Source organism: Bufo gargarizans, chromosome 1 (assembly GCF_014858855.1).
Source record: "Bufo gargarizans isolate SCDJY-AF-19 chromosome 1, ASM1485885v1, whole genome shotgun sequence".
Classification (NCBI taxonomy): Eukaryota; Metazoa; Chordata; class Amphibia; order Anura; family Bufonidae; genus Bufo; species Bufo gargarizans.
Genome location: NC_058080.1, coordinates 743,274,567 through 743,337,606, shown reverse-complemented (window position 1 = coordinate 743,337,606; position 63,040 = coordinate 743,274,567). Strand labels below are relative to the sequence as shown.

The window sequence follows — 63,040 nt, the reverse complement described above, 5'->3', positions numbered from 1 at the left end:
CACACCCACTGTGAATGAGCCCAGCATCCTCCGGTTCTCCTCCTTGCTCCCCGAGGTCACCAAGTTAGAGCGCCGTAATCTCTCGCATGCGCGATTACGCGGCATGTCAGTGCCGACATAGTGTTCCTTCACTGTGCTGTCATCAGCCTCAGGGAACGAACTGCGCATGCGTTAGCTGCGAAATTATGGCGTTCTAACTTTGTGACGTCCGGGAGCAAGGAGGAGATTTCGTGGTCATCCAGTACTGGAGTTCTCTGAAGAGCAGGACTCAGCTTACTCAGCAGTGGCTGTGTTTCCCTAGGAGGAGTCATAACTTCTGAAGAGACCCATGGATAGGAAATGTAAAAAAAAAATATATATAAAATGGCCATGAGTCAATTGTGTCAAGATGTGTAAGAGGGGTGTGTAGGGGAGAGATTCTACAGAGTGTACCCTTACTGAAGTCTGCAGCTGTGATACTTAGAAGAAGTACTGCACCATCCTCTGGTAAACACAAAATTCTAAATGAGGTGATGGTGTTCTGGAGGTAAGCAGACAGAAGTCATAGCCATTCTCCCACTCTGGCCTTGCCGGGCCTGGTTGCTGTTTCTGTGGTCACTCTCAAAGGACAGTTACTGGAGTCTCTCAGGCATTTCAGACTTCTCTTCTAGGAGGGGTTTCTTCTTCATCCATACAAGTTACAGCTCACAGTCTGGAAGGTGGCAAGGACAACCTGTTTTACCTATGAATATTGATAAATAATTTGAAGAGAATAGGGTCCAATACTCACCCCTGTGATACCTCACGAATGACAGTGACCTCTCCAGTACTGACCCCTGTGCTACCCCACTAGTGACAGTGACCCCTCCAGTACTGACCCCTGTGGTACTCCACTAGTGACAGTGACCCCTCCAGTACTGACCCCTGTGGTACTCCACTAGTGACAGTGTGACCCCTCCAGTACTGACCCCTGTGGTACTCCACTAGTGACCCCTTCAGTACTGACCCCCCGTGGTACCCCACTAGTGACAGTGACCCCTCCAGTACTGACCCCTGTGGTACCACACTAGTGAAGGTGACCCCTCCAGTAATGACCCCTGTGGTACCCCACTAGTGAAGGTGACCCCTCCAGTAATGACCCCTGTGGTACCGCACTAGTGACAGTGACCCAAAATGAGAGTGTACTGTTAAAATCCATCCTCTGTTTTCTATCACTGAGCCAGTTACTTCCCACAACAGACATTTCCCCCCCGTCCAAGCATTCTCATTTTGTGTACTATGAGTGTCTGCTTAGTTAGCAGCAAACTCCTTTCCATTTTGTCAAGGTATCTTAGTGTTGCAATTTGCTCACATTTTGCACAGAAATGTGCACCCTCAAATGGCTGTTCCAGAACTGCATACAATGCACAAGATGTGCACTGGACTACATTGTCAAATCACATACCTTTTGATAAGGATAACACCAGAGAAAAAAACAAGATAAATTATAATTTTCGAGATCTACTTGATGGTTGTCATCACCTCTACAAGTCAGTGAACTACTGGACTTTTCATACAAGGACCTTATCTCAGTAATCTAGGATCCATAAGGTCAGGAGCAGGAGGAACTCTCTTTATGTCAGAAGGGCTGTCTTAACATATATCCAAAGGACAGATACCTTCAGAAACGCTAAAGGCTCTGTTTCTTCAGCATCTAGGACCCAATAATGGCTAGAGAGCAAGTAATGTTACTACCTAGGTGTATCAGGGGATCTATTGAGAACTGCTACAAATCTGATCAGTCACCTCTTCATGTAAGAGTGCACTCTACCTTCTCAACTGCCATCTCTTGTACTAAACTCGGGCACATCCCACTGGAGCAAATTTGCAATGCTTCCAAATGGTCAACATCTTCACCCTTAATGAAGAATTACAGGCTTGACATTCTCACTCCATAGGCCTCTACTTTTATCTCTACCTATCTCTGTCTAGTTCAGGGATGGCCAACCTGCGGCTCCCACCATGCCCTGCTGTAGGTTGACAGGCATGCTGGGAGTTGTTGTTTTGCAACAGCTAGAGAGCCTCAGGTTGGCCATCCCTGGTCTAGTTGTACCTAGGCTGCTTTAACCCATTCCTGACTGTGTTGCCTACCGACTATAGGTAATGAAAATTTCAGTAACAAAATAAATTTTCATTATGTCCACGTACATTAAAAAACCATTACATAGAGCATCATTACTTTTCCCCATGTCACTCTGTGATATACAGTGATAAGAAGCAAGGTTCATGGAGACAATTCATCTTCACTGTTCTGGAAGTAAACAAGACTCCTCTTCCTTATATCCACAATACCTCCATGGCTCTTAGTTGTCTAATAAATATAATTTCATCGTTTGGCAGATTCAGACTAATTCTACAACAAAATGAACCCTTATTATGTCTGACGATGAGTTTTATATCTTTATTTTCCATAAATAGAACATCAAAATGGCGTTTCTCCTGTGTGACTACTATGATGCTCCTCAAGTTTGGCTTTAGTAATAAAACATTTCTCACATTCTGAACAAGAATACAGCTTCTCTCATGTGTGAATTTTCTGATGTTTAACAAGACTTGATTTTTTTGAAAAGCACTTTCTGCATTCGGCACATGAATATGGCTTCTCTCCTATGTGACTACTATGATGCTCCTCAAGTTTGGCTTTAGTAACAAAACATTTCCCACATTCTGAACATGAATACAGCTTCTCTTCTTTGTGCAGTTGCTGATGTTTAACAAGATATGATTTATATGTAAAACATTTCCCACATTCTGAACATGAATACGGCTTCTCTCCTGTGTGACTTCTCTCATGTCTAACAATATCTGATTTTTGTGCAAAACATTTCCCACATTCTGAACATGAATACGGCTTATCTCGTGTATGAATTTTCTGATGTTTAACAAGACTTGATTTCTCAGTAAAGCACTTTCTGCATTCTGCACAGGAATATGGCTTTTCTCCTGTGTGAATTCTCTGATGATAACTAAGTTTGGCTTTACTAATATAACATTTTCCACATTCTGAACATGAATACAAGTTCTCTCCTGTGTGCATTCTCTGATGTTTAATAAGATTTGATTTATCTGTAAAATATTTTCCACATTCTGAACATAAATATGGCTTTTCGCCTGTGTGACTTCTCTTATGTCTAACAATATCAGATTTTTGAGTAAAACATTTCCCACATTCTGAACATGAATACTGCTTATCTCCTGTGTGAATTTTCTGATGTTTAGCAAGACTTGATTTCACTGTAAAGCACTTTGTGCATTCTGAACATGAATATGGTTTCTCTCCCGTGTGACTTCTCTCATGATAGCCAAGTTTGGCTTTACTAATGAAACATTTCCCACATACTGAACATGAATACGGCTTCTCTCCTGTGTGACTTCTCTCATGTCTAACAATATCTGATTTTTTTGTAAAACATTTCCCACATTCTGAACAAGAATAAGGCTTCTCTCCTATGTGACGTCTCCTGTGCCTAACAAGACTTGATTCCTCTGTGAAGCACTTCCTACATTCAGAACAGGAGTATGGCTTCTCTCCTGTGTGATTTCTTCTGTGTGCAGAAAGATCTGAGCTTTTTGTTAACTGTTTATCACATTGAAAGCTTGCACGTCCTTTCTGCCTGGCACTTGTGGTAACAATCTGTGATTGGTCAGGAGAAGGTTCCTTGTGAGGATTATAGGATAGATCTGTACTGTGAACTCCTGGGTGTACATTAATGAAGATTTCTCCTGAAGAGCGCTGCATGGTGTCTTCATCTTCTACATTATAATTTAGTGATAATATGACGCCTTCCTCAGAATTCTTATAGGGATTTTCTGTTGAAATAAAATTCGGAATTTGTGAAAAAAAAATCCCACCCAAACCATTAAGTGAACAAACCTATAACATTCCTATTAGGCTGGAAGTAGATCCATCATGAAGGAGAGATAGCAGCAATTAATTTTCAATCCAGTTATATCCCAACCAAGTCCTCTGCCAACACATTTGGCCCATGAATATCATCTGTAAAAAAACCTTAATGGGGATCCATCACCACAATGACACAACTACATTCGTTAATAAATGGATTCTTTAGACCTGATGTATCTGATGGAGTCACTAGGAAAATACATGTCAGTACAAATGCCTGGATACTAAATATGTAGAATATGTATCGTGGTTTAGTTCTTTTGCACAATAAAAACATTTAATAAAGTAATTATTGTATTGTGGCATTCCAAGACCAATGACTTGGTCCACTGATGTACCCATGTAAGGGCTTCTTTTTTTGCAGGATGAGTTGTTGTTTTTTCATTGGTACTATTTTGTGGTACATATAAATGTATTGATTCATTTACTTTATTTTTTTTGGAATGGAAAGAAATACATAGATTACACTTACTGGTAATCCGTTTTCCATGAGCCCATGACAGCACCTGTGAGAGATCATCCCCCTTCCGAACAGGAACTTCCTAGATCTTTAAAAGGATCCTCCTTTCTACATTCCTCAGTTTGTGACAAGATCCATAGGACTGAAATAATTCTATATACAGTGAAACATTCACTTCTATTACATAGATATGTGCGCCTAAATCTACACGCTTTTTTTTAAATATATACATAGGATGGGGAATAATGTAGGTGCTGTCATGGGCTCATGGAAAATGGATTACCGTTTTTTTACATGAGATGAAGAAAAGGGTCCCTGCTCTGGAACATTCTATTCAGAATTTAGAGAAGGAGGTGGTATTTTTAAAAGAAATGAATGGCAAGATGGAACAAAAATTAATAAGCCAAGAAGATAGATCAAGAAGATCCAAAATAAGATGTGTAGGGATCCCAGAGCGTGCAGAGGGGGACAACTGTATTGGAGAAGAAATTACAAGAAGCAAGAATAACATGTATAACGCATCCCACTGATTAGAATAGGAAAATATGGGAGGAAGAACAGGAAAAGCTAAAAATACATCAACTAGATAGAAGCAGGATGTAAAAAGGGACAGTTTTCTCAGCCACGTGAATCATACTCTGGCACAGGTAGGAGAGTGTTAGGTCCCGGGCTACTTGAGAAACCTTGTCGCGGTGCCCGGGCTTAGACATGTCCTACTCCGTAGGACATGTTGACTAATCTCTCAATTTTAAAACCAGTTTGAGGATTTAGTAATACCGCAGAGTGCACCTGTCTTTTGCTATTTTGTTATATTGTTATATTGATTATCACATCCACACAGTTGTTACCTTGTGTAGGATGTCTATTGTGGTACTTGTGGTTCGCTGCGGGCATCCTCCACTGTATGCATGTTTGCTGGGGATTGCCATTAGCAACGGGCCACAAGTGCAGGATTTGCTCCCCTATATATATGCACGACTGCATGTGGGTTTGAGCACCTCCTGCTATACCACGTCATTCCATTCAGTTTGTACATACTCTTTTCGGCCAATAGGCGCTATTAATATTACTGTAGCATGCTCCCTCCTGATTTTCTGAATTACTCTGGGTAGCAGGCCCAGAGAGGGAAACGCATAACATAGACCTTCCCCCCCCCATGGCCGAGACAGAGCATCTATCCCCTGAGAATGATCCGCTGGATTGAGAGGAAAAAACCTCTTGCACTTGCTGTTCTCTTTGGAAGCAAACAGGTCTATTGATGAGGTCCTTCATAAACCTATTATTTGGTTGAACACTTCCTGACAAAGGCACTACTCCCCCTGTCTGACCCCGTGCCTGCTTAGGAAGTCTGCCTGTCGGAAAATATCCTCACACGTCCGTATATTAAAAAGGGGAGGAATTCCTTAGAGCACAAAATATTGCCCTCAGCTCGCTGAAATTCTGGGGCTGCTGGCTTTGAGCAGACGACCACTGACCTTGGAAAAAAAAACAAATCTGAGTAAACTCCCGACCCCCTGGGGCGGTCATCTGTTGTAATTTTTATAGGATTGACTTTTATCCATTCCCCCTTTGATCTCAGGTTTACTGGATCCATCCACCGGGACACCGTCACTGACTTGGGAATCAGAATCCTGCAATCTAGGGATGCAAGATCTCAGCTCCAGCATGATAGAATGTAAGCCTGATGGATCCTGGACCTGAACTAAGTCCCTTTCGCCGCTGGAATGTATGATGTCATTAGACCTAGCACTGACATGGCTTGTCTTAGGGTAGAGACTCTGGTTTCGCTGAATTCCCTCATCTTTTGTTATATTAAAAAGTCTCTCACTTTCTGGAAGAAAAGATCTTTGTGATAATGAATCTAGCTGGATCCGTAGGAAAGTACAGCGGTAATTTGGCGTCAGACACGATTTCTCCCAGTTTATGAGCCAACCTAGATTTGTCAAGGTCCTTAACTCCTCCTGAATCTGTCTTGGAAGGATATTCGGAGACCGTCCCGCTATAAGGAGATCGTCCAGGTACGGCATAATTATGATGTCCAATCTCCTTATTTGCGCCATCACCTATGCCATTAGTTTTGTGAAGATTCTCGGTGCCTGAGACACCCCAAAGGGAAGCGCTCTGAACTCTAGATGAAGGACTGAATCTTTTGTCTGCACTGCAGCCCTGAAGAACTTCTGGGAAGAGGGATGTATGGGTACGTGATAATAGGCGCCTTTGATATCAATTAAAGCCATAACGCAATTAGGGAACGGATGAAGGATTGTTGATGCTACCGATTCCATCCGGATCTTATGATAGGACCGACACGAGCTCGGGTCTTTCAGATTCGTTATTGTCCGATAGGACCTATTTGGTTTGGGGACCGGAAAAAGTGTTGAATAAAATCCTTCCCCTCTTTCTTCTGAGATTAAGACTGATTTGCCCCTTAGGTCTTTTTTATTTTTTTGTAAACTTCTCTTTATTGAAAAGTACAGGTAAATACAGTATTCGAGTAGAAGAGACACACCGCTCGATGTACAATATGATAACATGTATAGTTATTACACTACAAAGTTCCTTCATCTGATGGTACAATTATACATGAAAGACACCTCTTTTTTTTTTTTTTTCCTTAATAAAGCTGCCCGTATCGGGGACTGCTGTCATTTTCACGCTACATGGTGAGGACTTATTTGCTGTAATATTTTGTAAAGCTTGGGAGAGGCGACCCCCCCCCCCCCTTCCCCACACGAGGCCCGGCATCATTGCGGAGATGCGTTTCAAGGTTTGGACTCTTGATTTATTTCATCTCCAATCCAAGCTTTTCCTTTGGTCCCCAACCTCCTCCTTTTTCTCTCTAAATTGAAACGTCTTTCTTTGTTTGAAAAAAGATGGTACTGGAAACCCCTTGTCAGAGGCGTTGGCCAATATATCATCCAGTGCGGGACCAGATAGAAAATTACCCTCACAAGGAAGGACACATAATTTGGATTTTGATGCAATGTCCCCTTTCCACCCCTTTAACCATAGGGATCTTCTGGCAGAATTTGACAAGCGCTGCTCCGGCTGACAGTCCTAACGCGTCAGCCGATGTGTCTGAAATAAAATCAACTGCCTTCAGCATGTAGGGATTGCTTCCAGCAGTTGTTCTCTCTGGGTTTTACTAGCTATAAGCCATTCTCACTCCCCCAAACAAATCTTAAGTGACCTAGCCACGAATGTCGTAGCAATATTAGGTTTAAAGGAAAAAGTGGATGCCTGACAATTTTTTCTAAGCTAGGTGTCAGCTCTTTTATCCATTGGGTCTTTAAGAGAACCCAAATCCTCAAACGGGAGGGACGATTTTTAATAGACTTTTGCCACAGGGGCATCCACCCGCGGTACGTCTTGCCATGCCGCTACTTCATGATCCTCAAACGGATACTTCCTTTAACCTGATCTAGGAAGAAAACTTATCAGGCTTGTTGCCCTCTCTTTTTATCAATTCCTTAACACTGTCCTGTACGGGAAACACGCTCGCTTTCCTTGGTCTCAGACTTTTAAACATTAAATCCTCTTTTTCCTCTTCCATTTCCATAGTAGACCTTACTGCTCTTAATAAAAAGGTCTGTATCCTCTACTTTAAATAATGGCCTCCCGGCAAGGTCCTCTGAGGAAGAATCAGAATTTTCGATTAAGCTTTATTCCTCCCAATCGGAGTATGATTCTACATCCTGAACTTTCCTCTGCCTAGAGGAGCTAGGAAGTGATTTATTAAGCTGTTCTACCAAAGAATGGATTCCATTTTGACCAGGTTTTGAATGTTCTGGAAGAGAGATGGGTATTCTTCCGCTAACACTCTTCTTTCAAACATGCTTGACAACAGGCTTTGGGGCAAGATGGGCTTAACTTCTTTTTTCAAATCCCACACTCCCTGCCTTTTGTCTTGTGGCTGACCTTCCTTGGGGGCTCCTTAACCAGCATTAACACATAGCCCACAGTGAATAACATAAGAAACATTAATCTCCTAACCAGGAGATAGTGGGGTACAACCCCTCTTACCCCCTTGGAGTACCATGCCAGATTCGGAGTGCTGCTCCTGCCTTCGGTGCGCTGTGGTCCATCCCCCTCTTCCTGCATAATCATCAGTGGAGTTACAGGGGGACTCTGGAAGGGCAGTGGTCACCGAACAGCAACCTGCCACACTGCTGCTGCTCTCTTCCGTGATGGCCGGCCGGCCGGCGTCTCCTTTCGAAGGGCGCGCGTCACCCTCCATGTTTCTGGCTTCTCCCCTTCCCTGCACCGTACGCATCACAGGGCCTGCTAGTAGACGCGGCTCCAATGTTCAGGGAGAGGACAGATTCCCCTCCCCCTGGAACCTCGCCTAGCCGCAGGCAGAAGGGACACGAGGAAGCCAACAGGAATCCCCCCATGGCACCGAAAAAGGAGACAACCAGGGCTTCACAGCGGCTCCTAGTGGAGTCTTACGCCGTCAGGTACCCTCCACTAGGTATATAAATCAACCCTAGAGGTCTTGCAGCCTGCATAATCGATCCGGGAAATAGCCATACACCTGTCCTACAGACAGGAAACAGGAAGAAACTGAGGAGTGGAGAGAGGAGGATCCTTTTAAAGATCTGGGAAGTTCCCGTTTCCCGTCCGGAAGGGTAGGACCTCTCACAGGTGCTGTCATGGGGCGTAATGGAAATAGTAAACCTGACCTGTGCTGCTCCTCTCACCCCCCCATCATGTCACTTACCTCCCATCGAGGTTCCTATCCTGACCTGTGCTGCTCCTCTCACCCCCATCATGTCACTTACCTCAAGTCGAAGTTCCTATACTGACCGGTGCTGCTCCTCTCACCCCCATCATGTCACTTACCTCAAGTCGAGGTTCCTATCCTGACCTGTGCTGCTCCTCTCACCCCCATCATGTCACTTACCTCCCGACGAGGTTCCTATCCTGACCTGTGCTGCTCCTCTCACCCCCATCATGTCACTTACCTCCTGTCGAGGTTCCTATCCTGACCTGTGCTGCTCCTCTCACCCCCATCATGTCACTTACCTCCCGACGAGGTTCCTATCCTGACCTGTGCTGCTCCTCTCACCCCCCCCATCATGTCACTTACCTCCCGTCGAGGTTCCTATCCTGACCTGTGCTGCTCCTCTCACCCCCATCATGTCACTTACCTCCCGACAAGGTTCCTATCCTGACCTGTGCTGCTCCTCTCACCCCCATCATGTCACTTACCTCCCGACAAGGTTCCTATCCTGACCTGTGCTGCTCCTCTCACCTCCATCATGTCACTTACCTCCTGACGAGGTTCCTATCCTGACCTGTGCTGCTCCTCTCACCCCCATCATGTCACTTACCTACCGTTGAGGTTCCTATCCTCACCTGTGCTGCTCCTCTCACCCCCATCATGTCACTTACCTCCCGTCGAGGTTCCTATCCTGACCTGTGCTGCTCCTCTCACCCCCATCATGTCACTTACCTCTCGACGAGGTTCCTATCCTGACCTGTGCTGCTCCTCTCACCCCCATCATGTCACTTACCTCCCGACAAGGTTCCTATCCTGACCTGTGCTGCTCCTCTCACCTCCATCATGTCACTTACCTCCTGACGAGGTTCCTATCCTGACCTGTGCTGCTCCTCTCACCCCCATCATGTCACTTACCTACCGTTGAGGTTCCTATCCTCACCTGTGCTGCTCCTCTCACCCCCATCATGTCACTTACCTCCCGTCGAGGTTCCTATCCTGACCTGTACTGCTCCTCTCACCCCCATCATGTCACTTACCTCCCGACGAGGTTCCTATCCTGACCTGTGCTGCTCCTCTCACCCCCATCATGTCACTTACCTCCCGTCGAGGTTCCTATCCTGACCTGTGCTGCTCCTCTCACCCCCATCATGTCACTTACCTCCCGTCGAGGTTCCTATCCTGACCTGTGCTGCTCCTCTCACCCCCATCATGTCACTTACCCCCCGTCGAGGTTCCTATCCTGACCTGTGCTGCTCCTCTCACCCCCATCATGTCACTTACCTCCCGACAAGGTTCATATCCTGACCTGTGCTGCTCCTCTCACCCCCATCATGTCACTTACCTCCCGACAAGGTTCCTATCCTGACCTGTGCTGCTCCTCTCACCCCCATCATGTCACTTACCTTCTGTCTAAGTTCCTATCCTGACCTGTGCTGCTCCTCTCACCCCCATCATGTCACTTACCTCCTGTCGAGGTTCCTATCCTGACCTGTGCTGCTCCTCTCACCCCCATCATGTCACTTACCTCCCGTCGAGGTTCCTATCCTGACCTGTGCTGCTCCTCTCACCCCCATCATGTCACTTACCTCCTGTCGAGGTTCCTATCCTGACCTGTGCTGCTCCTCTCACCCCCATCATGTCACTTACCTCCCGACGAGGTTCCTATCCTGACCTGTGCTGCTCCTCTCACCCCCCCATCATGTCACTTACCTCCCGTCGAGGTTCCTATCCTGACCTGTGCTGCTCCTCTCACCCCCATCATGTCACTTACCTCCCGACAAGGTTCCTATCCTGACCTGTGCTTCTCCTCTCACCCCCATCATGTCACTTACCTCCCGACAAGGTTCCTATCCTGACCTGTGCTGCTCCTCTCACCCCCATCATGTCACTTACCTCCCGTCGAGGTTCCTTTCCTGACCTGTGCTGCTCCTCTCACCCCCATCATGTCACTTACCTCCCGTCGAGGTTCCTATCCTGACCTGTGCTGCTCCTCTCACCCCCATCATGTCCTGTGGTTTACATTGATGGCTCAGTTCACCCTTTCACTATAGGGTCTCCCACTGCTCTTATATTTGGCCTTTGCTGTATTTCTTTCGTTGGCGATTGTCTCTATCGAGCGATAGGCTTCACCTTAGAGTTTTGTTCCTTTTTGGGATTGGTATATGTTGAGATGATATTTTTATGTTATATATTGGGCCATACAATTATTGATATTACTTCTGTGACTGGACAATGGATGCTTGTATAACTTAGTTGTACTTGACATGTCTTACATCTTTTGGTGGGCGACAGCGCCGTAGGCCAGTGGATTCTGCCCTTCTGCTGGTGTTCCCTCTCATTTTTATGTACATTATGAATTTATTGTAATAAAATGAACTATATTTTTGACCATTTTGTCGTTGTTTGTTTGTAAACAACACTGTAGGTAAATACTGGTTTCCAATTTTTGCCCAGATCCATTGTTCTATATATTGAGGCTTGTTTTTGGTTTTATAAGATGGTGGGCTGCTTTAGCTGCTCATATCTTGGGATTGGTAGCAGCTAGAGATGTGTTCCTGGTCTTGTTTGAAAGTTGGCCAAGCTAACCCGAACTCTAACTATATCTTCCGCTGTAGTCGATATAATGCTGTGATTCTGTTATAGTTTGAAAACTAGAATCTCTAGCTGCTACCAACCCCAAGATATGAGCAGCTAAACCAGCCCAACCATCTTCTCATGTCTGGTTTGCTTTGGGCACCGAGAACAGCAAACTCTGCCCAGACAGGAACCAGGAGCTGCTTTCCAGCAGAATAAAAGCACTTGTTCTGGACATAAAATAAATACATAAATTATAAACATGGAATGTAATCTTGTATGTGTAAGGGGAAAGGTTCCCTCATAGACCCTTATAGGAGACCCCTAGAAGACATGTTCCTGGAGAGCTGTATAGTGGGCACTAGATTATAGACATCTGACTGCTGATATCACAGCCTAAGGTTGTACTATAGGAATATGCTGAAGACGACATGTCCCCCTGTGTTGTCAGATGTCTCCTCAGTTCTTGCCCCCAGCCTCTTATGAAATATAGGAGTAAGATGAGGAGCTTTCTTCTCCGCTGTTATTATTGGGGGATTTCTTCACTAATTTCTTTGATTTAACCGTTGATAAAGGAAATCACCAAAATGTCAGGATTTCTTGTAATGTCTGCTGACGAGCCCAAAGTGACACTTAACCCTTTCCTGCATAATGAGGTACATGACAGCACAGACACAAACGCTGTGCCCACATAGTCCCCAGTGGGTGTGTGGATGTGACTGACCGCCATGTCCTGCAGGAACAGCCGGGATCAGAGAAGAATCTGATCAGAGATCACCGTCAGCTGGATAAGAAGAACACTTCATGATGGGACTGGGGACATCTCCAATCAAAGAGCAGCCGGTGATCAGATTCTCCTCCTGCCCTGAAGGCACCAAGGACAGAATCTGAAGTCACTTTCTCCATTCCTGATTCCATACCTGTGGTGACATCTCCTGGAACGTCCTCCTCCACCTCACTCTTACACGGGGGATCGCCCATCATCCGCTCTTCTTCATCCTCCACTTTGATATCAGTCAGATCTTCCCCCTGATTTGTCATCTGTAACAATTCAGGACAATACAGCAGACAGGTGGGAAATCTAACAGATCCACAGAAGAGACCCCCACAATCTATGACCCCTCTATGACCGCAGGACCCCCCTATATAGATGTGTATAGGGCTCAGCTCCATCTACCTGAGGGTTCTCTGGGAGCTTCTCCTCTGGACAGTCCTGGGAATACAGAGGACGGGGACATCTCTCTGGTGGATTTCTCCTCCTGGATCCATCTGTGGAGACACAAACACACAATGACTGAACACATGTCACTGCACACACGTGTATACACTGCACATGACGGCTCTTACCCTGTGATATAAGAGGCTGGTGCTCCTCCATTACATGTCACTGCACACACGTGTATACACTGCACATGACGGGTCTTACCCTATGATATAAGAGGCTGGAGCTCCTCCATTACATGTCACTGCACACACGTGTATACACTGCACATGGCGGCTCTTACCCTATGATATAAGAGGCTGGAGCTCCTCCATTACATGTCACTGCACACACGTGTACACACTGCACATGACGGCTCTTACCCTGTGATATAAGAGGCTGGTGTCCTCCATTACATGTCACTGCACACACGTGTATACACTGCACATGACGGCTCTTACCTTGTGATATAAGAGGACTGGTGCTCCTCCATTACATGTCACTGCACACACGTGTATACACTGCACATGGCGGCTCTTACCTTGTGATATAAGAGGCTGGAGCTCCTCCATTACATGTCACTGCACACACGTGTACACACTGCACATGACGGCTCTTACCCTGTGATATAAGAGGCTGGTGTCCTCCATTACATGTCACTGCACACACGTGTATACACTGCACATGGCGGCTCTTACCCTATGATATAAGAGGCTGGAGCTCCTCCATTACATGTCACTGCACACACGTGTACACACTGCACATGACGGCTCTTACCCTGTGATATAAGAGGCTGGTGCTCCTCCATTACATGTCACTGCACACACGTGTATACACTGCACATGACGGCTCTTACCTTGTGATATAAGAGGCTGGTGCTCCTCCATTACATGTCACTGCACACACGTGTATACACTGCACATGACGGCTCTTACCTTGTGATATAAGAGGCTGGTGCTCCTCCATTACATGTCACTGCACACACGTGTATACACTGCACATGACGGCTCTTACCCTGTGATATAAGAGGCTGGTGCTCCTCCATTACATGTCACTGCACACACGTGTATACACTGCACATGACGGCTCTTACCTTGTGATATAAGAGGCTGGTGCTCCTCCATTACATGTCACTGCACACACGTGTATACACTGCACATGACGGCTCTTACCCTGTGATATAAGAGGCTGGTGCTCCTCCATTACATGTCACTGCACACACGTGTATACACTGCACATGGCGGCTCTTACCCTGTAATATAAGAGGCTGGTGCTCCTCCATTACATGTCACTGCACACACGTGTATACACTGCACATGACGGCTCTTACCCTGTGATATAAGAGGCTGGTGCTCCTCCATCATGGCCTCCTTGTACAGATCCTTGTGTCCTTCTATATACTCCCACTCCTCCATGGAGAAATAGACAGTGACGTCCTGACACCTTATAGGAACCTGACAACACAATGACACCGTCATCACCCAGACCCCTCCAGTGCTGTTACTGGAGAATTTCCCAGCATTCCCAGCAGTGTCACCTCTCCAGTCAGCAGCTCCATCATCTTGTGGGTGAGTTCTAGGATCTTCTGCTCATGTATCAGGGGGTGAGGGGGAGGCTCTGTGATGGGGTGAGGGGTCCTGCTCCGCCCTCCTGACTCCTGGAGATGGATGATGGGAGTCACACAGTCCCCCGATGTCTTCTTCACTATTGTGTACTCCTGTGGATGGAGAGAGACACTTAGGGAATAAACCCTTCAGGGGCCATGTGCTCTCCTCCGGCCCTCTCCTCCTGGTACAACGTGCCTACTTACCTCCTCATGGCTCCTACAACATGACTATTGGTCACTGGTCACATGACACATCACTCACCATATTGGGGGCTGATCTTCAGGTTCTCCATCACTTGGAAGGTCTGGAGGCCGTTCTCCAGGACCCTGGACTCTTCCTATCACTTCCTATGATGGATTCTCCTTCCCGATGTCTGACTTGTTACAGAATACAATAAAGAGGAGAGAAATCTAGAAAAGTTTACCTCTCCGCTCAGCAGGGAGATGATCTCCAAGGTGAGGTCTAATATTCTTCTGCTGATCTCCTTCCTGTCCATCCTTGGTGGTCATTCAGGAGAAGAGGAGAGAACTGGAGGAGCTGGAGGCTTCTAGTACTGCAGGCGCCTTTATGAGAAGAGAAGAGGAAATCATCCAGGGGACAAGACCAGATGTCACCTCCAGAACCGCACTTCCTGAGCCTGGAGGGGCCCCGCTTCTCAGAGCCCCCACCACATGGATTCCAGGGGCCCCAACATGGAGATCTCTGGTGGCTCCACAGGAGATAAATGTCTGATAGATGCAGGTCCCACCTCTGGGCTGTGCTCAGCTGTGTCCAGAACTCCTAGAGAAGAGACTGGAGAGAGCTGAGCTCAGGCCGGGCCCCGCTCCATTCATTCTCCTCCTGGATGTAGGGGCCCCTCACCAGGACAGTCAGGGGCCAGTGAATGATGACAACCCCCACTATCCCCACTACTCCTCCCCATCATACTAAGCTGAGGAGCGGAGAAGGATTCCTTGTGTGTAATGGAGGAGAATCTCCAGAGGTGACATGTCTGAGCTCTCCACCACACTGTCTCCTCACAGCTCATCTTACCTGCAGGCTGGAGGAATGGCTGATACCAGAGAGAACAAGAGCCCTGACTACCGACCAGGACCTGCCCAGTATCTGCTGCACTGCCAGAGCTGAAGGACCTGCGGTGACGTCACCGTCGTGTGATCAGTCCGGGGGGCGGGGCTCAGGAGAAGAGGTGGCTGAAGGACCTGTGGTGATGTCACTGTCATGTGATCAGTACAGGGGGCGGGGCACAAAAAAGGAGGGGAGAATATAGCTGTGATGACATCACTATCATGTGGTCAGAGGAGAAGAGCAGTGACTGTTTCCCTGGTGAAGCAGGTGTCAGTGACATGAGGAGGAGAAATCAATGAGGTGATGGATTCTGTCAGCTGCTGAAGTAATAGGTAGTTCTCATTACTGATGTGCTGTAACAACAACCTGACCATGCTGGGGATTGTAGTTCTCTCCTCATATCCTATAATAACATGCTTTCTGTCAAGGCCCAATGGCGTGCCTAAGGTATGTGGCACCCGGGGTGGGTACTTTATCTGGCACCCCCCCCCCCTCTCCGAATGAAGTGAATGGGGCTCAGGTTCGATACCAAGCACAGACGCCATCAAATGAATGGAGCTGTGCTTGGTGAGCAGAGAGAAGGCAAGAAAACCACCCCAAATTCTCAGTCCAGCACTCCCCCCCCCCCTCCCAGCCCTACTGTTAAAGAGATATTTGGGTGGACATTATATACATTGCTGCAAAGCGTACAGGGTAATACAGCACCACATGCCTCTTACATCATTGTAACGCCTGTAGATAGGGATGGACACGGACAATGAGCCCTGGCTTGGAACCCAGAACTTTTCCTAACTACTTGCATTATGATCCTCGGGTAGCAAGACCACAACTGGTCGACGGTCCCTTAGGGGTGGGCGATATGGCCTAAAATCTATATTGCGATATAATTTTAAGCATATGCGATATGCGATATACTGTATATCGCGATATATTGTTTTCTATATTTGGGGGGGGGGTTTAAACTTTTTTTTTACTTTTTATTTAATAACTATTAGCCCCCTTAAGGGCTAGAACCCTTGTCATATTCACCCTAATTGAGCTCTATCAGGGTGAATAGGACTTTACACTCTCCCTGCTGCCCTGTGCTTTGTGCACACAACAGCAGGGAGCTGACCATGGCAGCCAGCCTCTCATGTGCCCCCCAGCCTCTGATCAGCCCCCCAGCCTCTGATCAGCCCCCCAGCCTCATGTGCCCCCAGCCTCTGATCAGCCCCCATCTGCCCCCCAGCCTCTGATCAGCCCCCCAGCCTCTCCCTCTTATCAGCCCCCTCTGGTAACTCAAACCCACCCCCCCTCCCTCCCCAGTATTAATCATTGGTGACAGTGGCCACAGGGTCCCCCTCCTTCCCCCCCCATCATTGGTGGCAGTGGGCAGTTCTCCCCCCCTCCCTCCCTCCCCAGTATTAATCATTGGTGGCAGGGGCCCCCTTCCCCCCCACATCATTGGTGGCAGCAGCAGCTCCGATCGGTTACCATGGCAGCCAAGACGCTACTGAAGTCCTGGCTGCCATGGTATGTCAGTGAGCAGCATTATACTCACATTCGCAGTGGCCGCCGGTCGCTCCTTCTTCTGTCTGTGCGGCGCATTGCTTTTGCTTATAGCATTAGCAATGCTCCGCACAGACCTATGAGAAGAAGGAGCGCCCGGCGGCCACGGCGCACGTGAGTACAATGCTGCTCACTGACATACCATGGCAGCCAGGACTTCAGTAGCGTCTTGGCTGCCATGGTAACTGATCGGAGCACCAGCATTACACTGCTGGGACCCCGATCGGAACTGCCGCTCCGTGGTCATATCGCAGTCCAGCGATATAGGCGATATGCACAAAATCCATATCGTGGCACAAATTTATATCGCATATCGCCTATACCGCCCACCCCTACGGTCCCTGTACTACTAAGGTGCAGAGACAGTCAAACACCAAGAGACAAAAACAATACAAAGGATTAGTCATACGAAAATGGGTCAGAACGAGGTGGACACCACAGTATAAAAATGATAGACAGAGGGTAGTCAAAAGATGAGCTGAGGTCAGAACCAGATGGGGTGCACAGTACAAATCACGTGAGACAGAGAGTGGTCAAAAGACGAGCTGAGGTCAGAACCAGATGGGATGCACAGTACAAATCACGTGAGACAGAGAGTGGTCAAAAGACAAGCTGAGGTCAAAAAGCACAAACAAATCCAAATGATTCCAAGAACCAGGAACCTAGCTAGTGAGCCCAAACACGACTATCACTAGCACTGGTGTATGGCCAGGAAGGGGTTTAAATAGAGCGCCGAGTCGCTGGATGAGAACCTGATAGGTCCATGTCTCAGCGCTCCATTAGTCAGGACACTAGCTCTTAGGAATAGAGCAGCTGAGCAATCGGCCCACTGCTAATCTCCTCCAGCACACTCCGCTGTGCGGAGAAAGAGCATTGCATCCTGTAACTAAGAATGCTTCACCTCGGAGCGTGGCCTGGTAGCGCGTCTCTCCAGACGCCGTCGTGCCATAGCTGGAGATCTCGCCACAGGAGCCCGGACAGGTAAGTTTGTGACAGATGTCTTCTCTAATGTAGACGTTCTCTTTCCTCATCTTCTCCATTCAGAGATCAGACCACCATGATAAACTCTCTCAGCCATGTCTTGTCTCTGCAGAGTTTACCAAACAGACATCTTAGATTCCTCACTTTTTTATCCTCCTTCCCCTCCTGATGCCCCAACATTGCTGCTTCTACCCCCAGTACTATGCCCACTGTGCTCTCCGTGCAACACATACTATACTGCAGAAGTAACAGTGCCTCTCACCCCATAGTACTAGTGCTCCCAGACCGCCCTCACTAGTGATAGTGCCCCTACAGTACCCCTATTAGCAACCTCATTAGTAATGCCCCCATATTGTGGTAAATAATAATGCACCCACAGCATCCCTAATATTGATCATGCCCCTAGTAGAAATAAGGTCCCTTATAATGCCCCCAGCAGTAACAGTGCAACAGCATGAGTTTGGCTGGTTTCATGTTACACTGCTCTAAGGGCGGAGCTCCTTGGGCTGTGTGGGTTAGGTCAGATGACCTCGCTGACCAACCCTGGCTCTCCATGCAGGTATTTAAGTGGCTCAGCCCCTTCCCAGATGCCTCAGTGTCAAGGTCCTTGTGTTTGCTAAGCGCCTGATATTCAAGTGTGCTCCTGACTTATACCTTGTTCCTGGATTCTGCTACTTGGCTGATCCCTGCCTGCTTGCTTTGTCTCTCCTGTTGCCGACCCGGATTGCCTGACCTGTTCCTGTGCCGCCTCCCCTGACCTTTTGCCACATCTCTGCCTTATCTTTCCGTCCTGCACCATTGCTCCTGGTAACATCTCTGCCCGCCTGACTACGCTTGTACTTCTGGTACCTATTCAGGTACCTCCTGGTCCACCTGGACCAGCTGCCACTGACTCAGGGATTGCTCTGGAGTAGCCCCTGGCAACTACTCTAACAGCTCAAGTCTATCCTCACCATCTGAGGCTCTAGTGAAAACCAGGTAGTTGCTTAGACACACCCCTCCAGAGTATAGCCAGTCAGTGGCACACTGTGTTCACACCTGCTGATCCGTGACAGTACACTGAGGCCATGGACCCCGCTGGTCATCCCAAGCCTGTCGTCCAGGAAGCTGTTACGTGAAGTAAAGTGCCAGAGCAAACGTCAGGCAAACGTCAGGATATCTTGATGCAGTTCTTGCAAAATGTTGCTGCTCGTCTGGATGCCATCTCGTCTCCAGCTACTGCAGGGTCGTCAGGCGCTGCTACTCCTGCAGTTCCCACACCGGTAAGTCTGAATATGTTTACCGCTGGTGAGCAACTTCCGCTGCCTTCACGCTAGGGTGGAGATCCAAACACCTGTCATGGATTCTTGAACCAGTGTTTGATCCACTTTGAGTTGCGTGGGCGGAAGTTTCCCACTGAGTGATCAAGGTTGCCTTCATCGTGTCCCTGCTTTATGATGAGGCCCTTGCTTGGGCAAATCCTATTTAGGAACATGGAGGTCCTTAGGCTACCAATCTGCAGTCTTTTCTGGCTACCTTCCGGCTGGTCTTTGAAGAGCCCGACAGCACATCCTCCGCTGCCTCAGCTCTGATACATCTATGGCAGGGTTCCTTATCTGTCGGTCAGTACGCCATCCAGTTTCGTACCCTGGTTGCTGAGCTGGCATGGGACAATGAAGCTCAGCTGGTGGTGTTCTGGGAGGGCCTTTCTGGCTGGATTAAGGATGAACTAGCTGGACGCGACCGTCCTTCTACTCTGAATTACCTGATCGTCTTGGCTACAAGGATAGATATGTGCTTTAACCCTTAGGCTACCAGCGCCGTACATGTACGGCGCTGGTGCGATGTGTAAACATGACGCGCGCTCGCATGTGCAGCGGGCGTCATGGCCAGCAGATCTCTGCTGTTTCATAAAGCAGAGACCGGCGGCTAATTACTGTGACTGGCAATAATGCTGATCGTGGTAAATAAATGCTTTAGATGCCGTGAATCAAGTGAGATCACGGCACCTAAATGCGTGTATCCAATCCGGGCATAGGTAGTTGCGCTGAACACTGTAAGCCTTACTGAGTAGGCTAACAGTATTCAAACTGCAATTCTTATTTTGGCCACCAGATGGCAGGCCAGGATAAGAAATTAGCAAAAGTGAGCTAAATAAGCTAATAATAAATTCCTGATAGGACCAAAATTAAACATAAAAAATGTAATAAGCTCATATATGAGGCACATAATAATCACAAAAAATAATAATCACCAAAAATGTAAAAAAAAATAAAAAGTTTAAATCCGTATAGTTAAAAAATAAATACCTAAATAACAATAAATATAAACATCATGGGTATCACCGCGACCAAAAATGGAAAAAGGGGTCAAAATGGCCAATTTGCAATTTTTTCATTGTTTCTCTTACCCCCAAAAAAGGTTTAAAATGTGATCAAAAAGTCACGCATACTCCAAAATGGGATCAATTAAAAGTACAGATTGTTCTGCAAAAAAATGAGCTCCTAAACAGCTCAGTAGGCATAAGTATAAAAAAGTTATGGAGGTCAGAATATGGTGATATAAAAATAAATAAATCTTAAAATATATATTTTCTTACACTATTTAGACATAAAGAACCTATACATATGGGGTATCGTTGTAATCGTACTGATCCAGAGAATGAAGGGCATGGGTCAGTTTTTCCGTAAACAAAACGCTGTGGCAACAAAACCTGTAAAACAGTGAGGGATTGCGGTTTTTTTTTCCAATTCCACCCCATTTGGAATTTTTTTACCGCTTACCACAACATTTTATGCCATAATTAATGGTGGCATTAGAAAGTACTTGTCCCGCAAAAAATAAGCCCTCATACAGCTATGTGACCTGAAAAATAAAAGCCGGGAAACGTCAATATCTAGGATCTGTTGGAGAGGTGGTCCTCTGGGTCGGCCGGTAATTTCATTCAGCAAGCTCTGGTCCATCAGTTCTAGCTTCCTACCATCCATCTCGAAAGGCCTCTGTCGATGGTCTCCATTAATGGACTGCCACTTCCAGAACCAGTGATCTCCGTGACAATGCCCCTTAAGATGCAAATTGGGTTTCTGCATTCTGATATGATCTCCTTCTACGTGCTGCCAGCATCCATGAATCCAGTTATCTTTGGTCTTCCTTGGCTGCGTCAGCACTCTCTTGTTCTGGACTTGAACTCCGGTCATATTCTACATTGGGGATCATCCTGTCATTCTACCTGTCTAACGGAGGTCCGCCCTGCTTCCTTGCCTACTGTGCCAGTACACCTGCCTGGACTCCCGCAGCAGTACGCCAGTTTTGCAGATGTTTTCAGCCATATGATTGTCCGATTGACCTCTGCCTGGTGCCACACCTCCTTGTGGTTGAGTCTACCCCCTCTCACTTTCCAAGACCCAAGCGATGTCTTAAGTACATTAAGGAAAATCTCGAGAGGGGGTTTATCTGGAAATCTACTTCACCAGCGAGTGCCGGGTTATTCTTTGTACAAAAAAAAAAATGATGGATCCTTACGGCCCTGTATTGACTATCGTGGTCTGAATAAGGTCACAATTAAGAACCGATACCCTCTACCGCTAATCTTGGAACTCTTCAACACGATCCGGGGAGCTAAGGTCTTCACTAAACTACCTGCACAGCGCATATAACATTATCCCCATTCAAAAGGGCGATGAGTGGAAGACTGCTTTTAACACTCGTGACGGACAATACGAGTATCTCTTCATGACCTTCGGTCTGTGCAATGCTCCCGCGGTATTCCAGGAGTTGGTGAACAACATCTTCCGGGATCTGCTTTATGTCTGCGTAATAGTGTATCTGGACGATATACTGATCTATTCCCCAGATTTAACCACTCATCTGAAGCATGTAAGTTTAGTATTACAGCGGTTGAGATCAAATCGTCTTTACTCCAAACTCGAGAAAGGCCTTTTTGAAAAATCTACTGTACCATTTCTCGGATACATCATCTCGGATGCCGGGTTGCAGATGGATCCTGAAAAGTTGAAGGCAGTAATGGACTGGCCCCGCCCACAGGGTCTTCGGGCTATACAGTGCTTCCTGGGATTCGCTAATTTTTATCGGCAATTAATCTCGAATTTTTCATCCCTTTTATCTCCGATCTTCGCTCTTACTAGGAAAGGGGTGAATGCCAAGGACTGGACTCCAGAGGTAGAGGCCACCTTCATCCAAAAAAGTCCTTTGCTTCCGCACCGGTTCTGCCTCACCCCGATGTCTCCCGCTAATTCTTTATAAAAGTGTACGCCTCCTACATAGGAGCCGGTGCTGTTCTTCTACAGAGAGGTTCCAAGGGCAAGATAGGTAAACATCTTGCCCTTGGAACCTCTCTGTAGAAGAACAGCACCGGCACCTATGGGTTCTCCTCCAAACTCTTCTCACCGGCTGAGAGGAATTACTGTATAGGGGACAGAGAACTTCTAGCCATAAGACTTGCCTTGGAGGAGTGGCGTTATCTGTTGGAGGGGGTCCAGCATCCAGTGACAATATTCACGGATCACAAAAACCTCACATATAAGCAGACAGGCCAGCGTTTGAACCCTCGCCAAGCCAGGTGGGCTTTCTTCTTCTCTCATTTTAATTTCGAGTTGCACTTTCACCCGGCTGAGAAAAACATCAAGGCGGATGCTCTGTCTAGGTCATTTGACTTTGCAGACCAGCAGGAGGAGCCCCAATTAATTGTGGATCCTGCTTGCTTGATCACAGTGGCTCCTGTCCTGGTAAGAGACATTCCTCCTGGGAGAACATTCATGCCATCTGCCAAAAGAAAACATCTCCTAACGTGGGGCCACAACTCCAGACTGGCCAGTCACCCAGGTATTCGCAAGACCACAGAACTGGTGTCTCGCCACTACTAGTGGCCCACATTGTCCAAGGATGTGCGTGATTATGTCTGCCTGCACCGTCTATGCTCAAAATAAAATCTCCAGGAGCAAACTGCCTGGTCTGTTACTGTTACCTATTCCTAATGCTCCATGGCAACACATTGCCATGGACTTTATTACAGATCTGCCGGATGTACCATGATTTGGGTGGTCGTGGACCGCTTCTCCAAGATGGCGCACTTCGTTCCTTTGACTGGATTACCCTCGCCTGCATGGTTTACCTTGGCAAATTGTTTCAGATCGGGGAGTCCAGTTTACCTCCAAGCTCTGGAGAGCTCTTTGCCGTCTGCTAGAAGTTGAGCTTGACTTCTCCTCCATTTATCACCCCCAAACCAACAGGCAAGTAGAGCGGGTCAATCAGGTATTGCAAAATTACCTTCGGCATTTTGTTTCAGCTCAACACGACAACTGGGTACAATTATTACCTTGGGCAGAGTTCTCCTACAATAACCATAATAGTGAGTCTACGGGTCATCTCCTTTCTTTGTCGTTTTTGGACAGCATCCTCGTACTCCTCTCCCTTATCCTATATCTTGTGGGGTACCAGTGGCGGATTCCTCTTTTAGGGATTTTTTGAAGATCTGGCAGGATACCAAGATTTGCATCGATAAAGTAGTGACAGTGAAGACAAATGCAGACAGGAAAAGACGAAAACCGCCTCAGTTCTCGCCGGGAGATAAGGTATGTCTCTCCTCCAGAAACATCCGTTTAAAGGTTCCTAGTTTCAAGGTTGCCCCTAGGTTCCTGGGACCCTTCGTAGTTTTGAAGATCAATGAAGTGACCTATAAGTTACGGCTACCTCTCTCTCTCTCTTCATGTCCCCGATGCCTTCCACGCATCCATGCTCAAACCGGTAGTCCTTAACCGCTTCTCAACAGCTCCGTTTACTGCGACTCCGGTGTCTGAAGACTCAGAAGAGACATTCAAGGTCAAGGACATCCTGGACTTCAGGCAAGAAAACCTACTACTACCTGGTGGATTGGAAGGGCTTAGGTCCCGTCGTGGACTCAAGAAAAGGGGGCGTAAGTGGTGGGGTACTGTAACAGAGGCTGCTGTACGCCGCTGTTCCACCGCTTATCGCCGCGGTCCCGGGCGCCGTGCTTAGCGATGACCTGTGGCCGATGCTTCCCATTTCACCACTGCGGCCCTGGGCTCTGTTTCTGTAGTTCTTATTGCTTTTGAGGATTCCGCTCCACAGCTCCACTCAGCCCTGGACACAGCATGAGTTCGGCTGGTTGGGTTAGGTCAGATGACTCCTACAGGTATTTAAGTGGCTCAGCCCCCTTCCCAGATGCCTCAGTGTCAAGGTCCTTGTGTTTGCTAAGCTCCTGATACTCACGTGTGCTCCTGACTTATACCTTGTTCTGCTACTCGTCTGATCCCTGTCTGCTTGCCTTGACTCTCCTGTTGCCAACACGGATTGCCTGACCTGTTCTTGTGCCGCCTCCCCTGACCTTTTGCCTGTTTGACCACATCTCTGCCTTATCCTTCAGTCCTGCAATGTTGCTCCTGGTAACGTCTCTGCCCACCTGACTACGCTTATACTTCTGGTACCTACTCAAGTACCTCTTGGTCCGCCTGGACCAGCTGCCAATGACTCGGGGATTGCTCTGGAGTAGCCCCTGGCAACTACCCTAACGGATCAAGTCTATTCTCACCATCTGAAGCTCTAGTAAAAAAAAACAGGTAGTTGCTTAGACAATCCCCTCCAGAGTAGAGCCAGTCAGTGGCACAGTGGGTTCACACCTGCTGATCCGTGACAGTATATAATGGCCCCTCTGTATTATCAGTATACATAATGCCCCCCCACTCTTTATTATTAGAATATATATAATGCCCCCTCTCTATAATTAGTATATATAATGGCCCCCTCTGTAATATTATATATAATACCCACCGTGTAGTATTTATAATGCTGTACCCCACTCCTGCAGTGCCCCCAGTGCCAGCATTAGCATGGATACATTAAAAAAACATACCTCTGTATTATACTGAGGGGCTCTCTGTATTATTATAATATAACAGTCCGTCGTCGGTATTATTAGATTATATAATGGACCCCTCTGTATTACTAGTATATATAATGGCCCCCTCTGTATTATTATAATATAATAACCCATCCTTTGTATTATTAAATATATAATGGCCCCCTCTGCATTATTAGTATATATAATAGCCCCCCTCTCTATTATTAGTGTATATATAATGTTCCCCTCTGTATTATTAGAATATATAATATCCCCCTCTGTATTATTAGAATATAATAACCCATCCTCTGTATTATTAGAATATATAATGGCCCCCTCAGTATTATTAGTATATATAATATCCCCCTCAGTATTATTAGATTATATAATAGCCCCTTCAGTATTATTAGTATATATAATGCCCCTCTGTATTATTAGTATATATAATGGCCCCCTCAGTATTATTAGTATATATAACGGCCCCTCAGTATTATTAGTATATATAACTGCCCTTTCAGTATTATTAGAATATATAATGGCCCCTTAGTATTATTAGTATATATAACTGCCCCTCAGTATTATTAGAATATATAATGGCCCCTCAGTATTATTAGTATGTATAACTGCCCCTCAGTATTATTAGAATATATAATGGCCCCCTCAGTATTATTAGTATATATAACGGCCCCTCAGTATTATTAGTATATATAACTGCCCCTCAGTATTATTAGAATATATAATGGCCCCTTAGTATTATTAGTATATATAACTGCCCCTCAGTATTATTAGAATATATAATGGCCCCCTCAGTATTATTAGTATATATAACGGCCCCTCAGTATTATTAGTATATATAACTGCCCCTCAGTATTATTAGTATATATAACGGCCCCCTCAGTATTATTAGTTTATATAATGGCCCCCTCAGTATTATTAGAATATATAATGGCCCCCTCAGTATTATTAGAATATATAACGGCTCCTCTGTATTATTAGTATATATAACTGCCCCTCAGTATTATTAGTATATATAACGGCCCCCTCAGTATTATTAGTATATATAATGGCCCCCTCAGTATTATTAGAATATATAATGGCCCCCTCAGTATTATTAGAATATATAATGGCCCCTCAGTATTATTAGTATATATAACTGCCCCTCAGTATTATTAGTATATATAACGGCCCCCTCAGTATTATTAGTATATATAACGGCCCCTCTGTATTATTAGAATATATAATGGCCCCCTCAGTATTATCTAATATATAAAGCTGAGTGTATGTGTGTGTGTCCGCTAAAGGAATCCGCACCGTCACATTTACAATCACGAAATTTGGCACAGAGGTACATCAGGTGTCCGGGAAGGTTTTAGACCACATCTCAGCTCTCTAGGACGTACCGTTCCTGAGATATTCCCCAAAAATTTATTAGCCAAGAAAAGCCCTGTCACATGACCCTTATCAGCCAATAGAAGTTCGCAGGTCATCCAGCCTCCACATACACAGTTTTACTCCAGGTTTCCATAACAACCCAGCCATTTATCTTCACTGCTGTAGGAGAGCTTTAAAGGAAATCTGTCACCTGGATACTCGCTGTTGAAGTAAAGCCCTGGCCTAATAGCACTTAGTAATTTATTTCAAGATGTGCCTTTGTTCCAGCAATAGATGTTTTTATCCTCTGAAAATCCAGTTTATTTGGTATGCAAATGAGCCAGTAAGGTGCCCAGAGGTGCGTCACTATTGCAGGAAGGCGCCCAGACACGCCCCCTGCCACAATGTGTCCACCTCAAAAGACTTAAAACTCCGCCTCCAGGTCCCACAAAGACACGCCCATGATCTGGTTAGGCCACGCCCCTACCACTCCTGAGCCGACGGATATTGAAAAAATGAATGTAAAAACCAACTTCTGTCAGCTGCAGGGGTGGGAGGGAGGGTGACTTTCTCCCTGCAGCTTACACTCAGACAGCAGAGGCCATGCCCCCTCCCACTCCTCAGCCGACTGAGATTGAAAAAATGAAGGTAAAAATCCACTTCTAGGTCCCGCTAAGTCACGCCCAGGTCTGGTTAGGCCACACCCCCTCAAACTCCTCAGCCGACAGAGATTGAAACAATGAAGGTAAAAATCCACTTCTGTCAGCTGCAGGGGTGGGAGGGAGGGTGACTTTGTACCTGCAGCTCACACTCAGACAGTGCAGTGCTGGTGTCTTAGAGTGAGCTGTTCAAAAGGACATGCCCCCGATCTGGTTAGGCCACGCCCCCTCCCACTCAGCCGACTGATTCAAAAAATTAAGTTAAAAATCAACTTTTAGGTCCCAGTGGGCCACGTCCTTGATTCGGGTAGGCCATGCCCCCTCCACTCCTCAGCCGACAGGGATTAAAAAAATGAAGTTAAAATTCAACTTCTGTCAGCTGCAGAGGTAGGAGGGAGGGTGACTTTCTCCCTGCAGCTCACACTTAGACAGCATAGTGCTGCTGTCTTAGAGTAAGCTGTTTAAAAGGACACGCCCCAAATCCAGTAAATTACACTGTTAAAGGGGCAGACCCCTGTGGAGGTCACTGTCAAGGGGGTGGTATGCTGTGAAAGTCACTGTTAACCACTTCAACCCCCCCTAGCTGAAACACCCTTAATGACCAGGCCACTTTTTACACTTCTGCACTACACTACTTTCACCGTTTATTGCTCGGTCATGCAACTTACCACCCAAATGAATTTTACCTCCTTTTCTTCTCACTAATGGAGCTTTCATTTGGTGGTATTTCATTGCTGCTGACATTTTTACATTTTTTGTTATTAATCAAATTTAACAATTTTTTTGCAAAAAAATGACATTTTTCACTTTCAGTTGTAAAATTTAGCAAAAAAAACGACATCCATATATAAATTTTTCGCTAAATTTATTGTTCTACATGTCTTTGATAAAAAAAAAGGTTTGGGTAAAAAAAAAATGGTTTGGGTAAAAGTTATAGCGTTTACAAACTATGGTACAAAAATTTAAATTTCCGCTTTTTGAAGCAGCTCTGACTTTCTGAGCACCTGTCATGTTTCCTGAGGTTCTACAATGCCCAAACAGTAGAAAAACCCCACAAATGACCCCATTTCGGTAAGTAGACACTCTAAGGTATTTGCTTATGGGCATAGTGAGTTCATAGAACTTTTTATTTTTTGTCACAAGTTAGAGGAAAATTATGATTTTTATTTTTTTTCCTTACAAAGTCTCATATTCCACTAACTTGTGCCAAAAAATAAAAACTTCCATGAACTCACTATGCCCATCATGAAATACCTTGGGGTGTCTTCTTTCCAAAATGGGGTCACTTGTGGGGTAGTTATACTGCCCTGGCATTTTAGGGGCCCAAATGTGTGGGAAGTAGTTTGAAATCAAAATCTGTAAAAAATGGCCTGTGAAATCCGAAAGGTGCTCTTTGGAATGTGGGCCCCTTTGCCCACCTTGGCTGCAAAAAAGTGTCACACATGTGGTTTCGCCGTACTCAGGAGAAGTTGGGGAATGTGTTTTGGGGTGTCATTTTACATATACCCATGCTGGGTGAGAGAAATATCTTGGTCAAGTGCCAAATTTGGTTAAAAAAATTGCGTAACAGGTAGGAATAACATGATCTGGCGGATCAGGCGACTTAGAAGCATTAAGCCCTGCGACATGACCGCGAGCCGAGACGCATCGGGTGATGAAAAGCCCACTGGATGCCATCCCCGGACTGAAAAGTGTGGCAGGCAGTGAGGCGACATGACCCGCGCGTGACGGCACCGGAGAGCAACAGGATCCAAGCGAAACAGGTAAAGAAAAAACATGAACTGACAGTGACAGGCCCAGACTGGGTGTGGAAAATGGCAGATGGAGGGCACCATCCTGAGCCAGGGAAAAGAACGAAAGCATGACTGGCGTGATAGGCAGTAAGAGACGACATGAGGACCATAGAAGAAGAATTTGAACATGACAGGACAGTGGAAGGAGGCATGACCTGGGTGATGTGAGTCGAGCACAAAAAACAAGACTGAAGTTGACGTGACTTGGAATGACGCACAACGAGAAAAAAGATGACCTGAACGTATCAGGCAACAGAACATGAAGAGGACCTGAACGTGTCAGGCGACCAGACATGATGCGGACCTGAACGATTCCGGCAACAGGACACAAAGAGAACCTAAACGCATCAGGCATCAAGACACGAAGAGGACCTGATCGTATCAGGCAAACAGGAAACGAAGAGGACCTGAACGCATCAGGCAGCAAGACACGAAGAGGACCTGAACGTATCAGGCAAACAGGACATGAAGAGGACCTGAAGGCGTCAGGCAACACAACACGAAGAGGCCCTGAATGCATCAGGCAGCGGAACACCAAGAGGACCAGATGTGTCAGGAGGAACGAACCCAGTCTGTGCGTGACGAGTAGACAGTGTTGGTGCGGTACGTGATCGAAGTGTGATGGGGACCCGGAAAAGGTGTCCATGCTAACGAGTGGCATGAAAAGATATTTTTTTTTTTTTTTTTTTAGTAAGTGCTGTTTAATGAGGCGTAGTATGAACCGACTGGAGGGCCCACCACCGGGTCAGACCCGCGGATGCATGGCACTTGGAACCGGGGGAAGTCGTCCAATGAGCCAAAAGGGAATCCAGGGCATCCGTGTATGCTGTGACTAATGAAAACTGTGAGGTGCCCAAAGATATAGCCCGTCAGCTGACCGGCCACAGCAAGCACAGGGAGGAAGGAGAGGAACTTGGGGAGGGGCTGGCCACCTACCGTAATACCCCCGGAGAGCAGCTGCCAGCCAGACTCAGGTAATGAGGAGTGAATGCGCCACTAACTATAATACAACGAATCCCACAACCACTCAGCGGAGCGGCACACTGATTTGAGCTGAACTGATGCAGTGTATAATTTTTGCAGTGAAAGGTGGCGGCACAGTATTGCCATGTAGGGAGCTGTATTTGGTGGTTGAGTGGCGGTATTACTGGACACCTCCTTAGGATTCAGATGTGGACCAACGCCCCATGAAGCAGAGCCCGGCTGCATACCCCCGCGCAAGGCGAGGGGTATTACTCAGGGGGACGCTCCTGGGCTCCCAGTAATTAATCCTGGCCTCGGGCTAACAAATGGCCAGCAGCCGGGTAACTACAGGTGAGGAGATTCCGGGTGTCAGACCACAGCCAGCTCCAGAGGAAGGTAAAAGGAGAAGCAGGGGTTAAATTCCTGGCGTGCAGAGGGTTGCAGACCTCCTAACACATATCCCAGAGGGCAGACCTCTCATGCCGCAGAATGACAAGCAAATGAGCAGTCTAGAACCCTGAGAAGGTGCAGGAGCAGGGAACTGATTATCGGGGGTGGACAACGGAGTGTCCCTGGGCTTGCATGTGGCAGACAAGGCAGCAGAGCATCCATATGATATTTCAGAAGGAGTGCGGCGGAAGTGTAAGCCGTGACTTGAAATGACGCGGTGCGCCCGGCTGGCGGCGGCCGCCCATGACACCCGACTTGGCTGAAAACGAAAGCACCGTAGCCCACTCACCGATGCAGCAGAGGAGACCGATGCAGCAGAGGAGATGGGGTCGCCGCTACACCGCTGACGCTGGGGAAGCCGGAACCGGAAGTCGCGCAGGAATGACATCACGCACCACGAGATGCCGACAAGCCTGGAGAGGCAGGTAAATACCCTACGCCCCTCCCACAAATGCAGGCTGGGATCCAGCCTGCTGTACTTATGCAGTTATTGGACGCACTTCTACTTTGAAAAAAAAAAAGTTGAGAGAAAACCAAACACAGATATTGTACTGCAGCTCTAGGCCACAAAGCCTGTTGCAGTTCTTTCCTGCTCAGTCTACTTGTGTTATTTCTATTCTTACTCCCTGCTATGATCTCAGGTTGACGGGGCGATCCGATAAACTATTCCGCCTCCACAAAAAAAATTCTGAGGGAAGATCCCAGTTTCTTCAGATTTTTCCAACAATATCTTTCTTGACTGATCTAAAGTAGACTTTCTGGTCTCTCTCCTGTGTCTTTGACAGGGCAACCTCAAGGTTTTGTACTTTGGCTTCTGAACTGTCCTGAAAAAATGAGGCCTTAGTGCCAAGCTTCTGGGAGGGTCTGTCTGATTGCATAAAGGATGAGGTGGCAGGTTTGGATATCCCAACTACCTTGGACAATCTGATTATCTTTTCTACTAGTATTGGCATCTCATTGAGAGAGTTTTGTAGTCAGAGGTCGCAATAACGCCTGTACAAGCATCATTGATGCCTGTTCAGGCCATTTTACTCCCTAAGGCTGAGTTCACACGGGCATTGCGGGAAAAGATGCGGGTGTGTTGCGGGAACATGTGCGATTTTTTTTAATTTTCCCCGCGAGTGCAAAGCGTTTTAATGCATTTTTCACGACGCGCGTGGGAGAAATCGGCATGTTTGGTACCCAGACCCGAACACGGACTTCTTCACAGAAGTTCGGGTTCAGTACTCTTTAAATTGTATTATTTTCCCTTATAACATGGTCTTTAATACAGAATGCTTAGTAGAAGGTCAATTGAGGGTTAAAAATAATAATATTTAACTCACCTTCTCCAATTGATCGCGTAGCTGCCGTTCTCCTGTTCTTTCTTCAGGACCTGTCAAAGGACTTGTGGTGATGTCACTGAGCAGGGGAAGTCGGCAGGAGCTGGAAGGAGGAGGGGCCAGCTCCGGTAGGTGGCTGTAGTAAGGAGATAAGGCACACTGCCCAAGGCCCCCGGGAAACATAGCAGGGCCACTGGAGAGCTAAGGAGCAGCGGGCGGACTGGCGTGATTGGTCTGTGAGAAGAACTGCCCCCGGGCTTGTGACCCCCATGGCAATGTTGTGGCAGAGAAAATCCTGACCTGTCAGTCTTCAAGTAACTGATTCCCCCCTCCCCCAATCATGGTTCTGTCCAGTCTCCCAGTTCTCTGCACCCCTCTCTGCTTCCTCGTTGTCCTGTTATCACCCCATAACCAGCACCCCCCCCCCCTCCGGCTGCAGGAAAATGAGGATCATAGTCTCTAAGTGTCTGCAGAATAGCTATCAAGAGGACGTGACCTACAGAAATCTAATAGGATACCCCTCCACTAGTGAGCCTCCTCCCCCTCCTCCTGTCACCCCACTGGTGACCCTGTTCCCCCCCTTCTACGGTCACCCCACTGGTAACACTGTTCCCCCCTCTTTCGGTCACCCCACTGGTGACCCTGATCCCCCCTCCTCCTGTCACCCCACTGGTGACCCTGCTTCCCCTCCTCCTGTCACCCCACTGGTGTCCCTGCTTCCCCCCTCCTCCTGTCACCCCATTTGTGACCCTGCTTCCCGCCCCCTCCTGTCACCCCACTGGTGACCCTGCTCCCCCTTCTCCTGTCACCCCACTGTTGACCCTGCTCCCCCTCATCCTGTCACCCCACTGGTGGCCCTGATCCCCCCTCCTCCTGTCACCCCACTGGTGACCCTGCTTCCCCTCCTCCTGTCACCCCACTGGTGACCCTGCTTCCCCCCTCCTCCTGTCACCCCATTTGTGACCCTGCTTCCCCCCCCCTCCTGTCACCCCACTGGTGACCCTGCTCCCCCTTCTCCTGTCACCCCACTGTTGACCCTGCTCCCCCTCATCCTGTCACCCCACTGGTGGCCCTGATCCCCCCTCCTCCTGTCACCCCACTGGTGACCCTGCTTCCCCTCCTCCTGTCACCCCACTGGTGACCCTGCTTCCCCCCTCCTCCTGTCACCCCATTTGTGACCCTGCTTCCCCCTCCTTCGGTTACCCCACTGGTGAACCTGCTCCCCCCTCCCTTTGTCACCCCACAGGGAAGAAACTGAACAGACTTTGTCGACTATCATGGAGTCTGTTCAGTTTACGTTTGGGATCTGTCTTTTTACCAGACCAAAAAGTGCTGCATACAGTGTCTGGCCTTTTTACAGAATCTGCCACAGAGGCTCCAAATGCAACGCAGATGTGAGCAAGTGTAAGCTGATTATATTATGTATTTGAATTACTGCAACTTTCGTACTCCTCCTTGGGTAAAAATACTGCTCAAAAATGGTCAGAGGAGTATTTTTACTCTTCTGGAAGAAACGTAGTGCAACCTTTGTTTGTAGTTATACCTGGTTTACGGTACAGGCATTCCTGGACTCTAGTTCGGCAGGCAACTTCCTGCATCAGGCCTTGTTGAACCAATACCGCATACCCACAGTGCGTTTGGAAAAGTCTTTGGTGTCCTTGGTGGTGACATCTGTCAATGTGATGGCTCTCCCGGAATACTCCACACTCAGAATATATAATTTTATGTTCTGCCTGGGTCTACTAGTCCCCTGCTGCTGGGATTGCCAAAGCTCCATTCATATAGTCCCATTCTCTTTTGGGCAGATTGTGCATTGGGGTTCTCCTCATCCCAATCGTCTGGCTGCTATGCTGCCTGCTCATGGTCTTTAAGTGGCCCAGAATCTTCAGGGCTGCCCCTTGCCTAAACCGGTTATATTAAGCCTTTTGGTAAGAAGAAGATGGAGACTCGGCCACCACGTTATCCCTATCCTGTTAGAGGAACAGAACAATAAAAATAATGGAAGTGCCACATCTGGCACTAACAGGAGTCTATTTGGTAACCCATTTTTTTACTGGACAAAAAAAGTCCTGCATGTAGGACTTTTTTGTCTGATCTATTTGACGGAATATTCGACCGGGGCCCTTAACGGAGTCTCCAACGCTGATGTGAGCAAAGCCAGAATCATTGTTTGAGGGCAACAAATTGTAGTGAGTGAACAATGGTCCTCTGCCCACAAACAACGATGTCCTGTGTATCCATAAACCAGGCCACTTCTGTCAGGCAGTGGATATGCCAAAAATATCTGAGATGAGAAAATCTCTTTTATTATAAGATTAAAAATTATAAAAAAAAATATTCTTCTAAAACAGGATTCATCAGATGTTTCCAAGAAGCTGTCATGTAGCATGAATGAACCTTTTAAATTCAAATATACACCCTGAAATAAACCTGTGAATCACTAAGATACAGTATTGTGCAAATTATTGCAAAATATCAAAAACACTCAAACATAACCTAAAAATGATCATTAATTATACGTGTTTTTGGCGGTAGGTAATGGCGATAATAAGGTTAAATGATTTACCATCAAAACAACTGTCAGAATGGACATAACAGTGTTTCCATAACCAAAATACTCATGTTTGGCTCAGGAGCTGGAGAAAGTTCAAGCAATGCAATGTTCCAACAAGACTCAGTTCCATGCCATATTTCTAAGACTATGGTGACATATTTCAAGGACAAGAAGATTAGCATTTTGGACTGGCCTGGAAATTCGCCATATCTCAATCCTATTGAGAATTTATGGGCGATCTGCAAGGCCAAATTCCAAAAGATGTACTGCGCGACAAAAAACAAGATGGTGGGAGCAGTAATTCAGGTGTGGTTTCGAGAGAAGGCAATCAAGAATAATTGTAAAAATCTAGTTGACTCCATGCCGAGCCCAGTTCAAGCCATGATTACAGCACAGGGAGGACATATTTAATATTAAATAATAGTATTTAAACCTTGTTTATAGGTCTAAGAATAGTTTTATTTCAAATAAACAATATTTATGAAAAAAATCCTTGTGTTCGCACAATATTGTATATTGTTTGGCTTTACTGTATATAGCTGTATGGCTCTCGTGCAAGTACATAATTTCCCACCCCCAGTGTTTTGTTTTAATATTGAGAAAGTCTAATAAATTGGTTGGAAAGAAAACAGGACAAATGCGTAGTAAAAATGTAAAAAAAATGCATGAAGTGTATTTATTATTCAACAAGCAGAGGAAAAATTAGCGGACGACCTAATGGCTGGTACTTATCTGACACACAGAAAATACTAATAATTCATCCACATGTCTCTATTCATGATCTGCAGGTAATAAAGATGGAGGATGATACATATGAAACACATATATGAGCATCACTTGGTCACTGAATTCATGTTGCCATTATTCAGGGGTTAATTAACAGATATGACATCACCAGCGATTCCCACCACCGATATATCACTCAGCTCCAGTATCTAGATGGGCTTACCATTAAACCGCAGGAATGTACATATGGGGTTAATTCAGATCACAGATCACATGGTCAGATAAATAATTGATATAGTCATAATGCCACCAATATCACTGACTCCGCACAGGAGGGTTAGTCTGTAGGAGCAATGAAAGTCACAGTGCTAGGAGAAAGTATAATATGAGCCAAGAAGACAATGTCTGTCAGTGACAATGGTGACGCTGTCGTGAAGCAAATAGAAGAGTTTATTTTATCTGTAAATACTGTTTGGATGAAGATGAAATATTAATATGTCCACATATGTTATAAAACTATTACATGGAGCGTTGTTACTTCTCCCCATGTCACTCTGGATGTAATTTCTGATGTTTAACAAGATTTGATTTATCATTAAAACATTTCCCACAATCTGAACATGAATATGGTTTCTCTCCAGTGTGCCTTCTCTGATGATGATAACAAAGTTTTGCTTTAGTAATAAAACAGTCCCCACATTCTGAACAGTAGTATGGCTTCTCCCCTTTGTGTATTCTCTGATGTTGAACAAGACATGATTTATCTGTAAAACATTTCCCACATTCTGAACATGAATACGGTTTCTCTCCTGTGTGACTTCTTACATGTCTAACAAGATCTGATCTTTGCGCAAAACATTTCCCACAGTGTGAACATGAATACAGCCTCTCTCCTGTATGACATCTCTGGTGTTTAACAAGATTTGATTTCTGTGTGAAACATTTCCCACATTCTGAACATGAATACGGCTTCTCTCCTGTGTGAATTCTCTCATGTGTAACAAGATTTGATTTCCGTGTAAAACATTTCCCGCATTCTGAACATGAATATGGTTTCTCTCTTGTGTGACTTCTCTCACCCCCTATCTGACCTGTACTTGTGGTAACAATCTGTGATTGGTCAGGAGAAGGTTTCTCGTGATCAGAGGGATTATATGATAGATCTGTACTGTGAGGTCCTGGATGTGCAATAAGGGTAATGAGGTTTTCTCCTGAGGAGCGCTGCATGATATCTTCATCTTCTACTTTATGATCTAGTGATAACATGAAGTTTCCTTCAGAAGTGTTACTGAGATTTCCTGTTAAGGTAAAAATTGGAATTTGTGATTTTGTTCCCAAACCATAAAGTACACAAATGTATAACATTCCTATTAGGCTGGAAGTGGATCCTACTGGAAGGAGAGGAATAAGACACTCGTGTCGTGTTGGAAAAACTGTATCAAAAATAGCATGTGGGATTTCAGCCTTAGGCCTCTTGCACACGACCGTATGTATTTTGCGGTCCTCAAAAAACGGATCCGCAAAAAATACAGATGACATCCGTATGCATTCCATATTTTGCGGAACAAAACAGCTGGCCTTTCATAGAACAGTACTATCCTTGTCCGTAATGCAGACAATAATAGGACATGTTCTATTTTTTTGCGGAACGGACATACGGAAACGGAATGCACACGTAAATTCAGTTTTTTTGCTGACCTATTGAAGTGAATGGTTCCGCATACGGTCCGCAAAAAACGGACATGGAAAGAAAATATGTTCGTGTGCAAGAGGCCTTAGGCTAATATCACAGGAGAAAAACCTACAACTGATTTAGCAGTGGAAAACGGGGAATTTCAGGGGAAATACAGCCTTCCATTCACACCTTGTACATGTGATAGAGTTCTTTTTAGCAGCCAATTTGAAAACACGTGAGGAGTTATATGTTACTTCTTTGAAGCAGATTTCATGTTGGATCTCTATAGAAGTCAATGGAGAACAAAAAACCTCACTCAAAACGCTTAAAACAATTTCAATACAAGCACCACCAAATTACAAAACCACCACCAAAAACTACTGTTTTCGGCTACTTTTCTGCTACTGATTTTTCTGCTGTGGAGTTTGCCATGTGAACAAGGTCTAATAAAGTTTTCTACAACACTTTTACAAATTCCACGACTCCCCCGTCACCCTGTACCCCATGACCACTATTATCACATACCATGTCTGCAAACAAGTCCTCTGCCAATGCAGTTGGGCCTTTAGTACCAATTCAGCATCACTGTGATACAAGAACTTAATGAGGATCCGTCACATTATCACATTCCTGATTATATAGATCTCTGAGACCTGATGAAGTCACTTGGAAAATGCATTTCATAATGCACACCTAGAGCTAAACCCCTTAACTAGGCTTCAGCAAATCGCACTTCGGATCATAGACCCAAAGTCGATTCGTTCAAAAACTTGATGTTAATGATGTTTCTGCACAGCATTAAAATGTATTGACTCCATGGAGCCAAACTTCATCTCACCCGAAGTTCACGTGAGACTTTGGTGAATGACTTTGGTATTCCTTTCTGAGTATTTAACCTGTTGGAGACACATGACTTACCGGTACGTCATGTGTATTTCTGATCACTGCCGCATGGCGGGCGGTGATCGGAACTGGGTGCCTGCTGAAATCAATCAGCAGGCACCCTGGGTCAATGCCGAGGGGGGTCCCTCCGTATAGGCGATCGCTGTGGATTAACCCCTTCTATGCTGCTGACATAGAAGGGGTTTGTGATTGAGGGATCGCATCAAGTCCCCGCGCTGCTGTGGCGGGGACTCGATGTCTCAGAAGGCAGCCCGATGCGGTGCAGAGGCTGCCCAATGCCTTGCATGGCGTCGGGACCTGTCTTCTACAGAAGCCGAGGAGATCCAACCTCAGGCCCGTCTCCTAGACAACATGTTAGTGTATGACTCTCTGATGTATTGTAATGCATTACAGAGGGGATCAGACCCCCAAAAGTGAACATCAGAAATAAAGTAAAGAAAAAAAAGTTTGAAAAAGTGTTTTTAATAAAATAAATAAAGTAATAAAATTAAGTAAAAAATAAATAAAAAAACACCCCTTTCCCCTTATTTTATAATAAAAAACTGAAAAAAAAAACACATATTAGGTATCGCCGCGTCCATAATGACCGGCTCTATAAATATATCACATATTCACCCTGTCCAATAAATACCATTAAAAAAATTACATAAAAACGGTGTATAAAAAAAGCAATTTTTGTCACCTTACATCACAAAAAAGTGCAACACCAAGTGATCAAAAAGGCGTATGCCCCCCAAAATAGTACCAATCTAAGCATCACCTCATCCCGCAAAAAATTAGCCCCTACCTTAGACAAACGCCCAAAAAATAAAGATAACTATGGTTTAGAATCATGAGTGCCTGCAAGGAGCCGATGACATCACAGTATAAAAAAACATGGCGATGATGATAATTGTGCATTAGACAGGACCTGGGGCAGGGTGATGATGAGGTGTGATGACATAGGAGGAGGGTGGGGCAGCAATAACGAACGGAGTCAGTGTACAGCCAAAACATAAAGATATGAACGCTAGAGGCCAATCTGCTAATACTGTTTCAGCCAAAATACATTGCAGTGTTCAAGCTCTGTAGGTAAAAAAATAAATTAGCTGTGGCCATTAAACCACAAATGTAGGAACTACGGCTCTCCGTCAGTCAGAATGAGAGAAGAATCTGATCAGAAATCACCGTCATCTTAAATAAGGGGAACCATTCATGATGGGACGGGGACATCTCCAATCAAAAAGCAGCCGGAGATCAGATTCTCCTCCTGCCCTGAAGGCAACAAGGACAGAATCTGAAGTCACTTTCTCAATTCATGATTCCATACCTGTGGTGACATCTCCTGGAATGTCCTCCTGCACCTCACTCTTACACGGGGGATCGCCCATCATCCGCTCTTCTTCATCCTCTACTTTAATATCAGTCAGATCTTCCCCCTGATTTGTCATCTGTAACAATTCAGTACAATACAGCAGACAGGTGGGAAATCTAACAGATCCACAGAAGAGACCCCCACAATCTATGACCCCCTCTATGACTGCAGGACCCCCCTATATAGATGTGTACAGGGCTCAGCTCCACCTACCTGAGGGTTCTCTGGGAGCTTCTCCTCTGGACAGTCCTGGGAATACAGAGGACGGGGACATCTCTCTGGTGGATTTCTCCTCCTGGATCCATCTGTGGAGACACAAGCACCAGTGACTGAACACATGGCCTCCATTACATGTCACTGCACACACATGTATACCCTGCACATGACGGCTCTTACCTTGTGATATAAGAGGCTGGTGCTCCTCCATTACATGTCACTGCACACACGTGTATACACTGCATATGACGGCTCTTACCTTGTGATATAAGAGGCTGGTGCTCCTCCATTACATGTCACTGCACACACTGCACATGACGGCTCTTACCTTGTGATATAAGAGGCTGGTGCTCCTCCATTACATGTCACTGCACACACGTGTATACACTGCACATGACAGCTCTTACCCTGTGATATAAAAGGCTGGTGCTCCTCCATTACATGTCACTGCACACACGTGTATACACTGCACATGACGGCTCTTACCTTGTGATATAAGAGGCTGGTGCTCCTCCATTACATGTCACTGCACACAGGTGTATACACTGCACATGACAGCTCTGACCCTGTGATATAAGAGGCTGGTGCTCCTTCATTACATGTCACTGCACACACGTGTACACACTGCACATGACGGCTCTTACCTTGTGATATTAGAGGCTGGTGCTCCTCCATTACATGTCACTGCACACACGTGTATACACTGCACATGACGGCTCTTACCTTATGATATAAGAGGCTGGTGCTCCTTCATTACATGTCACTGCACACACGTGTATACACTGCACATGACGGCTCTTACCTTATGATATAAGAGGCTGGTGCTCCTTCATTACATGTCACTGCACACACGTGTATACACTGCACATGACGGCTCTTACCCTGTGATATAAGAGTCTGGTGCTCCTCCATTACATGTCACTGCACACACGTGTATACACTGCACATGACGGCTCTTACCTTGTGATATAAGAGGCTGGTGCTCCTCCATTACATGTCACTGCACACACGTGTATACACTGCACATGACGGCTCTTACCTTGTGATATAAGAGGCTGGTGCTCCTCCATTACATGTCACTGCACACACGTGTACACACTGCACATGACGGGTCTTACCCTGTGATATAAGAGGCTGGTGCTCCTCCATTACATGTCACTGCACACACGTGTATACACTGCACATGACGGCTCTTACCCTGTGATATAAGAGGCTGGTGCTCCTCCATCATGGCCTCCTTGTACAGACCCTTGTGTCCTTCTATATACTCCCACTCCTCCATGGAGAAATAGACAGTGACGTCCTGACACCTTATAGGAACCTGACAACACAATGACACCGTCATCACCCAGACCCCTCCAGTGCTGTTACTGGAGAATTTACCAGCATTCCCACCTCTCCAGTCAGCAGCTCCATCATCTTGTGGGTAAGTTCTAGGATCTTCTGCTCATGTATCAGGGGGTGAGGGGGAGGCTCTGTGATGGGGGGAGGGGTCCTGCTCCGCCCTCCTGACTCCTGGAGATGGATGATGGGAGTCACACAGTCCCCCGATGTCTTCTTCACTATTGTGTACTCCTGTGGATGGAGAGAGACACTTAGGGAATAAACCCTTCAGGGGCCATGTGCTCTCCTCCGGCCCTCTCCTCCTGGTACAACGTGCCTACTTACCTTCTCATGGCGCCTACAACATGACTATTGGTCCCTGGTCACATGACACATCACTCACCATAGTGGGGGCTGATCTTCAGGTTCTCCATCACTTGGAAGGTCTGGAGGCCGTTCTCCAGGACCCCTGGACTCTTCCTATCACTTCCTATGATGGATTCTCCTTCCCGATGTCTGACTTGTTGCAGAATACAATACAGAGGAGAGAAATCTAGAAAAGTTTACCTCTCCGCTCAGCAGGGAGATGATCTCCAAGGTGAGGTCTAATATTCTTCTGCTGATCTCCTTCCTGTCCATCCTTGGTGGTCATTCAGGAGAAGAGGAGAGAACTGGAGGAGCTGGAGGCTTCTAGTACTGCAGGCGCCTTTATGAGAAGAGGAGAGGAAATCATCCAGGGGACAAGACCAGATGTCACCTCCAGAACCGCACTTCCTGAGCCTGGAGGGGCCCCGCTTCTCAAACCCCCCACCACATGGATTCCAGGGGCCCCAACATGGAGATCTCTGGTGGCTCCACAGGAGATAAATGTCTGATAGATGCAGGTCCCACCTCTGGGCTGTGCTCAGCTGTGTCCAGAACTCCTAGAGAAGAGACTGGAGAGAGCTGAGCTCAGGCCGGGCCCCGCTCCATTCATTCTCCTCCTGGAGGCAGGGGCCCCTCACCAGGACAGTCAGGGGCCAGAGAATGATGACAACCCCCACTATCCCCACTACTCCTCCCCCATCATACTAAGCTGAGGAGCGGAGAAGGATTCCTTGTGTGTAATGGAGGACAATCTCCAGAGGTGACATGTCTGAGCTCTCCACCACACTGTCTCCTCACAGCTCATCTTACTTGCAGGCTGGAGGAATGGCTGATACCAGAGAGAACAAGAGCCCTGACTACCGACCAGGACCTGTCCAGTATCTGCTGCACTGCCAGAGCTGAAGGACCTGGGGTGACGTCACCGTCATGTGATCAGTGTATGGGGCGGGGCTCAGCAGTGGTGCGGATAAAAGGTGGTGAAGGACCTGGGGTGATGTCACTGTCATGTGATCAGTGTATGGGGCGGGGCTCAGCAGTGGAGAGGAGAAGATGTGAAGGACCTGGGGTGATGTCACTGTCATGTGATCAGTACAGGGGGCGGAGCTCAGGAGAGGAGAAGAGGTGGGGAAAGACCTAGGGTGATGTCACTGTCATGTGATCAGTGCAGGGGGCGGGGCACAAAAAAGGAGGGGGAATATAGCTGTGATGACATCACTGTCATGTGGTTAGAGGAGAAGAGCAGTGACTTTTTCCCTGGTGAAGAAGGTGTCAGTGACATGAGGAGGAGAAATCAATGAGGTGATGGATTCTGTCAGCTGCTGAAGTAATAGGTAGTCCTCATTACTGATGTGCTGTAATAACAACCTGACCATGCTGGGGATTGTAGTTCTCTCCTCTTATATCCTATAATAACATGCTTTCTTTTAAGGCCCAGTGGCGTGCCTAAGGTATGTGGCACCCGGGGTGGGTACTTTATCTGGCACCCCCCCCCCTCTCCCAATGAAGTAAAATGGGGCTCAGGTTCGATACCAAGCACAGACGCTATCAAATTAATGGAGCTGTGCTTGGTGAGCAGAGAGAAGGCAAGAAAACCACCCCAAATTCTCAGTCCAACACTCCCCAGCCCTACTGTTAAAGAGATATTTGGGTGGACATTATATACGTTGCTGAAACAGTACAGGGTAATACAGCACCACATGTCTCTTATATCATTGTAACGCCTGTAGATAGGGATGGACACGGACAATGAGCCCTGGCTTGGAACCCAGCACTTTTCCTAACTACTTGCATTATGATCCTCAGGTAGCAAGACCACAACTGGTCGACGGTCCGTGTACTACTAAGGTGCAGAGACAGTCAAACACCAAGAGACAAAAACAATACAAAGGGATAGTCATACGTAAATGGGTCAGAACCAGGTGGACAACACAGTATAAAAATGAGAGACAGAGTATTCTGATTTAGATTGTTGTAATAGCGATTTATCCCTAGTGAGACCTCTTGCTTGGCCTGTATGAGCAGATATAATCACTGCGCACAATCCTTATCAGATAGCTTGTAAGTTGCTTTATTCTGTAAGCCAGATGACAGAGTAGAGCAGAACAGATGGATTCTGGTATTGTGCGGTCAAATAATGATGCTTTTGTAAGCTTACATGAGAATACATGTGTACCTGTTCAATGCTTGGAGCAGTATCTAGAAACAGGAAGTGAGGTACACAGAAGAAGGGGTGGAGCACTGAAATGAACAGAAAAACAAGTGCAATACCAAAAACGGCCACTACATGGGAGTATATAACCAAATATAGAATATATGAATGGTTCAATTAAATAAACTGTATAGATTTAACTGCGTAGCAGCACACTCCCCGTCTGGCATTGAAAATGTCACTAAACCATAATGGTAGTTATATAATTGCAAATAAACAACAGTGCAATTTGCTTGATGTCCGAGGACCTGAAAAACATAAAGAGAACAGGCATATAATGCAACAACTAAAATGTAAGGCTTCAAGTATCAACTAAAGTTCAAACACTTCTTGCTTGAAGTTTCAGGCAGAATTCAGCAGCCTAGGCAATAAGTTTATTTTCCATAGGGCAAGAGCAGAACAAGTTCCGTGATAGGCCTGATGAAAGTCTTTACAGTCCCTTGTCTTGCAACTTTCACCTCCACTTTACGTACCTTACCGTCATCACTAGGAACGCTCTTCACAATAAGTCCCATAGGCCACTCAATTCTTTCGGCTTGCTGGTCCTTGAGCAGAACGAGATCTCCAACTTGTATGTTAGGGCACTGTCGTTGCCATTTCCTGCGTCCTTGCAGAGTGGAAAGATACTCCATCTTCCAACGATTCCAGAAGATAGGGTTTGTACTTGCTTCCATTGATCAAAGCACAGATTTCCGTCTTTAAAGTTACCAGGTGGAACAGGAATTGACCCAAGCTTCTGGGTAAGCAGGGTAGCTGGGGTAAGAATAGTTAGGGTCTCTGGATCTTTGTCAGGTTCTAGAAGACTGAAGATGTCAGCGTGGTCTCTTCTGTGTGATCCAGCAGGAATTCAGGACCTGTTAACCAGGAAGAATTTGCTAATACACTTGCAGACACTGGCCTAGTAGCATGATCTGCAGGATTAATTTCAGATGGGACATAACGCCATTGTTCAGGTTTAGATGATTTCCTGATTCTTTCTACATGGTTGCTGACGTAGACATAGAAACGTTTAGTCTGGTTGTATATATAGCCCAGAACGACCTTACTGTCTGTGTAGAATTTGGTGTCATCTATCTGAATGTCTAGCTCGCGTAATATGAAATCTGTGATTTCTACAGCTAGCACAGTCCCACAAAGTTCAAGCCTTTGAATTGTGTGCTCAGGCTTAGGTGCTAACTTAGCTTTCCCAAACAGAAACCCTATGTGGGTTTGATTAGAAGAGTCTCTCACCTTGAGGTAGGCAACAGCCGCAATGGCCTCAGTAGATGTGTCTGAGAAGATGTGAAGCTCTTCCAATCTTTAATAGACTCTGAGAGCTGTCTAAGTAAGACTTTACCTTGTATGGTGATGGGAGCCACAAATCCCATTGGATTGTATAGGCTGTTTACCACTGACAGAACACCACACTTGGTAAATGGCTTGTCTGTAGAGCTGACTTGAAAGCTGAAAGTTCCTTTAATAAGTCCCACCGTAGACCCAGACTTCTCTAATAGGTGTCATGTCCATTCCCAGATTTAAGTCCTTAAACCCTGTGGCATGATCTCCAGGTTGAAAGGCTTTCATAACAGCAACACTATTTGAAGCAATTTTGTGTAGTCTGAGGTGGCCTCAGAAAGCATACCTTGTGTCCTTTGGAGCAGGTCTATGGCTTTGTTCGTCTGTAGGTAAAGACTTAAGTCCATCGTCAACATAAAAGTCTCTGTCAACGAAGTGTCGAAGCATCCACGCCATAATCCTTTTCTCTATCAATGGCAGTCCTTTGTAAACCGTATGTTGCAACAGTGGGTGAGAGACATTTCTAAAAACATGTACTTTCATGCGGTATTTAATAATCTCATTGTCCATGTTGTTGTCACAGTGCTACAGAAACCTTAGGAAGTTCCTATGGTCTTCACGTACAATGAAGCAATGAAATATCTGTTCAATATCAGCAGTTATGGCAACTGGTTCTCTTCTAAATCTCATAAGTATGCCTACGAGGTTGTTGGTTAGATTCAGGCCAGTGAGTAGAACATCGTTTAGGGATACACCTTGATGCTTGGCACTGGAGTCAAATACTATCCTGATTTGTTTTGGCTTACATGGATGATACACTCTGAAGAAAGGCAGATACCAGCACTCATCGTGTCTTTGAAGTGGTGGTCCTGGTTCGGCGTGTATTGTCAAAGATCCTTTTCATAAAGGCGATGAAATGGTCCTTCATTTCAGGCCTGTTCCTTAGTGTTTGTTGAAGTGAGTTGAATCTGGATAAAGCCTGTCCACGATTGGTTGGGAGTTTGGCCCTTGTAGCACGAATAGGTAATGGTGCAAATGTTAGACTCATCCTAAAAGAATTCCTTATCCATTATTTTGATGAATTCTCTGTCTTCAACTGACAAGGCTATTTTGTTGTCCTCACTTGTAGTACAAAACACTGTAGTACCTAGGTTGTCATCACAACGGACAGGAGTAACATCGGGTACTTGGATGATGTAAAAAAAACTTCTCCTTTACTTCATAATGGTGAGGGCACTGTTTGAAGTGGGATACACGTCCATTTTCCAACACTCATGTCTTGAAGGAGTGGGTCTCAGATGGCCTACACCTCCTGTTCAAGCATACATCGCCCACTATTACCCAGCCTAGGTCAAGTCTTTGTGCATAAGGGGAGCTGTCAGGCCCATCGCACTGATCGTGTACTTTATGTACTCTGAGAATGTCCCTTCCTTTTTTTTATTTTTATATAATTTATTTTATTTTCAAAAAGGAAATAAAAAATTTACAATATATCAAATCAATATCATATTACTAAATACAGTACCATGCAATACAACGTATTCTCATCATATATCAAATCCCCCTCTTAGAATTTTTAGGAGAATCCATGCATGGGCAGGGGAGACCGTGGACCTTTTCATATTTTTATAAACGATGTTCCATGTAATGGGTTCCACGTTCTGCAGGTCCCTTTCCCATTTGCCTTCAGCTCTAAATGTGATCTGATTAGTGTATTCGTGTTTTAACTTAGCATAAATGTGAGATACGGCGGAGGTATTTAACGTCATATCATAGCAGAAGTCTAAAAAAGAATTCTGTACAATATCTAAGTAATTCTTATTTTCCGTATAGTGTATAGCGTGTCGTAATTGTTCATATCGAAATTTATCAATAAGTGTTACTGAAATATCCGGGAGAATTTCATTTAAGGGCTTAATCTGTCCCTTATCAAAAACTTGTGAAATTAAATGTATCCCCTGTTTTTCCCAATATCTAATGTCACCCATTTGCTTAATTTGTGGTAAGTGTGCATTCCCCCACAAGGGGGTGTACTGAACCGCTTGGGATACTCCGACCGTGCGTCGAACTTGTTGCCAAATGTACTCAAGCATTCTACTGAAAGGGTTTATTATTGTTTTCTTCTCAGAGGGGCCTTTCTCAAGGATAGAGAAGACATCCTCCCAAGGTCCACAGTTCTCCCCAAAAACAAGCCGTATACATTTATTCTTTCGATTACTCACACACCATCTCAGCTGTGCAGCCAAATAGTATCCTTTTAAAAAGGGGGCAGAGATACCACCCTCTTCTTTATAAAGATACTGTATTTTGATTCTGACTCGTTTGCGCCCCCATATTAATTCACTAAAAAGGGTCTCCAGTTTATTAAAGAACTTATCTTCTATCGTTATTGGACTTGCATTTAATACATATAATAACATTGGTAATAGTGTCATTTTAATAAGCGCTATACGATTAATTTGTGACAGAGGTAGCCTTAACCATGTTCTGATTTTCCCCTTAACCTTGTCTATTATTGGGAGTATATTCAATTTCTCATAGTATTCCAGCTTGGTCCCTATATGGATACCAAAATATAGTAGCGATTCTGCTGGAGTCAGGACGCTCACCCGATAGTTATAACCCGGTGGAACAGGGCGTCTCAATGGGAGGAATTTAGATTTTTCCCAGTTTATCTCATATCCAGATAAAGATCCAAATTCATCTATACTTTCCATAACCCTGGGTAGATTCCTATGCCCCTCCCCCAAAAATAGTAAAGCGTCGTCCGCATAGAGACTTATTTTATCGGCCTCTCCCTCACATCTGAAGCCCTGTATTTCCTTATCTGCTCTAATTTTGCATGCCATTGGCTCCAAAAACAGCGAAAAAAGTAAAGGGGAGAGGGGACATCCCTGACGTGTTCCCCGGGTCAATGAAAAGGGGGAGGAATACTCCCCGTTAACTCGGACCCTAGATACCGGATTTAGATAGAGAACCTGGACCCATCTAGAAAAATATTCTCCCATCCTCACTCGTGACATCACTCCCCAGAGGAAGGGCCACTCTACCCTGTCAAACGCCTTAGAGGCGTCAAGAGACAGGATGGAGCAGTCCTCCCCCCTCCCCATCTGAATATTCAGAAAGGCCCTTCTTACGTTATCCTGAATGTTCCTTTTAGGAATGAACCCAGTTTGATCCTCATGGACAACTTTATGGATAACGGCCTTCAATCTATTGGCCAACAATTTTGCAAGGATTTTATAGTCTGTATTCAACAGAGAGATGGGGCGGTAAGACGCAACTGACAACGGGTCCTTCCCCTTTTTTAGAATCAGTGTAATGGTTGCTTCCATCCATGAAGGGGGTAGGGAGCCCAGTATCCATGATTGGTTTAATACCTCCAACATTTGGGGGAGGATAATTCCCTCATGTTTTCAGTATATTGTCCCTTCCTAGCAAGACTAAGATTTCAGCACTCTTGTTCATTGCAGGAATCTCATCAACAAGGTGCCTTAAATGAGATTGTTGATATGCAGCTTCTGGAGTGGGAATCTCCCCCCTTTCGTCTGGTATCTGGTCACACTCGACTAACGTTGGTAGGGGTATGCCCTCTTCCTCGTTGATATGAGAGACCATGAATCCATCAACCCTTCTGCCGAAGGTCTTTACACAACCAGAACAGGTTCTGAGAGTATGGTGTTGCGTGACCCTCTATGCCAAAGATCTCAAAGAATTTAGGCTTAACCAGGGAACTGTTGCTCTGTTCATCTATTATGGCATACATCCTAGCAGCTTTCTTAGGGTATATCTTGACTAGGCATCTCTTGGCACAGCATTTGTGGTCCTTGCCTTCTCCACAGACTTCTGTACATGAAGAAGAGACATTATCTTTGGTTGGAGCATGACCTTGTTGCTCCCTGCCATGATTTGAGACGGGAGTGGAGGTAGGAAGCTGCTGTGGGTTGGCTGGAAGTGGAGTAGGATGCATGGCTGTAGCATGTCTGTCACTACCGCATTCTGTGAACTTGATGACAACTTTACAGTGTTTAGCAAAATGGCTATAAGAAGCACAGCACTTGTAGCATATGCCAAGTTTCCTGAGAATCTCCTTGCGCTCTTGTAAAGTCTTTGCCCTAAGCCCATGACATTTCTTAAGAGGGTGAGGCTTCTTGTGAATAGGACACTGACAATTAGGGTCTTTATCTCTGTCATCCACAACGCCCTGATCAGTAGGTGAGGTTGTGGAGGGTGAGATGTCTGTCCTTTTAACAGCTATAGCTCTATTCAAGTCTCTATGTTTAGCTGCTGTATTATCATACCTTGATGATGGTAAGGATGAAGCAGGCAGGTTGGGTTCACTGAAGCTGGGGTAATTTCTCATCCAGGCTTGATCACTAATGAACCTCCAGAAGTATGAGAATGGAGGAAAGGATGCATTATAGTCTATTTTGTATCTTGAGCCCTGTTGTGCCCATTTCTCTTGTAGGCCGTATAGCAGTTTAGACACCACTGGGTTGACACCATGAGCGGTGTCCAGGAAGCTTAGTCCAGGTAGAAGTTGGTCAGTCTATGCCAACTCTAGCTCCATGAGGTCACTTACATCTTGGAGCTTGCGATAGTCTTTGTTCCCTATTTTTGGGAAGTTTTGCAGTCTCTTGAATAGAGAGCTTTCTATGGCTTCAGCGCTACCATAGGCTTGCTCAAGTCTTGTCCATGCAGCAACAAGACCTGCATCTGGATGGTCAACATGTACTGTTCTGAGTCTTTTAACACGACCTGCAGATTCTGGTCCCAGCCACTTTATGAGAAAATCAAGTTCTTCCTTAGCAGTAAGGTTGAGATCGGCAATAGTAGCCTTGAAGGTTGATCACCAGGCCCTGTAGCTCTCTGGACAGTCGTCAAACCTTGAGAGCCTGGTGTTAATGAGCTCACGGCGTACCATGTATTTGGCAAAGTCATTCATGTCTGGTCTCTCACTCCTTGGTGTCAAAGTAACTTGTGGAACCCCTTGGGTGTGAAAGTTCTTTGGTGATGTAGGGTGAGGTTTACCAGGGAAAATTGATGTTGCATGAGCGTTTAACTGTGGTCTAGTCTCTAAGGCTTGTGCTGGCTTTGGTTTGAGCTACAGCTTATCACCGGAAGTCACCTTGTTGTTGACATGAGTTGATCCGGTTTGCTGCATAGATGTACTTGCGTTGTAGACTTGAAGAGGCTCAGACATATAGAGCTGAGAGGTCTCTGCATTGGGAGTCAGAACAGTGTTGTTGGTAGGAGGTACAGGAGATGACTCTGTATCTTTTCAGATTTTATGCTTTAGAACGTATTCTCTGGTGCGTTAAGCTGGATCTTCCAGTTCTACTGGGATAAGGCAGTCTGAATTAGTACTTTGTCCCATTGCTTGTTCAAGGACCTTAAGCCTTGCTAGGGAAGCTGCTTCCTCCCCTTCCATTTGCAGAATCTTTATTTGTGAATCTGCTTCTGCTTGGACAGCTTTGCTTTGAGCTTCCATCTTGGCTTGATGAGCTGCCATCTCTGCTTGTTGAGCAGCCCTTTGAGCTTCCATCTCTGCTTGACAAGCTGCCATCTCTGCTTGATGAGCTGCTCTTTGAGCTTCCATCTCTGCTTGTTGAGCTGCCCTTTGAGCTTCCATCTCTGCTTGCTTTCTGGTAAAGGAGCTTTGCGCCTTTTTTGATTCGGCATTAGTGCGGGCCTCTATTAACTTGTCGCTTAATGTTGATCTTCTGGAACGAGAGGATCTGGAAGAAAGTGCAGTGCGCTTGGTTGTGGTGGATCTGTGAGATCTGGTCTCCTGCAGTTGAGTAATGTGGAGTTTTGCCTTAAACTTAGCATTTTGCACTGCAAGATCCCTTTGTTGGTTCAGTGCATCAGTCCTGGTCAGTTCTGATGAAGAATCCTCTATATTAGAGTCCTGCAAGAAGGCTGAGTATTTTGCAGACAACTGCTGGTAGTGTACATACACAGCAAACAGGTGATTTATAGAGTCTCTTATTTCAGCTGGTTGATCATTAGAGTGTGACAAAACTGACATGCAGTGTGAGGTTCTGTCCCAGAGATCTGACAGATTACTGGAGAACTCATCTCTAGTGGCTTCCTAGTTTTCTCTGAGTTTCTGTGTTGGTTTTATTGTACGTCTGGGTCTTAAACTCTGTTCAGTAATATCTTCAGAATCTGCTCCCTGTACGTCTGCGGGATCAGAGGCATGATGTATCTGCGTTAGGTAAGCCATAAAAGAGTGTTCAGAGCCTTGTCTAGAAATTTTTTACGGTTTTGTCTCTTTAAGAAGATGAACAGCAGCTTAGACAGGTGAGGTAACACAGTGCAATGTAGAGAAACAGTTTCCAACATTCACGTGAAGTGCAGTAAGCTTGTGCGACCATGTGCTTTTACAAGATGGCGGATGGCACTGAGCTTGATTGCAGATTAGGCACGCACATATACACAGCAGGCTGTAGGAATTCTATGCATCTTTTGACTATTCTGACTCAGATTGTTGTAATAGCGATTTATCCCTAGTAAGACCTCTTGCCTGGCCTGTATGAGCAGATATAATCACTGTGGGCAATCCTTATCAGATAGCTGAACTCCCCAATGCCAAGTTTATCCATGTAAGTTGCTTTATTCTGTAAGCCAGATAACAGTACAGCAGAACATATGGATTCTGGTATTGTGCGGTCAAAAGATGATGCTTTTGTAAGCTTACATGAGAATACATGTGGTACCTGTTCAATGCCTGGATCAGTATAGAGAAACAGGAAGTGAGGTGCACAGAAGAAAGGGTGGAGAAATGAAATGAATAACATATGAACAGAAAAACAAGTGCAATACCAAAAACAGCCACTAGATGGGAGCATATAACCAAAACCAATAATAACCAATTATAACCAAAAATAGAATATATGAATGGTTCAATGAAATAAAATATATAGATTTAACTGCGTAGCAGTACACAGAGGGTAGTCAAAAGATGAGCTGAGGTCAGAACCAGATGCACAGTACAAATCACGTGAGACAGAGAGTGGTCAAAAGACAAGCTGAGGTCAAAAAGCACAAACAAATCCAAATGAATCAAAGAACCAGGAACCTAGCTAGTGAGCCCAAACACGACTATCACTAGCACTGGTGTATGGCCAGGAAGGGGTTTAAATAGAGCGCCAAGTCGCTGGATGAGAACCTGATAGGTCCATGTCTCAGCGCTCCATTAGTCAGGACACTAGCTCTTAGGAATAGAGCAGCTGAGCAATCGGCCCACTGCTAATCTCCTCCAGCACACTCCGCTGTGCGGAGAAAGAGCATTGCATCCTGTAACTAAAGAATGCTTCACCTCGGAGCGTGGCCTAGCAGACGCGGTCGTGCCATAGCTGGAGATCTTGCCACAGGAGCCCGGACAGGTAAGTTTGTGACAGATGTCTTCTGTAATGTAGACGTTCTCTTTCCTCATCTTTTCCATTCAGAGATCAGACCACCATGATAAACTCTCTCAGCCGTGTCTCGTCTCTGCAGAGTTTACCAAACAGACATCTTAGATTCCTCACTTTTGTATCCTCCTTCCCCTCCTGATGCCCCAACATTGCTGCTTCTACCCCCAGTCTTATGCCCACTGTGCTCTCCGTGCAACAAATACTATACTGCAGAAGTAACAGTGCCTCTCACCCCCATAGTACTAGTGCTCCCAGACTGCCCTCACTAGTCATACTGCCCCTACAGTACCCCTATTAGCAACCTCATTAGTAATGCCCTCATATTGCGGTAAATATTAATGCACACACAGCATCCCTAATATTTATTGTGGCCCTAGTAGAAATAAGGTCCCCTATAATGCCCCCAGCAGTAACAATGCGACTATAGAACCCCCATAGAGCTCCCAGTAGTAATAAGGCCCCTCTATGGAGCCCACAGTAGTAATAAAGCTCCCTTCAGTACCTCCAGCTGTAATAATGTCCTTTTGTAAGAACCACTATTTATAACGGCCCCTCTGTATTATTCGTATATATAACGGCCCCTCTGTATTATTAGTATATATAACGGCCCCTCTGTATTATTATTATATATAACGGCCCCTCTGTATTATTATTATATATAACGGCCCCTCTGTATTATTAGTATATATAACGGCCCCTCTGTATTATTAGTATATATAACGGCCCCTCTGTATTATTAGTATATATAACGGCTCCTCTGTATTATTAGTGTATATAACGGCCCCTCTGTATTATTAGTATATATAACGGCCCCTCTGTATTATTAGTATATATAACGGCCCCTCTGTATTATTAGTATATATAACGGCCCCTCTGTATTATTAGTATATAAAACGGCCCCTCTGTATTATTAGTATATATAACGGCCCCCTCTGTATTATTAGTATATATAACGGCCCCTCTGTATTATTAGTATATATAACGGCCCCTCTGTATTATTAGTATATATAACGGCCCCTCTGTATTATTAGTATATATAACGGCCCCTCTGTATTATTAGTATATATAACGGCCCCTCTGTATTATTAGTGTATATAACGGCCCCTCTGTATTATTAGTATATATAACGGCCCCCTCTGTATTATTAGTATATATAACGGCCCCTCTGTATTATTAGTGAATATAACGGCCCCTCTGTATTATTAGTATATATAACGGCCCCTCTGTATTATTAGTGTATATAATGCCCCCTCTGTATTATTAGTATATATAACGGCCCCTCGGTATTATTAGTATATATAACGGCCCCCTGTATTATTAGTATATATAACGGCCCCTCTGTAATATTAGTCTATATAACGGCCCCTCTGTATTATTAGTGTATATAACGGCCCCTCTGTATTATTAGTATATATAACGGCCCCTCGGTATTATTAGTATATATAACGGCCCCTCTGTATTATTAGTATATATAACGGCCCCTCGGTATTATTAGTGTATATAACGGCCCCTCTGTATTATTAGTATATATAACGGCCCCCTGTATTATTAGTATATATAACGGCCCCTCTGTAATATTAGTATATATAACGGCCCCTCTGTATTATTAGTGTATATAACGGCCCCTCTGTATTATTAGTATATATAACGGCCCCTCTGTATTATTAGTATATATAATGGCCCCTCTGTATTATTAGTGTATATAACGGCCCATCTGTATTATTAGTATATATAACGGCCCCTCTGTATTATTAGTGTATATAACGGCCCCTCTGTATTATTAGTGTATATAATGGCCCCTCTGTATTATTAGTGTATATAATGGCCCCTCTGTATTATTAGTGTATATAACGGCCCCTCTGTATTATTAGTGTATATAACGGCCCCTCTGTATTATTAGTGTATATAATGGCCCCTCTGTATTATTAGTGTATATAATGGCCCCTCTGTGTTATTAGTATATATAACGGCTCCTCTGTATTATTAGTATATATAACGGCCCCTCTGTATTATTAGTGTATATAACGGCCCCTCTGTATTATTAGTATATATAACGGCCCCTCTGTATTATTAGTGTATATAACGGCCCCTCTGTATTATTAGTATATATAACGGCCCCTCGGTATTATTAGTATATATAACGGCCCCCTGTATTATTAGTATATATAATGGCCCCTCTGTATTATTAGTGTATATAACGGCCCCTCTGTATTATTAGTATTTATAACGGCCCATCTGTATTATTAGTATATATAACGGCCCCCTCTGTATTATTATTATATATAATGCCCCCCCTGTATTATTAGTATATATAACGGCCCATCTGTATTATTAGTATATATAACGGCCCCCTCTGTATTATTATTATATATAATGCCCCCCCTGTATTATTAGTATATATAACGGCTCCTCTGTGTTATTAGTATTTATAACGGCCCCTCTGTGTTATTAGTATATATAACGGCCCCTCTGTTTATAGTATATATAACGGCCCCTCTGTATTATTAGTATATATAACGGCCCCTCTGTATTATTAGTATATATAACGGCCCCTCTGTATTATTAGTGTATATATAACGGCCCCCTCTGTATTATTAGTATATATAACGGCCCCTCTGTATTATTAGTATATATAACGGCCCCTCTGTATTATTAGTGTATATAACGGCCCCTCTGTATTATTAGTATATATAACGGCCCCTCTGTATTATTAGTGTATATAACGGCCCCTCTGTATTATTAGTATATATAACGGCCCCTCTGTGTTATTAGTGTATATATAACGGCCCCTCTGTATTATTAGTATATATAACGGCCCCCTCTGTATTATTAGTGTATATATAACGGCCCCTCTGTATTATTAGTATATATAACGGCCCCTCTGTATTATTAGTGTATATAACGGCCCCTCTGTATTATTAGTATATATAACGGCCCCTCTGTATTATTAGTATATATAACGGCCCCTCTGTATTATTAGTGTATATAACGGCCCCTCTGTATTATTAGTATATATAACGGCCCCTCTGTATTATTAGTATATAACGGCCCCTCTGTATTATTAGTATATATCGGCCCCTCTGTATTATTAGTATATAATGGCCCCTCTGTGTTATTAGTATATATAACGGCCCCTCTGTATTATTAGTATATATAACGGCCCCTCTGTATTATTATATATAACGGCCCCTCTGTATTATAGTATATAACGGCCCCTCTGTATTTTAGTGTATATAACGGCCCCTCTGTATTATTAGTATATAACGGCCCTCTGTATTATTAGTATATATAACGGCCCCTCTGTATTATTAGTATATAATGGCCCCTCTGTGTTATTAGTATAATAACGGCCCCTCTGTATTATAGTATATATAACGGCCCCTCTGTATTTAGTGTATATAACGGCCCCTCTGTATTATTAGTGTATATAACGGCCCCTCTGTATTATTAGTATATATAACGGCCCCTCTGTATTATTAGTATATATAACGGCCCCTCTGTATTATTAGTATATATAACGGCCCCTCTGTATTATTAGTATATATAACGGCCCCTCTGTATTATTAGTATATATAACGGCCCCTCTGTATTATTAGTATATATAACGGCCCCTCTGTATTATTAGTATATATAACGGCCCCTCGGTATTATTAGTATATATAACGGCCCCTCTGTAATATTAGTATATATAACGGCCCCTCTGTAATATTAGTGTATATAACGGCCCCTCGGTATTATTAGTATATATAACGGCTCCTCTGTGTTATTAGTATATATAACGGCCCCTCTGTAATATTAGTATATATAACGGCCCCTCTGTATTATTATTATATATAACGGCCCCTCGGTATTATTAGTATATATAACGGCTCCTCTGTGTTATTAGTATATATAACGGCCCCTCTGTATTATTAGTATATATAACGGCCCCTCTGTATTATTAGTATATATAACGGCCCCTCTGTGTTATTAGTATATATAACGGCCCCTCTGTATTATTAGTATATATAACGGCCCCTCTGTATTATTAGTGTATATAACGGCCCATCTGTATTATTAGTATATATAACGGCCCCTCTGTATTATTAGTGTATATAACGGCCCCCTCTGTATTATTAGTGTATATAACGGCCCCTCTGTAATATTAGTATATATAACGGCCCCCTCTGTATTATTAGTATATATAATGCCCCCTCTGTATTATTAGTATATATAACGGCCCCTCTGTATTATTAGTATATATAACGGCCCCCTCTGTATTATTAGTATATATAACGGCCCCTCTGTATTATTAGTATATATAACGGCCCCTCTGTATTATTATTATTATATATAACTGCCCCTCTGTATTATTAGTATATATAACGGCCCTCTGTATTATTAGTATATATAACGGCCCCTCTGTATTATTAGTGTATATAATGGCCCCTCTGTATTATTAGTATATATAACGGCCCCTCTGTATTATTAGTATATATAACGGCCCCTCGGTATTATTAGTATATATAATGGCCCCTCTGTATTATTATTATATATAACGGCCCCTCTGTATTATTAGTATATATAACGGCCCTCTGTATTATTAGTATATATAATCGGCCCCTCTGTCTTATTATATATAATGGCCCCTCTGTATATAGATATAACGGCCCCTCTGTATTATAGTATATATAACGGCCCCTCTGTATTATTAGTATATAACGGCCCCTCTGTATTATTAGTATATATAACGGCCCCTCTGTATTATTAGTATATATAACGGCCCCTCTGTATTATTAGTATATATAACGGCCCCTCAGTATTATTAGTATATATAACGGCCCCTCTGTATTATTAGTATATATAACGGCCCCTCAGTATTATTAGTGTATATAACGGCCCCTCTGTATTATTAGTATATATAACGGCCCCTCTGTATTATTAGTATATATAACGGCCCCTCTGTATTATTAGTGTATATAATGGCCCCTCTGTATTATTAGTATATATAACGGCCCCTCTGTATTATTAGTATATATAACGGCCCCTCTGTATTATTAGTGTATATAATGGCCCCTCTGTATTATTAGTATATATAACGGCCCCTCTGTATTATTAGTATATATAACGGCCCCTCTGTATTATTATTATATATAACGGCCCCTCTGTATTATTAGTATATATAACGGCCCCCCTGTATTATTAGTATATATAACGGCCCCTCTGTATTATTATTATATATAACGGCCCCTCTGTATTATTAGTATATATAACGGCCCTCTGTATTATTAGTATATATAACGGCCCCCTCTGTATTATTAGTGTATATAATGCCCCCTCTGTATTATTAGTGTATATAACGGCCCCTCTGTATTATTAGTATATATAATGCCCCCTCTGTATTTTATAGATATATAACGGCCCCTCTGTATTATTAGTATATATAACTGCCCCTCTGTATTATTAGTATATATAACGCCCCTCTGTATTATTAGTATATATAACGGCCCCTCTGTATTATTAGTATATATAACTGCCCCCTGTATTATTAGTATATATAACGGCCCCTCTGTATTATTAGTATATATAACGGCCCCTCTGTATTATTAGTATATATAACGGCCCCTCTGTATTATTATTATATATAACGGCCCCTCTGTATTATTAGTATATAACGCCCCTCTGTATTATTATGTATATATAACGGCCCCTCGGTATTATTAGTATATATAACGGCCCCTCTGTATTATTAGTATATATAACGGCCCCTCTGTATTATTAGTATATATAACGGCCCTCTGTATTATTAGTATATATAACGGCCCCTCTGTATTATTAGTATATATAACGGCCCCCTCTGTATTATTAGTATATATAACGGCCCCTCTGTATTATTATTATTATATATAACTGCCCCTCTGTATTATTAGTATATATAACGGCCCCTCTGTATTATTATTATATATAACGGCCCCTCTGTATTATTAGTGTATATAACGGCTCCTCTGTATTATTAGTATATATAACGGCCCCTCTGTATTATTAGTATATATAACGGCCCCTCTGTATTATTAGTATTTATAACGGCCCCTCTGTGTTATTAGTATATATAACGGCCCCTCTGTATTATTAGTGTATATAACGGCCCCTCTGTATTATTAGTATATATAACGGCCCCTCTGTATTATTAGTATATATAACGGCCCCTCTGTATTATTAGTATATATAACGGCCCCTCTGTATTATTAGTATATATAACGGCCCCTCTGTATTATTAGTGTATATAACGGCCCCTCAGTATTATTAGTATATATAATGGCCCCTCTGTATTATTAGTATATATAATGGCCCCTCTGTATTATTAGTATATATAACGGCCCCTCTGTATTATTAGTATTTATAACGGCCCCTCTGTGTTATTAGTATATATAACGGCCCCTCTGTATTATTATTATATATAACGGCCCCTCGGTATTATTAGTATATATAACGGCCCCTCTGTATTATTAGTATATATAACGGCCCCTCTGTATTATTAGTATATATAACGGCCCCTCTGTATTATTAGTATATATAACGGCCCCTCTGTATTATTATTATATATAACGGCCCCTCTGTATTATTAGTGTATATAACGGCTCCTCTGTATTATTAGTATATATAACGGCCCCTCTGTATTATTAGTGTATATAACGGCCCCTCTGTATTATTAGTGTATATAACGGCCCCTCTATATTATTAGTATATATAACGGCCCCTCTGTATTATTAGTATATATAATGCCCCCTCTGTATTATTAGTGTATATAACGGCCCCTCTGTATTATTAGTGTATATAACGGCCCCTCTGTATTATTAGTGTATATAACGGCCCCTCTGTATTATTATTATATATAACGGCCCCTCGGTATTATTAGTATATATAACGGCCCCTCTGTATTATTAGTATATATAACGGCTCCTCTGTATTATTAGTGTATATAACGGCCCTTCTGTATTATTAGTATATATAACGGCCCCTCTGTATTATTAGTATATATAACGGCCCCTCTGTATTATTAGTATATATAACGGCCCCTCTGTATTATTAGTATATATAACTGCCCCTCTGTATTATTAGTATATATAACGGCCCCTCTATATTATTAGTATATATAACGGCCCCTCTGTGTTATTAGGATATATAACGGCCCCTCTATATTATTAGTATATATAACGGCCCCTCTGTATTATTAGTATATATAACGGCCCCTCTGTGTTATTAGTATATATAACGGCCCCTCTGTATTATTAGTGTATATAACGGCCGCTCTGTATTATTAGTATATATAACGCCCCCTCTGTATTATTAGTATATATAACGGCCCCTCTGTGTTATTAGTGTATATAACGGCCCCTCTGTGTTATTAGTGTATATAATGGCCCCTCAGTATTATTAGTATATATAACGGCCCCTCTGTATTATTAGTATATATAACGGCCCCTCTGTGTTATTAGTATATAACGGCCCTCTGTATTATTAGTATATATAACGGCCCCTCTGTATTATTAGTATATATAACGCCCCCTCTGTATATTAGTATATATAACGGCCCCTCTGTATTATTAGTATATATAACGGCCCCTCTGTATTATTAGTATATATAACGGCCCCTCTGTATTATTAGTATATATAACGGCCCCTCTGTATTATTAGTATATATAACGGCCCCTCTGTATTATTAGTATATATAACGGCCCTCTGTATTATTAGTATATATAACGGCCCCCTCTGTATTATTAGTATATATAATGGCCCCTCTGTAGTATTAGTATATATATATATAATGGCCCCTCTGTATTATTAGTATATATAACGGCCCCTCTGTATTATTAGTATATATAACGGCCCCTCTGTGTTATTAGTATATATAACGGCCCCTCTGTATTATTAGTATATATAACGGCCCCCTGGTATTATTAGTATATATAACGGCCCCTCTGTATTATTAGTATATATAACGGCCCCTCTGTATTATTAGTATATATAACGGCCCCTCTGTATTATTAGTATATATAACGGCCCCTCTGTATTATTAGTATATATAACGGCCCCTCTGTATTATTAGTATATATAACGGCCCCTCTGTGTTATTAGTATATATAACGGCCCTCTGTATTATTAGTATATATAACGGCCCCCTCTGTATTATTAGTATATATAATGGCCCCTCTGTAGTATTAGTATATATATATATAATGGCCCCTCTGTATTATTAGTATATATAACGGCCCCTCTGTATTATTAGTATATATATATAATGCCCCCCACTCTTTATTATTAGAATATACACTCACCTAAAGAATTATTAGGAACACCATACGAATACGGTGTTGGACCCCCTTTTGCCTTCAGAACTGCCTTAATTCTACGTGGCATTGATTCAACAAGGTGCTGATAGCATCTTTAGAAATGTTGGCCCATATTGATAGGATAGCATCTTGCAGTTGATGGAGATTTGAGGGATGCACATCCAGGGCACGAAGCTCCCTTTCCACCACATCCCAAAGATGCTCTATTGGGTTGAGATCTGGTGACTGTGGGGCCATCTTAGTACAGTGAACTCATTGTCATGTTCAAGAAACCAATTTGAAATGATTCGAGCTTTGTGACATGGTGCATTATCCTGCTGGAAGTAGCCATCAGAGGATGGGTACATGGTGGTAATGAAGGGATGGACATGGTCATAAACAATGTTCAGGTAGCCCGTGGCAATTAAACTATGGCTAATTGGCCCTAAGGGGCCTAAAGTGGCCCAGAAAACATTCCCCACACCATTACACCACCACCACCAGCCGGCACAGTGGTAACAAGGCATGATGGATACATGTTCTCATTCTGTTTACGCCAAATTCGGACTCTACCATTTGAATGTCTCAACAAAAATCGAGACTCAGCAGACCAGGCAACATTTTTCCAGTCTTCAACAGTCCAATTTTGGTGAGCTCGTGCAAATTGTAGCCTCTTTTTCCTATTTGTAGTGAAGATGAGTGGTACCCGGTGGGGTCTTCTGCTGTTGTAGCCCATCCGCCTTAAAGTTGTGCGTGTTGTGGCTTCACAAATGCTTTGCTGCATACCTCGGTTGTAACGGGTGGTTATTTCAGTCAACGTTGCTCTTCTATCAGCTTGAATCAGTCGGCCCATTCTCCTCTGACCTCTAGCATCAACAAGGCATTTTCGCCCACAGGACGGCCGCATACTGGAGGTTTTTCCCTTTTCACACCATTCTTTGTAAACCCTAGAAATGGTTGTGCGTGAAAATACCAGTAACTGAGCAGATTGTGAAATACTCAGACCGGCCCGTCTGGCACCAACAACCATGCCACGCTCAAAATTGCTTAAATCACCTTTCTTTCCCATTCTGACATTCAGTTTGGAGTTCAGGAGATTGTCTTGACCAGGACCCCAACCCTACATGCATTTAAGCAACTGCCATGTGATTGGTTGACTAGATAATCGCATTAATGAGAAATAGAACAGGTGTTCCTAATAATTCTTTAGGTGAGTGTATAATGCCCCCTCTGTGTTATTAGTATATATAACGGCCCTCTGTATTATTAGTATATATAACGGCCCCCTCTGTATTATTAGTATATATAATGGCCCCTCTGTAGTATTAGTATATATATATAATGGCCCCTCTGTATTATTAGTATATATAACGGCCCCTCTGTATTATTAGTATATATATATAATGCCCCCCACTCTTTATTATTAGAATATATAATGCCCCCTCTGTGTTATTAGTATATATATATAACGGCTCCTCTGTGTTATTAGTATATATAACGGCCCCTCTGTATTATTAGTATATATAATGCCCCCTCTGTATTATTAGAATATACTATATGTTTTTGTGTGTCGTTAAAAGATATTGACAGTATCCACTATAACAGTGACATCTACAGCAACCCACCCCTTAACAGTGACCACCATAGCCCCCCACCCTTTAACACTGCCCCCCCCCCCCCACAGTGCCCCATCCCTTAAAATGGGACCTCCACAGCAGGTCACCCCCTTAACTTTGACCTTTACAGCAGCCTTTCGCTTTAACAGTGAGATTCACAGCACACCACCCCCTTGACAGTGACCTCCACACGGGCCCGTCTCCTTAACAGTGGCTTTTACAGCAATCTGCCTCTTAAAACTGACCTCCATAGCAGACCATCCCCTTAACTGTTACCTCCACAGCAGCCTGACCCTAGGGTGTCCAGAGGACCAGTTTTAGGCCAGACAGTCCAGCTTTCAGACTCCATGTCCTCCATCTGGCGCAGGGCCTGGACGGACACAGGAAAGTCCTTTTGAACAGCTCACTCTAAGATAGCAGCACTGTGCTGTCTGAGTGTGAGCTGCAAGGAGAAAGTCACCATCTCTCCCACTTCTGCAGCTGACAGAAGTTGATTTTTAACTTCATTTTTTCAATCCCTGTCGGCTGAGGAGCGGGAGGCGGCATGGCCTAATCGGAGGCGTGGTTTAGCGGGACCTGGGGGCGGTGTTTTAAGTCCATCTTTTAAGGGTGGTCTGAATGGCCACCCTACCTGCCCCCTGAACTGTGACCTCCACAGCACTCTGCTCCATTAACAGTGTCATCCACAGCTCCCTGCCCCTGCAGAAGTGAAGAAAAATGGCTGGGTTGTTATGGAAACCTGGTGTAAAACTGCGTGCATATTAAGGACCTGCGAGCTTCTATTGGCTAATAAGGGACATGTGACCCTGGCAGTTGGGATATGAAGTTGGAATCTGAAGAGAAAGACCTGCAGGCTTCTATTGGCTAATTTAGGTCATGTGATGTGCCATATTTGCATTTTTTAGGGAATATCTCGGGAACGGTACGTGCTAGAGAGCTGAGACATGGTCTAAAACCTTCCCGGACACCTGATGTACTTGTGTGCCAAATTTCGTGATTGTAAATGCGACGGTGCGGATTCCTTTAGCGGCCATACATACACTCATACACTCACTCACTTATATATTAGACTAGCAGAAGGACCCGGCTTTGCACAGGTACAGGGAGTGCAGAATTATTAGGCAAGTTGTATTTTTGAGGATTAATTTTATTATTGAACAACAACCATGTTCTCAATGAACCCAAAAAACTCATTAATATCAAAGCTGAATATTTTTGGAAGTAGTTTTTAGTTTGTTTTTAGTTTTAGCTATTTTAGGGGGATATCTGTGTGCGCAGGTGACTATTACTGTGCATAATTATTAGGCAACTTAACAAAAAACAAATATATAACCATTTCAATTATTTATTTTTACCAGTGAAACCAATATAACATCTCAACATTCACAAATATACATTTCTGACATTCAAAAACAAAACAAAAACAAATCAGTGACCAATATAGCCACCTTTCTTTGCAAGGGCACTCAAAAGCCTGCCATCCATGGATTCTGTCAGTGTTTTGATCTGTTCATCATCAACATTGCGTGCAGCAGCAACCACAGCCTCCCAGACACTGTTCAGAGAGGTGTACTGTTTTCCCTCCTTGTAAATCTCAC

The 63,040-nt window shown here is 44.4% G+C and overlaps 2 protein-coding genes across 2 annotated transcripts; both read right to left on the bottom strand.

Annotated features, from left to right (window-relative positions):
* Positions 1–2,324: 2,324 nt before the first annotated feature.
* LOC122924977 (oocyte zinc finger protein XlCOF6.1-like) lies at positions 2,325–12,652 on the bottom strand. The gene is made up of 2 exons (XM_044276524.1): positions 12,600–12,652; positions 2,325–3,828 (listed from the first exon to the last, which is right to left on the bottom strand). The coding sequence occupies exon 2, from the start codon at positions 3,755–3,757 to the stop codon at positions 2,540–2,542; it is 1,218 nt and encodes a 405-aa protein (XP_044132459.1). The 5' UTR covers positions 3,758–3,828; positions 12,600–12,652; the 3' UTR covers positions 2,325–2,539.
* A 21,862-nt stretch (positions 12,653–34,514) lies between these two features.
* LOC122924993 (gastrula zinc finger protein XlCGF71.1-like) lies at positions 34,515–38,719 on the bottom strand. Its single transcript, XM_044276540.1, has 2 exons — positions 38,663–38,719; positions 34,515–36,073 (listed from the first exon to the last, which is right to left on the bottom strand). The coding sequence occupies exon 2, from the start codon at positions 36,039–36,041 to the stop codon at positions 35,325–35,327; it is 717 nt and encodes a 238-aa protein (XP_044132475.1). The 5' UTR covers positions 36,042–36,073; positions 38,663–38,719; the 3' UTR covers positions 34,515–35,324.
* Positions 38,720–63,040: the final 24,321 nt, after the last annotated feature.

What these genes read in the sequence shown, in the direction of transcription:
- LOC122924977 (XM_044276524.1), bottom strand. Translation starts at nt 3,757, where the DNA reads ATGCAGCGCTCTTCAGGAGAAATCTTCATTAATGTACACCCAGGAGTT.
- LOC122924993 (XM_044276540.1), bottom strand. Translation starts at nt 36,041, where the DNA reads ATGTTATCACTAGATCATAAAGTAGAAGATGAAGATATCATGCAGCGC.